This window comes from Astatotilapia calliptera, chromosome 6 (genome assembly GCF_900246225.1).
Source record: "Astatotilapia calliptera chromosome 6, fAstCal1.2, whole genome shotgun sequence".
Taxonomy (NCBI): Eukaryota; Metazoa; Chordata; class Actinopteri; order Cichliformes; family Cichlidae; genus Astatotilapia; species Astatotilapia calliptera.
This window is the reverse complement of record NC_039307.1, coordinates 2,169,598-2,241,686: the sequence shown is the minus strand read 5'-3', so window position 1 is coordinate 2,241,686 and position 72,089 is coordinate 2,169,598. Positions and strand designations below refer to the sequence as shown.

Here is a 72,089-nt window from a genome sequence, read left to right as displayed (position 1 = left end):
TGTTTTTCGGGTTTGGGCTGTCGGGAGCCAGCCCTTTAGGGGGGGGTGGTGTCATGGTCCTGGGCCATGTGGGCCCAGTATTCTTAGTTTTCATGTATTTTTGTATTTTGTTCTTTATTTAGGCCATGTTTTCTGAGTTGCCCTGTTGTGTTGTTCCCTAAGTGTTTTCCCTTCATGGCTTTTACCCCCTGTGTGCCCCTCTGTGTATCTGTGAGCCCTCGTCTCTCCTTATGTCTTATTCCATGTTTCCCCTGCCCATTATGTCTAAGTTCTCCCCGTGCTCTCTCTCCCCCCTGTGTGCCCTCTATGTATTTATGAGCCCTTGTCTCCCTTTGTGGTTGTTTCATGTTTCCCCAGCCCGTTATGTCTGTGTTTCCCCGTGCTCTCTCTCCTCCTGTCTGAACCTCTGTGCCTGTACATGTCATGTTCAGTTCACCCCGCCCTGTCTCGTTATGATTATCAGTGTCACCTGTGTTCCCCGTGTGTGCCCACTTTCCTCGTTTACCCTCTGTGTATTTCTGTCTGAGTCTCCCTCTGTTCGGCGTCGCGTTCTCCCTCATGTTGTGTGTTATTCTCCCCGTGGTTCGGTTCCTTGCACATCTCATGCTTTAGTTTTCCCAGTTTTAGTTTATTTGTATTGCTTCTCGTGGCCAGCAATAAAGCTGTGTTTTTGAGTTTATCCCCGTGTCTGTGAATCTGCATCTTGGGTCCTTCTCCTGCCTGCCACACGACGTATCATGACATCCGCACCTGCTGGTTCTGTTCTGTGGGTGCCAGGGGCTCCAGTGCCCACTGGTTCTGAGACTGTTTTTGCTGGGGGGCCCGAGGAGCCCGTCCAGCCATCTGCCTCGTCAGCTGGGGGGCCCGAGGAGCCCATCCAGCCACCAGCTGCTCCACCAGCAGCCTCATCCACGCTTGCAGCAGCAGTTTCATCCATGCCGCCACCTGCTGCAGCGCCTCCGTCTGCATCCTCCATGCCGTTGCCTGGCCCGGCCTCTGCTGCATCCTCCACGCCGTCGCCTGGTCCGGATTCAGCATCCTCATCAGCTGCTTTGCCTGGTCCGGCTTCAGCATCCTCATCAGCTGCTTTGCCTGGTCCAGCTTCAGCATCCTCATCAGCTGCTTTGCCTGGTCCGGCCTCCGCTTCTGCTTCAGCCTCGTCTGGTCCAGCCTCTGCGTCCTCATCGTCTGGTCCAGCCTCTGCGTCCTCATCGTCTGGTCCAGCCTCTGTGTCTTCATCCTCGTCTGGTCCAGCCTCCGCTTCAGCGTCCGCCTCGTCTGGTCCAGCCTCCGCTTCAGCGTCCGCCTCGTCTGGTCCAGCCTCCGCTTCAGCTTCCGCCTCGTCTGGTCCAGCCTCCGCTTCACCTGGGGCTGCAGGGGCCACGCAGCCTTCAGGTCCCCTACTACCACCTCCACATCGTCGGTCATCTGCCTGGCCGCCTGTTGGGCATCTCCGCCGCCGTGGACGCCCTCCTGAACGCCTTCCACGTGGCCGGCCTCCGGACTTGTTTCCACGCCGCTGTTGCCGTCCGCACGGTCGGCCCCCAGAACTGTTTCCACGCCGCTGTTGCCGTCCGCACGGTCGGCCCCCAGAACTGTTTCCACGCCGCTGCCTACTGTGTGGCCGGCAGCGGGGCCAGTCCCGATGCCGTTCGCATGGTCGGCCTCCTGAACTTGACCATCTGGGCCTTTTGGGCTCTGTCCCTCCGTCCTGGGCCCCCTCCGCCCACCCTGGTCGGGTGTTTTTTTTTCTTTTTTGGTTTTGGTCCGTTTTTGTGTTTCTGCTGGGCTGTCTGGAGCCAGCCCTTGAGGGGGGGGTACTGTCATGGTCCTGGGTCGGTGACCCAGCGCTTTTGGTTTGTTATCATTTTCTAGATGATGATTGTTTAAGTTCTGTGTTATTTTCGATCTGCCTCTAAGTCTGCGTCTGTACCTGTCTGTCTATGGTGTCTCCCCATCTGTTTGTGAATCTGTCTGTTTAGTTCAATGTCTTGTCTGGTTCCATGTATCTGAGTTTCCTGTTTTATTGTGAAGGTATGTGAGTGTGATCAGTTTACGTTTCCCCTGTCCCGTCAGCCCAGATTCCTCCCAGCTGTGTTGCCCTCCTGTCTCTCATCCCCTGATTACTGGTGTGTGTATTTAAGCCCTGTGTGTTCTCCTGCCTGTTGCCGGTTCGTCTGTGTTCCTCCGTGTCAGTCTGTATTACTCTGTGTCAGTCTGTTTCCACCGTGTCTTCTCCCTGCTGTTCATCGTCATCCTCCTCTGCTCGTTTTCATTCAGGTTTGTGCTCTGTAGTTTAGTTGTTTCCCAGTTTAGTTTAGTTCGAGCCCCGTTTGCTGTTTGTCCACATTCTTTTGTGTTCAATAAATCACCTTCACTCCTCTACGACTGCCTGCGCTTGGATCCTCATTTATTCCACACGGCTCGCCTCGGCAGCCGTGACAATAGTGTATTTTATGTTATTCGTAGTGAATTATTCACTTAATTTAAATGTAACTGTGTTACTTTTCCTTCTCTACTATGACCACAAATTCACAAAATATAATAACTGTGACACACCACTGCCACACTTCCTGTCTCCTGCACCCCACTCGAATGCTGTGACTGCTTCTCATCCCTTTGACAGCTGCCAGACTGTGGCAGGCTTCACTCCAGTTTACTCTTTCTAACTCTTCTTTGCCCACACATTTCAGATATTTTAATGTCTATGAAAGACGTTTCATTCCCCCCAGAATGACCAAACTCTAGTTAGATGTGCTACTTCAGTTAATACCACGGCTTTTCATGATTAGCCTTTATTTCCTGGCTAAAGATGAAAGCAGTCAGAGTGACTTCAGTGACTTTTTAATGAAAACTACATCAGTGACTCAGATGTGTTAACTGCAGATTTAGATTACTTCAGGAACTCTCGGGTGTACAGGTGCAGTCATTCCAAACTCAATAATAACCACGTTCTGCTTTATTGCACTTTATGTCAGGAGACGTATTGGTTACTTATTAACTTCATGATCTTCTATTTCCTCTAAACATCTCTACATGCTTTGAAACTGTAAACCTTTAGTATCATACCATTCCACAGATTTAACCTATAACTGTACTTAACCCGTTTAGCACTCACGTCTCAACATCCCCAGAGCCACTCAGTAAAAGCTCAACCACTCAACAAGACGTGGGCTTTTTAAATACAAGGTATATTTAAAAAAAAAAAAAAAGAAGAGGAAAATAAACTTTTGAAATCTCTGATTGTTTGGGTTCAGGAGAAAATGTTTGTTATGATGACAAAATCTGGTATTTCCATTTGTGAGTGTATTTTATTAGGATTCAACACATGAGCATCATCCGTCAATACCTATTAAGCAATTTTCTAATCCAACAAACATTATTTATAAAATAATAGCTCCCCCACTATAAGACAAACCCCCAATCTTGGACACTAAGTACAAGTGACGTTTAAGAGAATTTTTAACTGCAGCTGACTTTGTTTTTATCGACAGTGAGATTGAAAATCTCCAGTAAAAGTGTTTTGCTGACGGAAACTGTAATTTTGAGAATAAATGACAGCCTTTTGGCAGCATCTTAGCGAGCACAGTTGTTATTGAACCTGTTATAAGGATTCTCAGCTGCTGTTCCAACACAAATTTCGTACTGCAATACCAAATTTGCTCCAACAGAAATGAAGCAGAACAACTATCAGTCACGCCTTTCAGTCACAGTTGTACACGGCAGCCTCTTCATTGAACGTGCCACACTCTGCAGCTTTCAAGCTGAAACTTGAATCAACAAATATGTAGTCTATGAAAACTGTGGAGGTTGTAATCAGTCTTTACCAGCATAAACTTTCTTCTAAAATAAAGGACGTAGTGGACGTAAACACAGTTTTTCAAACTTAAAACCAAACTTTTCTGGTGTTACTTCATTACCTTTTCTCTGGTCTGTTTGAGAGTTGCCATATTTCTGAAAATCTATAACACAGCACGCATTGAGCGGAGCTTACTGATGTGCTTTAGGAGTTCCTGGACAGCAGCGGAGCTCTGTAGCTCAGACCAATACCCTAAATTGGTAGTAGATTGTATTTTGCTCTTCGTGGAATTGGTTTGCCACAGTGAAAATACAGAACGCCGAACAAAAAGGCAAACGCAGAGGAAATGTTGAGCCGTCATTAAATGAAATGGTGTTGAGTGAAAACAGCTGGGGGATCAGCGAGCGTCTATAAAAGGCTCGTCTCTTATAGCAGGTGTGGTTCTGTCTGCAGCTACTGTTTCAGAATTTGCTGATTGTGACGGCATCGCTGGATACACTGAGTGGTGTAGTTATATACACACATGAGTGGGGGGCAAACAGCAGTCAGCCCATTCACACGCAGGCCTTTCTCAGAAATGTTTATGCTAGCAGCAGTGAAAGCAGCCCATCTACTGGTCGTGTGCGTGCAGAGGTGAGTGACAGGGTTCAGATTAGCCTCACCCCACGAGGATCACGGCAGGGTGACACTTTTCACACGAGGTAGAAAGCAGCACAAAAATCCCAAAAGCTGGTTCTAAGAGAAGACTTAATCCTTTTATGTGAGCCCTCTTTTCATGTTGCGGGGGACAGATGTGTGCGCGAACACTCACTGTAAGCAAATGTTTATTTACAGGTTGCAAATCTGCAGCATCAAAGCTTAAAGATCTGAAAGTCCAAGAGAATAAATGTGAGTGTTACTTTATTTATATTACAGCACAGCTTCAACAGCTTCAAGCTGGAGTTACAAAGTGCTTCATAAACTAAAGGAACAACAGCAATATAATGTAAGACAGACAATAAAATTGGACACGTGCATAAAACCAATACCAACAAGTCTGACAGCAAAAGCAGCAGAGGGCTGACATACAAGGAGGAGACACTGTTTAATCAACTGTGTTTGTGATTCCACTCAGAGAGAGAGGCTGCACCAGAGGATGAAACAACAGCAAACACCTCCAGACTGACACACCGAGCCAAAACCCTGCGCTATGTGCTCCAAACAGATACTGTGTCTTTGTGACGAGGTCGACGACGTGATGGGGAAAGGCACTCAAATAAAATAAGCACTTATAAAGTCTGGAGTTTTAAATCATTACTTCAGATGATTTATCACTAAACAAGAAATGACCGACAGTGGGCAAAATGAAGATAAAACCAGGGCAACGCACGAAAAATAAAAGAAACAGCAGCACAATCTGGGGTCACAGTGCCATGTTGTGATTATGAAGTACGTCATCAGCTGCTCTCACAAAGACAACAAGCCTTTGACTGAAGGAACAAGATACAGGTGGAAGTTTCATGTCAATGCTGTGGCAGGCAGGATGAGGAGCCAAGTGCTGGACTCAAAAACAAAGGAATGAACTAAGAGAGGTAGCTTTATTTTGCTGTTCAAAAACTCAAATGCTAAATGCCAGAAAAGTAAACTAGAAACAAGCAACTAAAATTAGGAACCTGGGAAAGTAGAACTAGGTATTACAAGGCACACGGCAGAAACAAGACGGAGGACTTAAATACACAGAGGATGGGAAACGGGAGGGAACACGGCTGGAAGTAATCAGACAAAGTGAGACAGGGAGGAAGCAAAACTGAATACGCTCAACACAGGATACCGAACTATCAAAATAAAACAGGAAATACACAGGCGGACTCAAGACACGTGAGCTTAACACAGTGACCGGGGTCAACGTGAATAACCACGGAGACGGAACTTGGCGTGCACGAGAGACGAGACAGGCTCCACATGGAGGCACAAAGAGGGAAACAGACTAAAAGAAACAAGAAAGTCAAACTAGAAATAAAAATGACTAAACTAAGAAAAACAAGGAAACTAAAACCATGAATAAGATGAAATCACGGTGTAATTTAAACCTGAACATGAGCCATGACAGAAAGTATCTGGATCTGTGCTCAATGATCCAGGTAAGGAAAGCTCAGAAAAGGCACAAGTAATACATCAGGGAACTCAAACAACCACACGGAAGAGACATGGAAAGCTGACCAGGACTCTGTAGGCCACTCCTTCAGTGATGATGTGCATCCTGGCTGGTTTGAGCAGGAAGTCAAGGAGGAAATTTACGTGAAAAGGGAGCATTTACTGCTGAATCGAGGAGGAGGTCTAAGGGTGCATCTGTCACCATCTTACAATGCTGTGATTGCAGCCGTTCCCCAACTCTCTGTGAATGTTACTCATGGCCATTGATCAACGGACATGACAGTTTGCATATCAATGATCATGAAACTAACATCTTGGCTTTTTTTAGGCAGTGAAACTAGTTTCATCATTATGGAGCTGTGCTCTTTATGAGGAAACCTGCAGTCCGCTGAGACTGTTTCCTCCACTGAAAACACTGCATCAGTGAACAGAAGCAACTTTCCTGGGCAGGTGAAACTAACTACAAACAGGTGAGGCAGTCACAAAGGACAAAGTAAAACAGTCGTGAAAAAAAAAAAATGAAACAAACACTAACACAGAAATCACAGAAGACGTGATATCAGAGAGAGTGGAAGCGGCCCTGACAGAAAGATGAGAGCGGGAGGAACAGACAGCAGGACTATCGTGGTCCCGGCACTCCCTCGTCCTCTTCCCCTCCTCCCCTGTTTCTCTTATTCTCCACTTTCTTTTCTCTCAGAAGATGAAGGTTGAGTCAAAATAACAAGAGGACCTGAGTCCCAACTTCTCTTTAAATGTAACTTGTTTTCTGTGTACTGCTGTGCCAATAAATATGCTCCACGATAAAACTAAAAATCACCTCGACTGACCTCGTAAAGATCAACAGTGTAATCTATCATTTCATTTGCTGTTGAGCCTCCAGAGTTTGAGCCTGCTGCAGGGAGCTTCCACCTTTTGACAGAATATAGACTGTTCACATGCTTCAACTCTACAACGAGGGTGGACAGTGCAGGATAGTCACACTACTGGGAAATACAGTATAACAAGTAGAAACACGTCCTCCAAGGTGGTACTTATTAGTGCTGTGTTTTTCTACAGTCCTCCAGGTCACACGATGCGAGCGAGCATCTAAACTGACACAAACTCTCTGGCACAGAAAGTACTACACTCTGTTTGTCTTTTTTACTACTGTGGGAGAAGCGGTGCTCTGGAAACCACGTCGCTAACCAGGTTTCATTTACAGAAATCTGACCAGAATGGTTCTTTGCAAGTATTTGAAAATGCAATGCTTGTCTGAGGAAATGTATATGAAACAGCATCTGTGCATTTAATGCAGCATCTAAGAAACTCACAGCTGGCTCCTCTGTACAGCAGAACGTTTCACAGAAACACCCTCCTGTGGGCATGCGAGCCAAAGATAGTAACAGAAAAATATATGTGCTATAAACAAAAGGAATCCTTAGCCTAATGTGACCATATTCTATCTTTTATAGTGTTCTCAGTCAGTGATTAAAAAATACTGATATAATATGCATGTTTTAGACTAGAACAAACACATCTAAAGAGAAATGAAGTTCAGGGAAATCCCACTTGTTAACCTGGATTCTTAGATCCAGAGAGGAGAGTCCGTCCTTAGTGGAATCTTAGATTCAGGAGGAGATCTTAGTCACGGGACATTGGACCAGCTCTTTAAACTTTCAAGGATTTGTCTGCTCAACATTTTCTGGGCACATGAAGGCATCGGGGTACGTTGGATTATACAGTACTGGTCCAATTGCATTGCATTAGGTCAGAGTATTCCCTTTATCACTGATTTGGTCCAAACATTTACTGATCACATTCAGTGACATTCACAACACAGAGTTTGTAGCAGGCTCTAAGGATGGGTTGGTTTTATTGGGCACTGGTCTCCAACATATGATGACATGGTTTGCAGCAACATTAGTGGGACGAGAATTACCACCCCTGTCTGAGGCCGTAGTGCTCAATTATAAAAGGGTAGATTTCCCACCCAGAAGTGAGGATGAGTTGCTGTCTTAAGGATAAGATCTCTAATGTTTTGATTTTACTCCATTATGGACACGGACACCTGGAAACTAGTCCACGTGAACTGAGATGGATGTGTCGTTGGTGCCCAGAAAGTCCAAAATGCCACAGAGGGATGAAGACACCCAAGTGGACCCTCACACTCACCATCTGATCACAAAACTTACATCAGTCAGACCCAAGTGGGCTGTGGAAAGAGACTTCATGTTACCACTGGTAATGACTCTAAGCCAAACAATATAACATCAGAATGTTTTTTGTTTTTATTTCTCCCAGATCCTGACATTCAAAAACTGTTTTATCTATAAAAAGTGTCTTCTGCTCCTCTATCAAACAAAAGGGTTGGGATGAGGTTATCACTGAGTATCAGGTGAAAAAGACTCTAAAATACCTCTAAATGAGACTAACAAACAGACTGATGCAATTAAAGAGTAAGCCGAATGCAACGGCACAGCTTCACTGTATTGTCCACAATCTGTTGGCTGTGACTGAAAGAATTAAATCACAAATTTAAGCAGTGGAAATTTCTGGGCTCATCCTTGGAGACAATGTGAGGATGTCAGACATCGGCGAGGAGCTCGCAGCAGGGCAGAGCTCCTCGGCATCAAAGGGAGTAGGCAGAGGTGGTGCCTCCTGGAGGCCTCCTAGGTGCGGCGTTTCAGGCAGCCAGAACAGAGAGGACACCTGGAGGCGGACCCTGTGGAAGAGCTGGAGGCGGTGGCTGGGGAGAGGGAAGTTTGGCCATGTCTGCTTAGGCAGCTGCTCCTGCCCACTGGACCTGGATAAGTGGTAAAAAATGGATGATGGATGGCGTTTTTGTAGAATGTAACCGACACTCCCCTAATGCTGGTACATGCCTGGGTTTCTGCATGGGTTATTCGGGGTTCGTTATTCCATTTTTGTCTTGGGCCAAGTAGCACTGCCAACGACTATTTAATTGATCAAATGAATAAAATCAGTGGTTTGCCCTTGGCAGGTTCAATAAGTAATTAAAATTAAGCTAATGTAGGACTTTATTAGTAGCCTGTCAAGTAGTAATGTGAATTCTTTCTGAGCGGCATACCGTTGGCATTTTAGACCTGTTGAGTGCAGAGAATCACAATTATAAAAGATCGGATACATTTTGAAGAGACCACACTTTAACAAAGGCAGTGCATTTAATTTAATGGTCACAAGATGGTCTATAGCAGTCTGGTGTTGAGAAGAAGAGGACAGAGAGTCTTTGAAAATGCCATGAAAGCATAAATTTGTGCCTCCGTGTGGCGTTCTAGCTCCGTTGTGTCCAGATGCTAATTGTCACAATTACAACAATCAAAGCCGACGTGTTGTAACAGCTTTTTCCTGCACACATGAAAACAGTCAGTTTGTTTTTCACCTCAGAAGCAACCGTGTGGATGCTGAGCACAGAAAAAAGGACATATGGTCCTTGTAGATTTAGTGTCAGTTTTCCGAATGCACGCTTGTTTCTGGAACAGGGAGCAGAGAAAGCAGAGGCCTACTGGAATCCTTGCTATCATCATTCCCCCCCCCGCTCTTGCCATCTTGATTGAGTCCACATAGTGCATAGAAACAAATGACTCTGACTCACTGGCTGCATACAGAGCCACTGCAGGAAAATGTTTTCAGAATCTGCTCATTTATCTCAGCCCACGGCACCACTGCCTCCTGGACATGAATTGAGAGGTTGTTTTAAAGTGAAAATCACCACACAAGTTAACAAAGATTTCAAAAACAGGAAGGCACGGAAGAGATTTGAGTACTGCTCCCAGACAGCATGTTATAGCTCCACGGTCACACAGCATTAATATGAACATATAGACCAAAGAGCCACACTGTGTGAGCGATTTGTCTATATTGGGGCGCTGAGGCAATTGCCAGATAAGTGACAGTGATCAATAAGTATGTTATCAAGTCAAGGATCCACCGTATGAATGGCATTGTTATCTGCCAGGAAAGAACAATATTCTCACTGGGTTATTCTGGGAACAATGACTTGCTCTTTATTGGAAGCTCATGAAAATCTAAGCTGTCAAACTGTCAAAAGCGAGCCAGCTTTCACTAATGTATTTCAAAACTGGCTAACTGCAGTGTACTGCTGCAAGAGAGAGACGGAGGGGAAAAAAGAGCAACTGAGAAAATTAAACCACTGCCAGGATATCGACTGGCACTTAGCAGGAGAAGAAAGCGAGCAAATGAAAAAATTTTATTGCTGCATTGTAAATTAGAGGGAAGCAAACAAATGCATTTTCAATATGAGAGAGGTAAATACAACGGGCAGACCATGATACCCTGAAGGACCTGATGGCAAACCAAAGCAATCACAATTATGGCTGTTTGTAATCAGCATAATGCATCTGGATGCCCCCACGCATCCAGCAGGGGGTGAGCGACACCTACAGGCTTCCGTTTTGATTGATAAGGCCGGACTCACAGTAACTGTGGCAACAGTTGCATTTCATGCATGATGACCAGGTCGATCTTTGTCCTTTAATAGTGTGCTAATGAGCGGACCCAGAGTCGGAGATGACAGACATGGATGAAGAAGAAGAAGAAGAATCATTAAGAATCGCTGGTGGACAGAAAATGACCATTCCTGCCGACTGAAATCATATTAATTCCACAAAGTGCTCACCCTTAGTGCATGTTGGTAGCCGAGGCCATCCGTCACACAGCTCCATTAACATTTTCCTGCTTAAAAATTTCCGCCACAGCTGTAGCAGCCCAAACCGCTGGAACACAGAGTTGGCCGGGCACCAGCCTGTGTGTGAGAAGCACAGAAGTAATATCACAGAAGCGATACCCGAGCTTTTAAAGAAGGGAGGAGCAGAGCAAATTAATTAGAGAAAGAAAGAAGAAACTACTTTGAATGCTACCATGACACACACACACACACACACACACACACGCACACACACACACTATAGATTTTAATCCAAATTAAAGGCAAAAAGCAGCGTAATGTAGTGGCAGAAATCCTTGTCTATTCCCTTTGTAATTATCCTGTTCTATCCTGCATTAGTGTTGTAAATAATTATATACGGTGACTCCAATTTGGTTCAGTTTGTTATACAAAACACAAATATTCCGCAGCCATTAAACACACATTAAACTAGAGCCAGGTAATTACAGAGGTCTTCTCTGTGATCTTGAAGGAAAACAATGGCTTGTGTATCTGAATCTGCTGAAATATTTATTTGATTATGATATTTTCAGTCTGTCCAGCCTTCAGCATCTCAACAACGACATAACTTAGCATAAAAAGTATGAACATTTGTTCAATGGTCGATTATTTCTTTGTTGTAACAGAAAAAAAGAACAAGTTTCAGAATACATGTATCAACCAACAGCAGCTACGTAGTTGTAAGTGAATATGCTGTTGGAATTTCAATGATATTGAGGTTGTGGCTGACTGCAGCATTAGAAGCATTAGCCTTCTGGGGACAGACACTGCCACCCTCCCTCCACATCAAGTGACATCCAGCTGGGACATGATGCCTCTCAAACGGCAGCCTCGGATGCCGGTGGATACGGGAAGCATGAGGGACGATTCGCCACCAGGCTACATTGTCAAGTAGCTTAAATCATAAGCCACACGTGTTAAAGCCGCGGTGCTTCTTCAAGCTGTCATATTTTACTGGCGTGATTATTCAGACATGTATTGCATGTGTAATGTCAAATACTCCAGGGAGCTTGGCCACAGCTTGGATGCGAGTAGCTAGAAGAAATAGGTTGTACCAACCCTCTCTCCCACAAACTGTTTCTAGGAGACAAGAATTATTTTTCCAGCGATGTTCAGGTCCAGTATAATCAACGACCTTCTTTCTGAAATGAAGTACCGCATTCATGATCTGTATCTGAGTCCATTTGTAGTGCTCGAGTTAGTTTGATGTTGAGTAACCGCTCCTCACTTGTAAGGATGAAATGAACAACCTTGAGCTCTGTGCATGAGAGACACTTACGAGCTGAAAGTCACAGAAAGTCTTTGCCCATCACGAAACCAGAGAGAGGTAAAACAAAAATGGGTCGGCCAGTTTTCCATGAAACGAGTTTTTCTGTTTTAATATAGTCGCTTAGAAGCAAAATAATTTTGCCAACATGCTGCAAAACTCTTGTTTGAAGAGTTCTACAAAGTGCTCCACCCATAAACATTAAAAATAGTACCTGATTTAAATTTTGGGCGGTGTCCCCTTTGTCTGTTGGCTTCGGACTTCCAGCTGTTATAAGATTACTGTGACGTCCCGTTCAGTGCACTTGGGCTTGAGACGATCCGCTGCACATTTTAGATGCCCAAGTGCGTCAAAACTTCACTTTGGAGGGGAGGACTTGGTGGCAACTGTCATATAAATGCTGCCTTCTTGTTATTTATGAGCCATATAGTTGTGCAATTTATCTTGGATGTGATTGGTCAAAGTCTACAGTGAAGGAAACCTCCATTTCTCTTCAGATCCCTTTGTTTCCCAGGTGATGTTTGCAGCCACGGTCCAAGATCTACAGAATAAATGTGTCAGAGGAATCTTACATCTTCTAGATTGATCTGGTTCTGTGACTTTTCCCATCTGAAGTTTGAATCAGTTATCTGATATGTTGTGATACCTCTTAAAGCCACATGAGAATGCCCCTATAGCAACACAGTCCAGTGCAGTTATTATGCAAAACGCTAAATAATTAAAGTCATTTATTGACATCACTGTACTGATTCAATTATATCTATGAGCTTTCAGTCAACACATATACCTGTTGAAAAGAAAGGACCCTGTCCTATGATAGCTTTAAAAATATCCATGAAGGCAACAAGTTGTGTAAATGATACAAAATCAGGGATTGTACTGGCTTGAAATGGGATGTTGGAGGGTACATGACAGTGAGCATTATCAGCCTATAGACAGTAAAAGCATTTGACTCATTTTGAGGAGGGGTGCTTAAAACATCGAGCATTACACGTCTTAGAAAATGACCAATACTATATTTAATCTTCCAGACACGTTTTTTAGCAAAAATCATAAAACACCCCTCAGCTTTATCCATGTCTGTTCATCATAGAAACCAAAAGAACTAGAAATGTGTTTGTTTTTTTTAATCTGATTACTTGCATGTTATTCCATGTGCCCTTTAAACCTTGCGGCACTTCTACGGTGGAACATGAAAGTGAGGCTTCAAACAGAAGTTTACACAAAAGCATGTTCAGTCTGAAAACTTAAATGTCAGTGTTAAGGACAGAATGTGGATTTTTTTCATGCTTAACCTTTTTTCCAGGAAGAAAAAAAAAATGCAGTGCCAGTCTGCCATCGTCTGCTCAGCAGGTAGTGTACAGAGTTAATGAATAGCTGCTGAATGTAATGAAGCATTTAGTGGCTGAATTGGCAGAAATAGTAGACAGAAACACACACACACACACACACACACACCTAAACAGCAGGTGTCCAGAAACTTGATTCAAACTAAATGACAGAGAGAAAGTCCAGTTATTGCATTAATCTGCAGTGCAGTGAAGTCCACTACACATCTTAAAAATGTCGATATGGAGTTGGCCTACGCATTACTGACTGTTCACGTCACTTGAAAGACATAGCATAAAGCATTTTAGCATTTTCTTACAGATTTGCAAAAACGAATTGGAATTCATGAGTTTATTCCCTTCATCACAGGACTGGCGCTTTGTCTGCATAAGCACCGTTTTGCAATGATGTAAAAGATTTTACATATAAATGGTGAGAGGTGTGTTTACAAATAGTTTTTCATTTTCACTGTTTCCACTGTTGTCCTTCACAGCCAAACAGGCCATTCTTAAGTTAGCGTGAAAGGAAATTTAATCCTGAAGAAAGCACCCGTCCGCCTACAGCGCTGCATGGACTAATAACCACTGATTTATTTTCCCTGTGCAGTTTTTCTGTCTCTCCTCTTGTGAATTAATGATGAACCTCAAACCATCAAATGCAAGTGATCAAAAGAGGACGCAGAACATTTAAGCCTTAAAATACTCGTGCGTGTGTTTATTAATGTGTGTATTATAGCCTCTGTTTGATGCCATGAAAGTTCATAGAGAATAAGATATGAAAACATTCAAATGCAAACAATTTTTATTTGATGTCATAATCATCATCATGTATGACAGATAGATGAAAGAAGCAATGCCACTGATGTTGATGTGTTTCTAATGCGTAACCACTGCATCAGCTGCTGTACTGACAGACTCAAGGTGCCTGTTTTTTTACTACAACATTAACAACACTCACTATTCACTTAATGTACAGAACTCACCTGCTTGCTGCTTCTACTGCACATTCACCTAATGTATATACTATATATATAATGTTCTTCCTCTACCCCCCCCCCCCCCCCCCCCCATTTTTGCACATGTCGAGGAGCGTGTCAGGTTATACTTGTATAACTATGCATGTGACAAATAAAGAACCTTGAACGCACTGTGCACATGATCAGCACGATTTGAATTTATTGAGTTGATGTTGAAGGTTGTTTACAAAACTCTTCATAATGTTAGAACTGGATGACAATGCCTGGTGTAACCTGTGTGTTCATGATGTACGTGGTGTAAGTGCTATTGTTTTTTTTATATTTATGATTTTCATCCATGTCTCCTGAAGTATTACGTGTGGACAAGATAAAACCTGATCTCATTAGCTATGCCAGGTCAGAAATGAACATGGAGCAGTGTCTTTTTTTAAACGCCACATTTGTGCTCCAGTTTTCTATTTTCAGCCAGATCACAACAACAGTTGCCTCAAGGTGCTTACTCTCAGTTCTTTTAGCATGCACATATGGGATTTTGGGACAGGGATATACCATCATCTGTGAACAGATCAGTATCCTTCACTGCCTTCTAATCTACACTGGAGCAAATGTAAAAGGTAAAGTTCAAAGTGGTCCCACAAAGGAGCATGAGGAGCTGTAACCTCCAAGCTGGAAGGAGTGGCACAACATAAAAGGCATGTCTCCAGAATATTGCAGTCCTAGGAACAGCTAGGATACTGTGCAGAACCCTCAAACTCTCCGAAGCCTCCGAATTTGAGTACCCAGCTTGAGGGACAAACAGATACAAACCCCTGGGCACCATGAGGCTCAGTGAGGAAGAGGGAGGGCATCCATACTGTATCAAGTTCTTTGTCTTCAGCTGCCTGAAGATTCTTGGAGTATCCATGGAGTATCACGACGATGCCCCCCTGAGATGAGCTACTCCAAGAATCTCCAGGCAGCTGAAGACAAAGAGCAGCAGGAGGATGAACTATAATGAACTACCATGTAAGAACAAGCCCCTGTGTGGTATGTATGTAGTGGCTGACATGAAGAATTCCTACCTGTGGCTAGAAAAGGACAGCACAGCGGCTCTGATCACGATAGTACAAGAACACGCTCTGAGCACCAGATCCACAGAGGCAGGAATCTCCACAGCCAACAAGACCAGACTGTTGCAGAGACGTGAGATGCATGCTGGAACAGCGTCCACAGATAGACGCAATCAAATGACTGAGAGAATGTGTAGCAGGGGCAAGCCATTCATTTTGAATGGGGACACATAAGTAACTGGTTCTGTTGTTGCTCAATACTCATAACCTCTGTCTCTCTTCCACAGCATGTCTTTATCCTGTCTTCCTTCTCTCACCCCAACCAATCACAGCAGATGGCCCCGCCCCTCCCTGAGCCTGGTTCTGCCGGAGGTTTCTTCCTGTTAAAAGGGAGTTTTTCCTTCCCACTGTCACCAAAGTGCTGCTCATAGGGGGTCATATGATTGTTGTATTATTGTAGGGTCTACATTACAATATAAAGCGCCTTGAGGCGACTGTTGTTGTGATTTGGTGCTGTATAAATAAAATTTAACTGAATTCAATATTGATTTTCTCTCTTTAGAAACTGCTACTGCTAAAAGTAGATGTTAATGAAAATGAAATGATGAAAATGTGAAATGGGTATCGTAAAAACTCTCACTATTTAATCAACATTCCACAACATGTACTATTTCATCCCAAACCTCTCTAAGTATGAAGTTACCTCTGTGAATTTGTTGCTGTTGTTTTACTGAGTGCATTTTCTCCAGCACATTTGTAATCTCACGCTCTTCCGTTATGCCAGGTACAAAGATGAGAAACATCAAATGTCCAGAGCCAAGGGGAAGAGGTCAGAATCATCTCCTTTGTTTTTCAGCTGAAACTCCTGATTTTCTTACAGCGTCCTCAGTCCGCCTTGTTACGGTTCACCTGGAGAGGGGTACATTCTCAAATCCAGAGTCCATCAAATACTCTTTAATAACTCCCCATCAGAGAATGGCTTACTGTGATCGCTATTTTGTGGGAAATTACAAAGCTGTTGCTGACTGCTCCATCCCTGGATGTGGAAAGCTTGGTGAAAACTCGTTATTTTTGCAGTTTCACTAGCAATGCTTCCGATGTCCATTCCTACCCTGCATCAGTCAAGTTCTTGTATTTCTCTGTGTGCTTAGTCTGGTGATGGTGATTTAAATTGTGATCCTTATGCACAGTAATCTAATCCACAAACTGAAGACACGGCTGACTTCATTAAAATATGTAAAAGTCCAGCTCTTGTTATAAACTCTCGCAAATTTGAGTCTCACATGAATGTCTGTTCCAGTGCATTTACACTGAAGTTGCATTTGCTTGCACTCAAGTACTTTGTCTACATTAAACCGACAAAGCTGTTTTATGATTCCCACAAAATAACAAAAAAACAGGGAGTTTGTCAAAGAGTAGTTGGTGGAGATTTGAATATTTGTGGAATTCTGAAAATCTTGAACAACATTTGGTACGACCGATTTTATTCTTAGTCCATTTTCACTCTCTTAGGCAGCTTTCTTGTCATGTGATCTCCAGGCTTCCTGAAGGACATTCAAAGCTTTTCTTTTGATATTTGCTGCCTTCTCTTTCCTTCTCTGTCTGCATGATCACTCTGCTCCAATAATATTGAAGTCCGAGCTCTGTGGAGGCCAATCCATTACTGATGCTGTTCCACTGTGTGCATTTTTACCCAAATATCCTTTCACCACGCTGGCAGTATCATTGGGATCATTGTTATGCTGAAAGATGAAACCGCTGCGATGCTTTACAAACGGCATTAGATGGTCAATTAAAAGATGAAGGTACTTTCCTGTGTTCACAGGCTGAAATGCAACTCTTAACCATGAAACAGCCTCCGCCATCAAACCTCACAAGCTTCTAGTTAGAGGTTAGGATTGGGGTACTAAGGAGGACTGATGATAACTATATTGCGCTGCTGCGTATTTCTTATACGATTTAACATTTCTAAATTTATTTCCCCATTTTATGGTAGCTTATTTTTCTCTCTTGCTTCTGGCTTTATCTATGTTTTTCCCATCTTCTTTGCACATCTTTTCCACGCAGGTGTAATTCTGGCATCCTTTCCATTGCTAATTGTATTCATTGGGTACCTGTGCGCTGCCGGACCCCCGAATTACCCCAAAGGTATGAATAACGTATCCATCTATTATAAATTGGAAAGCACACCTAGCAGGAATTCAATTTCAAATCTTTACTCTGTACTGTGGGAGAAAACTTTACCCCAGCAGCACGCATGCATCATATTTCTTCCACAGAGCTGCAGCAATAAACAGCACTGCGTTGAGAATCTGGAGAGTAGCTCGGGCTGTTTAACTTAATGGGATTTGGTGGCAATAGGAATGTCTGCTCAGCAGCTCTGACTGATGGTGTCATCTCAGACGAGCCAGTCAGTTAAGTCAGTGCTGGGCTAAAAATAAGTAACTATTCAAAACCAGTCATAAACTGCACAGCACAGCAGTATAGTGCAGTACTGAATCAGTTACATCACTTAAACTGCAGTTTGTTGTGTTGATTTCCTACTTTGGTCGTAATAAAACTGCACAAAGGCATCCTCGACCATTCATACCAAGTGTAATCCAGCGTGCTGAGAGAGGATCGAGTGAGATGGAGTTTGTGTCCTTTGCATCCAGGCTCAATAAAGAGAAACATGATGAAGGACAGCACAGTGTGTGTGTGTGTGTGTGTGTGTGTGTGTGTGTGTGTGTGTGTGTGTGTGTGTGTGTGTGTGTGTGTGTGTGTGTGTGTGTTTGGCGGAATAACGGGATGATAGGGCATCGTGTTCAATTTCTGCTATCTTTCTCTTTATTATTTTTCAAGAGGTAGCCAGAATAAGGCTCCACTCCGACACCTATTGCAACCGGCAAACTGTCAACTGGTTCGTGTCGATACAGGGATTTCATATTCTACTTTCCACCCACACTTGCATGCTCACTCACAAACTAGCAGTCGGCCTTGTGTCCTTATGTGCAACTGCTTTTTCTTCTAACGTTCTCACTGTGTATCCCACGTTTTCTGATCCTCGTTGACTGCATCAGCTCAGCAGTTCTCCCCGCACAGCCAAAAGTATCGTGGCAACAAATCTTGTGGCCTAATCTCACCTGGGCTCATATTAGAGCGGTCGCCGCTTATGTTTTCCAATCCCATCACCAAACACTCGTATGATTAAATTACTGAAGCAAATCGGCCAAGGCGGCGAGGATGGGTGGGCCCTCATTTCGGTTGCATTGTGCACCTAACTCCAGGGAGCTGGATTACTAGACAAAATTTGTCAATATCAATGTGCTTTGGATGGTGGGCAGAGGAAAATAAAAACTGACAAACAGAACAATAATTTTGGCAAAAGTAGATATAGTGGCATTGATGCAATCTGCTGCAAGTCTGGCAACGGCGTGTGCAAAGCTCTGAGCAAAGCTGGGCAAAGCTGCACGGGCTATATCAAGCTGTGCATGTGAAATGATAGTGGAGAAGGGTTCAGACCTGGACGAACACAGACATGACATTATAGGGATAAGATGGAAAAAATAGTTGTTGTACAATGAAAGTCGCAGCTTAAAGCCTGACTTTCCAAACAAAGTTAGGTTGCCATGTAAATCCCAACGGGACACTGACCCCGCCTCACCTTCTAGGAGCAGCTTCAGGGAAAAAACTATCGATTCCTGTTTTAAGGCCAGCGCCTCAGTCAAGGCCAAATGACAAAATCATTTCTTATATATTTTCCTTATTGATTACTCTGTGGCTGTGAAGCTGATCTAATCAATATTTTTATATTTAAAATTGATCAAATAACAATGTGTGATGCCAGACGGCTCACTTGCAGTGTCAAAACTACAGCATTGGCCACCAAACTGTTTCCCTCGGCTCCAACAAGAAGAGCACAAAGTAAAAGGAAAATGAACACAAACTGACGCAAAACTCAAAACTAACAGGAAGAGAGAGAAGAAGCACAGAAAGCAGAGATTTGTATAATAGCTGCACAAAAGTGGCTCCAAATGGAAGAAAAGATCAAATAAGATTAAAAATAAATACAAACTGGGGCAAAATAAGTAACAGAAACGTAAACATATCACAAAATGAACTGGGAAAAGAAAGAAAAGAAGTGAAACAAATTAACAAGAACTCGTGTGGCATCCTTTGATTTCAGTCTGTCACATCCTGCCTCGCTCGTCAAGTCGGGCTTGAAGTTTCACAAAAGGACATCACTAATCAATGGGTGGCATCACGGTGGCTACATCCATCCTCTACATGCAGACCTGGCTGAACCCATCGTAAACACTAAACTGAACATCTACCTAAAGAGAAATGCAAGTCACACACAAACAAACCAAAGGAGCAACAGCAAGACGAAGGACATGGAGCACAGAAATGTAAAAAAAAAAGGTGCAAACGGACTACAGGAAGGAAATTTAGATCTTATTCCGAGACACAAAAATTCCATCCTGAGGAGCAAAACAACTAAACGGAACGCAGAGATTAATTTCTACTGTATCTCTAATGTGAAATGACACCCAAAAATGTCGTGATCCTGGGCCATGTTGGCCGAGCAGTCTTAGTTTTCATGTATTTTTGTATTTTGTTCTGTATTTAGGCCGCGGTTCCTGGGTTGCTCTGTTAAGTTGTTCCTTATTTGATTTGCCCTTGTGACCTTTACCCCCTGTGTGCCCCTCTGTGCATCTGTGAGCCCCCGTCTCCCCTCCTTGTGTTTTGTTCAATGTTTTCCCCAGCCCGTTACGTTTGTGCTCTCTCTCTCTCCTCCTGTCTGAAGCTCTGTGTACTTCCTGTTTTACTTTGACAGTCTGCCGTCAGTATGCGTCATGTTGTGTTACCAGTGTTGGGGAGTAACGGAATACATGTACCGCCGTTACGTATTTAAAATACATAATATGAGTAACTGTATTCCGTTACAGTTACCGTTTAAAAAGGTGGTATTCAGAATACAGTTACTTTGTTGAAATAAATGGATTACACTGCGGTACTTTCCTGTTTCATGTTGTCGCGGGTCAGGACTGTTTGGTTTTGTTTGACAGCTACGTTCTGTTGTTCCAGGCGGCAGCGTTACGGTTGCCATGGTTACAGGGCGACGCTCTCTCTCTCTCTGCGACTGTGTGTTTCCTGGGTGAGAGAGCGCCTTTTCGTTGTTGTTGTTGTTGTGCTAAGCTAACAGGCAGAATGCTACAAGCATAGCTCTAAAGAATGTAGCATCATGGGCAGTGTAGTCCGTGTTGCAGGGAGAATGGACTGCCATACACGTTATGGGTCTGTGAGCGCGAGGAGGGAGAAAAAGGGGAGTGGAAAGGTACGAGTTGTCATCGAGCAGAAACGAGAGCTGGAAGCATGTAAATATAATAATAACCACTTCAGCCAAGAAGAGTGCCTGACGAGCCCAGTTGTAAGTAAGCTATTTAGACTCGACTGTACACCGTGTTCGTGTTTTCCTCCGAAAACAACAAGTTCTGTTAGAGCAGTCTTTCAACGCCTCTCTCTGTCTCTCGCAAGAAAAGTTGACCCAGACAACAAAGTAAAGCTATTTTTCGGCTACGAGCCGACAGGGACCCCGCCGTATTAGTCAGAGGTCCCTTTACTACAGTTCAGAGTCGCGGACCTTCAGTAATAGTAATAAATCACACAGCAATAGTACATTCACGTAGTTGTAAAAAGCATGATAATATATTAAGTAATCCAAAGTATTCAGAATACGTTACTGTCATTGAGTAACGTAACGGAATACGTTACAGAATACATTTTGGGGCATGTATTCTGTATTCTGTAATGGAATACATTTTAACTCATTCACTGCCAGCCATTTTCAAATCAGGTAACTCCCCACTGCCAGGGTTTTTGAGCATTTTTACTCATTGTTGAAGAGCCACAGAAAACTGTGTGTTATGATCATATAAACGCTGAACCTACCAAAATGAAGAACAGACTCTCTTCTTTCATCCAAAAAAAAAGCTTGTTTCTACCATTTTCCATTCTTTAGTAATCAGCTGTAGAAGAGAGGTGGGTTCCACCAAAAATGCCTGTTTTGACCAAAAAAAGGGAGAAAACAAGCTTTTCGTGAAAAATACATTTCAAGCAGAAAAGTGCCTTTGACACTAATATTTCTTGCTTTGTGACACATCTAACATATAAAATAGTTTTTCACTTCTATAAAACAGAAATAACACTGAGAAAGGTTATGTTTTATCAAAACAATTTATTTACAAATATATGAAAAAATAAAATGTACATAGTGAAACATTTATTCACAATGAATAATTCACTTTTGTGTGGTAATCATTATAACACTTTCCGGGATGCAAGGGCACACAACGAGACTTGCACCACATTTTTGTCTCACTGCGCAATCCCTTACGTGCGCAAACCCCGCACCTCCTTGCAGGTCTACTTTTACTGCTGGTGGGCTTCAGTTTTTCAAGTTGCCCGAGGTTGTATTCTAGCCCCTCCCATTGAAAAACGTAATTGACGTCTATAGATGTCAATGGCAGTCAACGTAAGTTTTTCAATTGACGTCTATAGACGTCAATGGCAGTGAATGAGTTAAAAGTAACCTTCCCAACACTGTGTGTTACTCCTGCCTGTCTCGTTACGAGTATCTGTGTCAGCTGTGTTCCCTGTGTGCTCCCACTTCCCTCGTTAACCCTCTGTGCATTTAGGTCCACGTCTCCCTCATCCTGTGTGTGAGTCTCCCTGTGGTTTCTGGTGAGCGGTACGTTTAGTTTTTCCCAGTTTAGTTTTCTATAACTTGTTATCTGTTTTTCCAGCAATAAAGCTGTGCTTTTTGAGTTTATCCCCCGTGTCCCCGTGAGTTTGCGTTTGGGTCCGTTTCCTGCCTGCCACACAGCCGAATCATGACACAAAAAGGTGTAAAATACTCAGAAATAATCCAGTTAGTAAAAAGGAGAGAAACACTGTAAAGAGAACTCCACTAAATTGAAGAGTTTCATCCCCGCATCCATCCATTTTCTTAACTGTTTATGCAGTGGATGGGCTGGAACCTGTCCCAGCTGTCCTGAAGCAAAAGGCGACACACCCTCATCAGATCATCGGGTCATCACAAGGTTGATTTTCCAAAGGGTGGCTGGCCTCTCCCTTAGAGATGAGGTGAGGAGTTCGGCCATCCAGGAGGGGCTCAGAGATGGATGAGTGGGTGGGTAAGTTTACTTGAACTAAACTGGCAGAACAGGTTAAGAACATCGGGGTGAGACTGTGATGTTATAAAACTTACAACACATTTCTGTGCTGCATCTGAGGTTTCTACAAGCCTACTGCAGTGGCTTCACTAGTTCAATAGAATGAGTCAAATTTTAAACTATAACTATATATATGACAGAGTGCATCACTGTTTGTGAGATGGGTGAGTGTGCTCAGTGGCGTCTGAACCAGCATGGAGCCCTTACGCTCAGAAAAAAGCTCTTTGTAAGCCTGTTCTCAGATCTGAAGAATCAAGTTTGTCAGTAGTGAATCTTCAAAATCAACCAATCCCAAATCTGCGGGGGCTGCGAACGATGTTTAAAGCTGTTACCGACACGCACATAACCTTTTCCTTTTTACAGAGCACCTGTGTATTCTGCTGAGTCTGTGTGAGGGTCAGGAAGCTTTTTTGGAGCTGTAGCTTTGAGTGTAGGTGAGCAAGTCCAAATGCTGGGCTTCCTATTGATTTTTTTTAGAACCATTTTTGCTCTAAAAGGAATTCACTGTAAAAGAAATGATTAGGACTCACCAAGTTCAGTCAGTTTCATTAATGTAGGCCACAATGCAAGGCACGAGGGGCTTTAGAATCTGCACAGCACACCGTGTGCCTTGAAACAGGTGAGAAGAATATTCAAATTAAACCATTTAATAGCAGAGCAGGACGTGGTGTGAATATGTCTATGGCTACTCTATTCTTTTAACAGCTACATAAACATATAGATAAAAAGTAATTTTGAGTATTTATCCATTTTCTTCCACTAATGCAAACCAGAGGTGAGCTCATCCCAACTGACAAGGGGCAGGTTACACCCCGGACAAGTCGGCAGTCCATCACAGTGCCGACCAACGGTGCATTTTCCAGAAGAGACACCTGAGAAATTGGGACAATAGAGCGCAACCATTTTTCTCATAGCATGTTGCAGGCACAATTAAGTGGGGACATAAATCATGTACTTTTGAATCATGACGCTTCATTGTTCTTTTTGGTCCATTACTACACTGCTCCTGTCCTTTCATTATTTTAAGTTTGTGAGTGAATAGGATGCTGTGACTGATGTGTTTTGAAGAAGATCTTTTTTTGGTTCCTACCATCTCCCGAGGGAAGTGTTTGGCTCTTTAGCTGCTCAATGCTTCACCACATTCACCAGCTAGTTTCTGACCGTGTCAGTCTGCTGTTTCATGCTGAGCAGGTACAGTAATGAGGGTTCATGGAAGTTTTCTGTTGCCTGCAGCAGTCAAAAACAATGCTATTAGAGTGAATGGCAGTAAACCAAAAGAGTGAAGTTACAGACCAGACACCTAAACGGCGAGCCAATAATCTCTAGCCAGAGGGGAGTCTGAGATTTTGGTGATACATCTTTGCAGATTCATGCAAGTGATACCTTGTTTTTGCACTGTCAGTGATAGATCGTTACTATAAAAGTATTAAATATATCTTCTTTAAAGATCTTAGCAAACTGTTCGGGTGGTTTTTAATTCATTATTTCTTAAATAATGGAGGAAATCTGATGGAATTTCTAAGTTCAGAGTTGAAGACAGATGTAAATGGAACTGTTTAAAATGAGAGAGGTGAGGCCGGGTAATGCGTTCGGGAGCTTACCACTCTGTAACTGTTCCCACTCTTCATCATTGTGCCTTCGGCTGAAACAGGGGTAAATGGATGAAATTGCAATTCAGACAGCAGTGGGTGCCCAATCAATTGCTTTTCAGATGCTTGTGTTACTGCCCAGGCATTTTAAACACTTGTCTGCGCCTCTGAGCTTTTTTCTTATGCAAGATGCTTCCACCAGACCAGCTCATCCTTTCAAATGATGCATTGATCTTGTCAAGCCACCCATATGCTAACCAACTAAGTGGTAAACCAGGGATGTATATTCTTGCATTTAAAGTTAAAGGCAGCAGAGACTTTACAGTTGTATTCTGGAGAGAACAAATGGTGATAATTTGTAGGACGCTGGGGAAATACAGACAGAGGATCGAGCTATTGTCTGTCTTTCTATCATCTCAGAGTAATCAAGTTATACATCGCATTTGATCCTCTGTATCTGAGTATGTGCTCAATGCACCAAAAGCCTTACAAGACTTCATTGTGAAACAAAGTCCCCAGTCACTTCCTTCAACTAAATGATGACAAAGCAGAAGTTATTTCGTTTGGCTCCATTAAGATTGTAACAAGACACTTGGTCTTTATCCACATATGTTTAAACTGTAGTTAAAAATCTTGATGGTAAATGGTCTGTATTTGTATAGCGCTTTTACTAGTCCCCCCTAGGGACCCCAAAGCTCTTTACACACCCAGTCATCCACACATTCACACACTGGTGGAGGCTACAGTTGTAGCCACGGCTGCCCTGGGGCAGACTGACAGAAGCCAGGCTGCCATATCGCGCCATCAGCCCTTCTGGCCAACACCAGTAGGCGGTGGGTGAAGTGTCTTGCCCAAGGACACAACGACCGAGACTGAACGAGCCGGGGCTCGAACCGGCAACCTTCCGATTACAAGGCGAACTCCCAACTGTTGAGCCACGATCGCCCCATTAACTATCAAATCAGTAATCCTTTAAAGGGCGGGATTTAGCATTGTTACATTAACGATGGTTTTGTCAACTTGAAAACAGTTTCCCTGCTTTTTATCAGCTTTTGGCTCCCTGCATGTTCAGGCTGTTCAACTCCACTGTCTCTGATTTGCAGATGGCTTAAAATGCAGATCCTACACCTCGCGTACAAAGGAAAAGACAGCCCATCGCTCCTGCCTTAACTGAGCTGTGCTGACGACCTGTGAAATACCAAACTGTATCATGTGTTTTTAAAGCCCTCCGTGGATCAACTTCACGATATGTCACAGATCTCATAACTCCATAGTTTGCCTGCAGGTAACAACTTCTTTTTGTCCTCCTGTCTCAGGCTTTGTCTGCTCTTCCTCACAGTAAATGGACTGACTCTTATGTAGCCTTTCTTTAGTCTACCTGAGCACTCGCAGGGCTAGATACAACATGCCTCATTCACACAAGCACATTTCTCAGCTTTTTCTGTCCAAGTGCTTTCTATCTAACATTCACTCGCATCACATTCATACTCCGGCTGATGCATCAGAGAGCAACATGGGCTTAGTATCTTACACAAGGATGTTTGGCATGCAGACTGGAGCAGCCAGGGATCGAACCACTAACCTTCCGATTAGTAGTAGATGACCTGGGGCCCGTTCTTCGTACCTCGCTAAGTAGGTTAGCCGGATTAGATTGTTGACGATTTCGCGTGATCCTGGATCAGTCGGTTCCCCGAAGCTCATCCGGGACTTGCTGTCATAGCAACAGAGCCGTAAGCGTAAACCTGCTCGGGAGCAGGTTTACTTTATGTAAACAGGATTAGATCGCGGCCACGCAGGTATGTCCGCGTCATCATACGAAAGCAACAGCGACATTCCGCCACCGTTTCACCATAAATAAATAACATCAATGTAACTAAAGATAATGCAGCACTTGATCCTTTTATTGATTCCACACAGATACATACAGGTCAGTCCCTAAAAAAAGGGAAATGTACGAGTAATCACGCTATGGCATGTAGGTGATCACGCCAGATGCAACACACATTCCACAGTAGAGGAATAGCAAATTACGTCGTGTAATCAAGATGACAGACCACGGCTATAAAAGCGAAGGTGGAAGTGGGAAGTTTGTCGCAGCCATGTCCTGTCCGTTTCTACGCGAGCCACCCATTGCGGAAGGTGCAAGAGTGATAAGGAGAGTGTTCAGAATCCAACGTATATTGCGGGATAGACAGGATCCTTTAGCACAGCGCGACAGTGTGCTCATAGAGAGATACCGATTTTCCCGTGAGGGTATCATCTACCTAACCAACTTGCTGGATCCCCATGTTAAGAGTACCACCCACCGTAGTCGGGCATTAACAACTGCACAAACTGTGTGCATTGCCTTGCGCTACTTTGCGAGTGGCACGTTCCTGTACACTTGTGGAGACGCAGAGAACGTTGGGAAAAGTGCCGTCTGCCGGGCCATTCGCAAAGTGTACCTGGCACTCAAGCATTTCCTGGGTGTGTTTGTGGTTTTTCCAAGCCACTTAAGACCACAGGTCGTCAAACAGGGCTTTTTCGCCATTGCAGGTACAGTAAATTGGATAGTGAATGTGATGCAATCATGACCTATGTCGGTAACTGTAGCTCCAACGTCCGCAGGCTTCCCGAATGTGATTGGCACCATAGACTGCACACACATTGCGATCAAGGCCCCCCCAGGCCCCACTGAAGGGGACTTTGTCAACCGAAAGGGGGGCCACAGTATAAATGTGCAGGTGAGCAATACTAACACTCCAGATGGCAATATACGATGGGAGGAGTGTGGTCACACATAATGGAATCCCACAGATGGTGTGTGACTCGATGTGCCATATCACAAATGTGGAAGCAAAATGGCCCGGATCAGTGCATGACTCACGGATCTTCAGAGAGTCAGGGTTATGCACATCATTTGAGCGTGGTAAGTAAAAGAGGCTTATGTTGATGCTACATACTCATGTCGGGCCTAACATAACAGCATTTCTTCATTACACAGGGGCCTACGATGGGATCCTCCTCGGAGATAGAGGTTATGCATGCAGGCAGTACTTCATGACACCGTTCCCTGACCCCAACCCTGGGCCACAAACCCGCTACAATGCAGCCCTAGCCAGGACAAGGGCACGCATTGAAATGACCTTTGGGCAACTGAAGGAACGATTCCAGTGTCTAAAACGCCTGAGGGTTGCACCTGACAGGGCATGTGACATTATTGTTGCATGTGCCGTACTGCACAACATTGCCACCATCAGAAGAGAGAGGACCCCCGTGGTGGAGGTGCAGCCTGATGATGACCTCCAGCCAGTGCACCTGGACCAACCTAGTGGCAGAGCTGCACGGGACAGGATTGTGCAACACAATTTCGCATAATAAAAACATGACATGACACATTTTCTATTGACGTTTATTTGAGCATCGTTGTCTGTCCCACCACACACAGGCCAGTCATCAGTTGCCTGGGAAAACAGAGCATGTATACTGCGTCACGCAGGGTCAGCAATAGTGCTCCGTATGAACATGTATTCCTACTTACTCTGGAGTTCCTTTTGAAGCACCTCGATTTCCAATTGTAGTTTATGCCTCATTAGGGCTTGTAGTTCGATCTCACCTAGGAGCTTTTGTTTCTTCAGCTCAGTATACTCCATTTTTTGCTGGAGACTTCTCTTGTAGAGCAGACGTATGTCACCCTGTGTCAATTGTGGTGACAACATTTAACGGGGAATACATGTCATATAGGCAGTATAATTGATCACAACACTGCCCACCTCTGCATCAGCAGGCCTCTCTGCCGGCCTCTTGGCCTGCAAATCATACTGCAGTCAGACACACATGGCAGTACACAAGTAGATGGTATTTCAGGCCAATTCATGCATGTACTCACAGGGTCTTCCGCCACACCACAGCCATCTGACAGGGTTGCGTCACTGTCCTGTGCAATGGTAACACAATGGTGTTACTAAGGGGTGTGGTACAGCCTATAGGTCTGTACAATTGGGTGGGGACAGATATATGTATATCTCCCAACTTACTGTGCATGTTCCAGTCACCCCTTCCATGGGAACAGGTAAAAGTGATGGTGTGTCATGTAACACTACACACAGAGAAAACCCACAGTGCCAATGAATGAATGTCACAGTTCGAATAGCATTTTCATTTAGGCAACAACCACATATTTGACATTGTGCACATGGAATCATGAGCCCATTCACCAGTTATGTAGGTGCTGCTGCTACTGCACCCCGGCTTCTGGTCTCCGGAAGAGCTGCCCCCAGGGATGCCCTCAACAATGGGTCTGGTGGCATTCAACCTTAGGGCCAGCTCCTCTGCTGGGGTGTGACGAGGGGGTGCAGGACCACCACCTGTCTTTTGTTGCTCTGCCCTTTTCTTGGTTGCTGTTATACACAAACACAGGGATTGTTTCAGGGGTGTCTTTTCAAGTGACTGACAGCAATATGAGTGTTGGATATTACCATTCTGTAGTATGTTCTTGTATTTCACTCTTACTTGTTCCCATGTTCTGGTGGGTCCGGTTGTGGCTCTAATGTGTAAGAGGATATCATGTGGTATGATTTGATATGATAAAATATGATATGGTATGGTGCCATGTAATATGTTGCATTACTTACGCGTTTAATTTGTCAGCAACTTTCTGCCAGCCCTCTCTCCTTGCTTTTGCAGCCTTCGCACTGTTACCTTGCGTTTTAATTTCACTCTGGTACTCCTGAAATCCCTCAATCAGGAGTTCTTGCTCCGCTGCGGTGAAGTACTGTGCGCGCTCCTTCGACATTTTCGCCGACCAATCAGAGGCTTGCCGATCACTGTTTCTGCTATCGATGCGTAGCCCCTTTTACGGCACCCAGTGATCGCGCATTACTTCATCCAGCTGTAGTAATCGTCAACAGCAGGTGTGTTCGGGGAACCGGATTAGCGAGCTCACGGTTAGCGCGATGATTTGATCTTGGATGTGTCATTTGATCTTGGATGTAGTAAGCGACGTACGAAGAACGGGCCCCTGGTCTTGCTCCACAATTGGTGTTCACCTTATTCTCATGCAAAGCTCTGTAGTGCCTAAGCATGGATGAGGTGTTGTTGTTATATCTCAGCTCTCTGGCACATAGCAAACACTTCACCTTGTACAAAAGTAAAGACAGCTTAACATAGGTTTTATTGCACCATCAGTATTATGAAAATACATCTTCTGTAGAAATTTACATACCTTGTTGGGAGGAATAAGATCAAAATGTTCCCACACAGGGGAGGACATCCTCCTCTTCTTAGCTGGCTCCATTCTCTCCTGACTTTCTCTCCTAAACCTCCAAACTCTCTCCAAACTGTCTCCAAACTCTCACTAACCGCAACTCTCCATCAAACACCCACATTTTGAATGAAGTCTGAGGGGTTTATATCGCTGTCATAGCTTCCTGAACCAGTGATGTGGTACAGCCGGGCAGCGAGGCTTCGGATGTCATCATTTTCAGCTCCTCCCATAAATGAAGCAAGCCTCGTTACGCGCATCGCGGAAATGCCCTCTCAATTACTCGACACAAGCTTTGAAGCCTCTATACAGAACGTCACATCACTACTCAGCACCATCCAGTGACAGCAGACAGATCATCCAACATGTTAACTGCAAAAACAGATGAAAACAGTACAAAGGTTCAAGTACCACATGTGCTGTCAGTGAAAGCTGCAGCTGTTTTCATTGATACATTTAAAGACAAAAAGTCAAAGGATTAATCACCCATGTAACTGTGTCACTAAATATCAGCATTAACAGTACCTTAGTTTAGTGTTTCAGAAAGCTGCTGATCTCAGACCTGCACAGGTTCTGTAATGTTATGTGCACATTGAGAATTTTAGCATCTCCTAGTGGTTAGCTTGGAGACTGCGGTCAAGTGAATTTTTATGTGGTTTGGCTTGTATTCCTATTGGATGTTTAGAGTCACATGAGTGGGGTGATACAGGAAGCCATTTTAGTATTGGGATTTGCACAATGAGGCGTACCAGAAGTCTCCCTGTTTAATCCTTAAGCATCCACCTGTGTTATGCCATGGAGAAGCTTTGTTTGTAAGTTTGAATTGTATTTCATCTTTATAAGTAGTGAGTGTTGTATATTTTATTGATTTTATGCATATTTGGAGAGATGTATATATAAATGCCTAGATCTGTTCGCCATGTGAAGCAAATGCATAATTCTTTATTGAGCATATTTCTTTTTGTATTTTTTGTAGTTTCACAAGTTCTGGGAAATCACTGTAAGTTGTACGTTGATGAAGACAAACAAGTAAACAGCCCTCAACTTTACTTTCATGCCTGACTCATCATTCAACGCTTTCAGTGCTTACGGCATATGTTTAGCTATCTGTCACTTCGTGTACCAGAACCACGCACGCAGGGGACAGAATAGGTTCTGTTTTAAACACTGAATGTACTCATGCATGAAGACCACATGAGATTTTCGCTGACACAATTAAATAAAACCTGATGAAGGTCAAAGGTCGTCACTTGTATGTTGAACTAAAAACTTCTGATCTGGAATTATTTAAGTTTTCTGCCAATAGTGTGTTATTTATCATAAAGTAATTCAGAGTCAATCATACCAGAAGTAACCAGAGAGCATATTATTAAATATTTAACTTTCTACAGGACTGAGTATAATGTAAAAATCCAGAGCCTCTGAGGATTATTCGGGTATTTATAACATCACACAAACCAAAGGTCTCCATTACAGTGTTCATGAAATGCTGGGTGTATCCATCTTCTGGGGCGGGCCTACGGAGGAGTGCTGAAGATTTTCCTGTGAAGGAGCTGCTGGTGAAGATCATGAGTCCTGCTTGATCAGTGCGATGAGCTTCAATCTTCCTAGTGTTAAATGATGCCTCTCTCAGTCAGTAAACAGAACACCTGGCACAGGACAGCTGTGATGAAAGAAAGGGAAGATGTTTCTCCAAATCTTTGGACCCAGGAAACCCGGTTTGGTCCTCATGGTCTCCCTCACTAGTTTCTCCCCAGCGTGAATGAAGCTGTTGATAATAATGTGGAATCTGTTATTAAATGAAAAGAACAAATTAAAATTACACTACTATGAAACCTTCTGCTGCTGTCTTTATTTAAAGTTTCCATGTTAGCAGGCTGTGGAGTGCTCTGTCAGTGTAATTGATCTAAAAGTGTTTAAGTCTTCAGTCTTATGTTAAAATCTCAAAGGACAGCATTACATTTTTATATTAACAGTAACTCTGGGCCTCTGTGGATTGGGCAGCTGATCTAATCTCTGTCTAAAACTGGATAACAAAAACTAAAGAGTGCTAAATCATTCATTAATACAGACTATTAGAGTAACAGGTGTGTAGCATCGCTAACTAGCTAGCAACAAACCTCCAATACATTGTATATGCTAGCGGCTAATCTAGCAAACGAATTAACAACAGAGTGATTTTAGATGTTGTAGAACTATAAGATGATAAGCTGTGTGGTTTTTTGGGGGGTTTTTTTATAATTGTGACATGGCTGTATTTACCTTAATTGAATGAGTCGTCAGTCGTGGTAAACCCATCAGCAGATAAAGGAGCAGCCGGACTACGTAAAAAGTGTAGGGGACGTGTTCGAGGTCACGTCCAGCGGGTGTGTGTGGACGGGAGCGTCACGCAGACGCTCCACCTCAAGTCGCTACTGTGCAAACTCTGGCTCCAAAAGTGCAACATGGCAGCGTCGACATGCGGGATATTTTGGCTTCATTTTTGTACAATGGGATGAAGTGCTGTAGTGTCGTCCATGTTTTCTACAGTCATTGGCTGGGACCTCACAACAGCAGCACCTGAAGGACGCTTCTCTCTCTCTGATAGCTTGTGTTCTGACACCTGAGACCTGACTTTTGAGACCTGACACCTGAGACATGACACATGATACCTGACAACTGACACATGAGACCTGACAATTGACACCTGAGACCTGACAGCTTTTTTTCCTGAGACCTGAGGATGTCCTAAAATGTACACCCTACTGGAGATAGACAGATGAATTGGTGCTGCAGCTGCAGTGATCCAGACGCTGTACCAGTCCCTCTTGGTGAAGAGACAGCTGAGTGTAAAATGGTAAATGGCCTGTATTTGTATAGCGCTTTACTTAGTCCCTAAGGACTCCAAAGCACTTTACACTACATTCAGTCATCCACCCATTCACACACTGCTGATGGCAAGCTACATTGTAGCCACAGCCACCCTGGGGCGCACTGACAGAGGCAAGGCTGCCGGACACTGGCGCCACCAGGCCCTCTGACCACCACCAGTAGGCAACGGGTGAAGTGTCTTGCCCAAGGACACAATGACTGAGACTGTCGGAGCCAGGGCTTGAACCGGCAACCTTCCGATTACAAGGCGAACTCCCAACTCTTGAGCCTCGATGCGAGCAAAGCTCTCAATTTAAAAGTTGGTCTACATCCTTTATTCTTCCATTTGGGTAGTGACTAAAAGAACGAGATTGCAGATGCAAGAAGCGGAAATGAGCTTCCTCCAAAGGGTGGCTGGCATTTGACTAGGAGGCCTCCTCGGTCGAGAATGACAATGAAGTTGCCCCATCTATTGAGGACAAACGGTTCATTCAGTTGATGAATAATGAGATGTTCATAGATGATGCTAACAGTTGGGTAGCTCCCCTTCCCTTTCGCATGCCAAGACCACGGCTGCCTAACAACAGAGGACAAGCTCTGACTCGTTTCACCAGTCTCTGCAAAACTCTAGAAAGGAAACCTGAGATGAGGAGACATTTTCTGGCTTTCATGCAGAATATCTTTGATCGAGATCATGCTGAACCAGCTCCAGCACTCAACGATGGAGATGAATGCTGGTACCTTCCCAGTTTTGGCATCTATCATCCACGCAAGCCTGGCCAGATCCGAGTTGTGTTTGATTCAAGCGCTCCTTATCTTGGCATCTCCTTGAACGATGTGCTGTTGACAGGGCCAGACTTAAATAACACTCTGCTGGGAGTCCTAATGCGGTTTGGGCATGAACAGGTAGCCATCACAGCAGATATTGAGCAGATGTTTCACAGCTTTGTTGTCAGGGAAGACCACAGGAACTTCCTCAGATTTCTGTGGTTTAAAGACAATGACATCACGAAGGAAGTTGTGGAATATCGTATGAGAGTCCATGTGTTTGGCAACCGCCCCTCTCCAGCTGTGGCTACTTATGGGCTTCGGAGAGCAGCTTTACATGGAGAGGGCGAGTTTGGGGAGGGGGCAAAGGAGTTCATACACAGGAACTTCTACGTTGATGATGCACTCAAGTCACTGCCATCTGCAACAGCAGCTATCAGTCTTCTCAAGGCAGCCCAAGGCATGCTTGCCATCTCCAACTTGAGACTTCATAAAATAGCATCCAATTGCCTAACTGTCATGCAGGCTTTCCCATCAACAGATCATGCAAAAGACTTGAAAAATCTCGACCTGGACAAAGATTCACCTCCTTTGCAGCGAAGTTCTTGCAACTTGTACAATGGGATGAAGTACTGTAGTGTCGTCCATGTTTTCTACAGTCATTGGCTGAGACCTCACAACAGCAGCACCTGAAGGACGCTTCTCTCTCTCTGATAGCTTGTGTTCTGACACCTGAGACCTGACTTTTGAGACCTGACACCTGAGACATGACACATGATACCTGACAACTGACACATGAGACCTGACAATTGACACCTGAGACCTGACAGCTTTTTTTCCTGAGACCTGAGGATGTCCTAAAATGTACACCCTACTGGAGATAGACAGATGAATTGGTGCTGCAGCTGCAGTGATCCAGACGCTGTACCAGTCCCTCTTGGTGAAGAGACAGCTGAGTGTAAAATGGTAAATGGCCTGTATTTGTATAGCGCTTTACTTAGTCCCTAAGGACTCCAAAGCACTTTACACTACATTCAGTCATCCACCCATTCACACACTGCTGATGGCAAGCTACATTGTAGCCACAGCCACCCTGGGGCGCACTGACAGAGGCAAGGCTGCCGGACACTGGCGCCACCAGGCCCTCTGACCACCACCAGTAGGCAACGGGTGAAGTGTCTTGCCCAAGGACACAATGACTGAGACTGTCGGAGCCAGGGCTTGAACCGGCAACCTTCCGATTACAAGGCGAACTCCCAACTCTTGAGCCTCGATGCGAGCAAAGCTCTCAATTTAAAAGTTGGTCTACATCCTTTATTCTCCCATTTGGGTAGTGACTAAAAGAACGAGATTGCAGATGCAAGAAGCGGAAATGAGCTTCCTCCAAAGGGTGGCTGGCATTTGACTAGGAGGCCTCCTCGGTCGAGAATGACAATGAAGTTGCCCCATCTATTGAGGACAAACGGTTCATTCAGTTGATGAATAATGAGATGTTCATAGATGATGCTAACAGTTGGGTAGCTCCCCTTCCCTTTCACATGCCAAGACCACGGCTGCCTAACAACAGAGGACAAGCTCTGACTCGTTTCACCAGTCTCTGCAAAACTCTAGAAAGGAAACCTGAGATGAGGAGACATTTTCTGGCTTTCATGCAGAATATCTTTGATCGAGATCATGCTGAACCAGCTCCAGCACTCAACGATGGAGATGAATGCTGGTACCTTCCCAGTTTTGGCATCTATCATCCACGCAAGCCTGGCCAGATCCGAGTTGTGTTTGATTCAAGCGCTCCTTATCTTGGCATCTCCTTGAACGATGTGCTGTTGACAGGGCCAGACTTAAATAACACTCTGCTGGGAGTCCTAATGCGGTTTAGGCATGAACAGGTAGCCATCACAGCAGATATTGAGCAGATGTTTCACAGCTTTGTTGTCAGGGAAGACCACAGGAACTTCCTCAGATTTCTGTGGTTTAAAGACAATGACATCACGAAGGAAGTTGTGGAATATCGTATGAGAGTCCATGTGTTTGGCAACCGCCCCTCTCCAGCTGTGGCTACTTATGGGCTTCGGAGAGCAGCTTTACATGGAGAGGGCGAGTTTGGGGAGGGGGCAAAGGAGTTCATACACAGGAACTTCTACGTTGATGATGCACTCAAGTCACTGCCATCTGCAACAGCAGCTATCAGTCTTCTCAAGGCAGCCCAAGGCATGCTTGCCATCTCCAACTTGAGACTTCATAAAATAGCATCCAATTGCCTAACTGTCATGCAGGCTTTCCCATCAACAGATCATGCAAAGACTTGAAAAATCTCGACCTGGACAAAGATTCACCTCCTTTGCAGCGAAGTTCTTGCAACTTGTACAATGGGATGAAGTGCTGTAGTGTCGTCCATGTTTTCTACAGTCATTGGCTGGGACCTCACAACAGCAGCACCTGAAGGACGCTTCTCTCTCTCTGATAGCTTGTGTTCTGACACCTGAGACCTGACTTTTGAGACCTGACACCTGAGACATGACACATGATACCTGACAACTGACACATGAGACCTGACAATTGACACCTGAGACCTGACAGCTTTTTTCCTGAGACCTGAGGATGTCCTAAAATGTACACCCTACTGGAGATAGACAGATGAATTGGTGTTGCAGCTGCAGTGATCCAGACGCTGTACCAGTCCCTCTTGGTGAAGAGACAGCTGAGTGTAAAATGGTAAATGGCCTGTATTTGTATAGCGCTTTACTTAGTCCCTAAGGACTCCAAAGCACTTACACTACATTCAGTCATCCACCCATTCACACACTGCTGATGGCAAGCTACATTGTAGCCACAGCCACCCTGGGGCGCACTGACAGAGGCAAGGCTGCCGGACACTGGCGCCACCAGGCCCTCTGACCACCACCAGTAGGCAACGGGTGAAGTGTCTTGCCCAAGGACACAATGACTGAGATTGTCGGAGCCAGGGCTTGAACCGGCAACCTTCCGATTACAAGGCGAACTCCCAACTCTTGAGCCTCGATGCGAGCAAAGCTCTCAATTTAAAAGTTGGTCTACATCCTTTATTCTCCCATTGGGTAGTGACTAAAAGAACGAGATTGCAGATGCAAGAAGCGGAAATGAGCTTCCTCCAAAGGGTGGCTGGCATTTGACTAGGAGGCCTCCTCGGTCGAGAATGACAATGAAGTTGCCCCATCTATTGAGGACAAACGGTTCATTCAGTTGATGAATAATGAGATGTTCATAGATGATGCTAACAGTTGGGTAGCTCCCCTTCCCTTTCGCATGCCAAGACCACGGCTGCCTAACAACAGAGGACAAGCTCTGACTCGTTTCACCAGTCTCTGCAAAACTCTAGAAAGGAAACCTGAGATGAGGAGACATTTTCTGGCTTTCATGCAGAATATCTTTGATCGAGATCATGCTGAACCAGCTCCAGCACTCAACGATGGAGATGAATGCTGGTACCTTCCCAGTTTTGGCATCTATCATCCACGCAAGCCTGGCCAGATCCGAGTTGTGTTTGATTCAAGCGCTCCTTATCTTGGCATCTCCTTGAACGATGTGCTGTTGACAGGGCCAGACTTAAATAACACTCTGCTGGGAGTCCTAATGCGGTTTAGGCATGAACAGGTAGCCATCACAGCAGATATTGAGCAGATGTTTCACAGCTTTGTTGTCAGGGAAGACCACAGGAACTTCCTCAGATTTCTGTGGTTTAAAGACAATGACATCACGAAGGAAGTTGTGGAATATCGTATGAGAGTCCATGTGTTTGGCAACCGCCCCTCTCCAGCTGTGGCTACTTATGGGCTTCGGAGAGCAGCTTTACATGGAGAGGGCGAGTTTGGGGAGGGGCAAAGGAGTTCATACACAGGAACTTCTACGTTGATGATGCACTCAAGTCACTGCCATCTGCAACAGCAGCTATCAGTCTTCTCAAGGCAGCCCAAGGCATGCTTGCCATCTCCAACTTGAGACTTCATAAAATAGCATCCAATTGCCTAACTGTCATGCAGGCTTTCCCATCAACAGATCATGCAAAAGACTTGAAAAATCTCGACCTGGACAAAGATTCACCTCCTTTGCAGCGAAGTTCTTGCAACTTGTACAATGGGATGAAGTGCTGTAGTGTCGTCCATGTTTTCTACAGTCATTGGCTGAGACCTCACAACAGCAGCACCTGAAGGACGCTTCTCTCTCTCTGATAGCTTGTGTTCTGACACCTGAGACCTGACTTTTGAGACCTGACACCTGAGACATGACACATGATACCTGACAACTGACACATGAGACCTGACAACTGACACATGAGACCTGACAATTGACACCTGAGACCTGACAGCTTTTTTTCCTGAGACCTGAGGATGTCCTAAAATGTACACCCTACTGGAGATAGACAGATGAATTGGTGCTGCAGCTGCAGTGATCCAGACGCTGTACCAGTCCCTCTTGGTGAAGAGACAGCTGAGTGTAAAATGGTAAATGGCCTGTATTTGTATAGCGCTTTACTTAGTCCCTAAGGACTCCAAAGCACTTTACACTACATTCAGTCATCCACCCATTCACACACTGCTGATGGCAAGCTACATTGTAGCCACAGCCACCCTGGGGCGCACTGACAGAGGCAAGGCTGCCGGACACTGGCGCCACCAAGCCCTCTGACCACCACCAGTAGGCAACGGGTGAAGTGTCTTGCCCAAGGACACAATGACTGAGACTGTCGGAGCCAGGGCTTGAACCGGCAACCTTCCGATTACAAGGCGAACTCCCAACTCTTGAGCCTCGATGCGAGCAAAGCTCTCAATTTAAAAGTTGGTCTACATCCTTTATTCTCCCATTTGGGTAGTGACTAAAAGAACGAGATTGCAGATGCAAGAAGCGGAAATGAGCTTCCTCCAAAGGGTGGCTGGCATTTGACTAGGAGGCCTCCTCGGTGAAGTGTTCCAGGTTTGTCCCTGAAATAGTTTCTGTTAATTGATGCAAATGTGTTACTTTGTATTTTTTACCCTGGATGTTTTGTCAAATTTCCTTTAAGTCAGACTGAACTGCATTATTTTGAGTGGCAGTAGTACTTTTGTAGAAAACGTTTAAAAGTCCACAGCTTGTTGGTCAGGGTCAGGGTCAACATTTTTGCATTGCTTTGAAAAGTATTAAAAATGTTAAAATATGAGGAAAAAACATAATAGTATAAAAATATATATATATTATAGTCATTTTCTGTTATTGGTTTGTTGAATACATAACTTTTTTTCAAAGTCAAAAAAGTGTCCAGGTGAGTAAACATGTTTGCAAACACCATGAAAAATGAGTTGGTAACATTTCAATTACACTGTTTGTTTGTTTTTATTTTTCTTCTCTAAAGAAAAATAAAAACTCTCAGAAATCACAATCACAAATCTTGACAGAAATCTTGTTTCATGATTTCATAATTCATACATGAAACAGTTTAAATATGAAACAGCAGATTCTTTTTTTTTTTTTATGACATTTCAGTGTTGGAATCATTATATCCATGTCAGGAAAATTAGACGTATGTCAGGAAAATGAAACTTTGCTTGGTTTTAAAACATTGCCAAATTACTGCTCAAAGTTTGACCTACTCATCAGTTTGATGTCATGGGGGAGTTCCAGGTTGTTTGTCATCAGTTGATGTTTTCTTTAATGCAGTCATAATGATGATAATTAGCCAGTTGACTTTATCCCTTTGTGTAATAATAATAACCTCCACTGAAACTAATTAAAAGTGATCATTAACGGGATCATTAATTATTTAAAGACTGCTCTGTTGACTGGCGGTTAATGACAACACATGCAATAGCAGGTAAACAACAGAAGGTTAAAGTTACTGGGGAAAAATAGTCAACAAAACTTAAATTGAAATTACTTATATTAATGTTAAGATATATTCCTGACTGCTAAATGAGTTTGAAGGTGTGGAGAAATAATGCTTATATGACAGGATCTATTGCAAAATGTAGGTGTGCAATATCTTTCACACCTTGCTATCTTCATATGACCTTTTAATTTGTTTAATTTGCATTCGTGGACCCTGATCATTTGTGAAGTACAAAAGTTAGTTACATTAAACTTCCAGTGCAGAAAAGTAAATAAGTGGTATTTAAAAATGCAGTCAAACATTTTTTATACCCACCCCAAGAGCTATAATCAAAGAATTTTTTTCTTTTTGTTCACCATAACTTTTTTAATCTAGCTTTCAGCATCGTAGCATTATATTGTGATATGTCATAGTTTCAATAAGAAAAATCCGCTAATTTAACATCTCTGTGCAGAAGAACAATCATTCATAACCTGAGTTTACCTGATTTCTGAAAAGTCACTTAAGAAAAATTCAGAAACTGGATTTTGGCAAAACTTTAAATGGTCATATCACCATTTGGGATAGGTGGCTGGTCAAAGCATTCTTGTAATTCTTCAGTATGTTGGAACAGTGAAATTTGCAAGAGCCATCTAAGAGCATGGCTTTGCACAACACTCACTTTGTTATTTACACAATCTACAATTAAAAATAAAAATAATTCTGCTTTCTATTAAAAAAAAGACAATCCAATCCAACTTTATTTATAAAGCACTTTAAAATAGCCAGCACAGCACGTACAGTAAGTAAGTTAAGAACAGCCAAAAAATAAAACACAAATACATAAAATTACATTTGAAACAGCCCTATATTTAAAAAAAACAACATAAAACAACATAGAATAAACTAATAAAAATAAACTAAAAAACAACATCTCACAAGGTGTCAAAGGCCAGCATCTCACTAAAATCAGCATCATCAGCTCACTACAACCAATTAAAAAAAACAACAACAACAACATCTCACATGGTGTCAAAGGTCATGGTGAAGAGATGGGTTTTCAGAAGTGATTTAAACACAGGCAGAGAAGAGGCCTGTCTAATCTATAAAGGCAGATAATTCCACAGTTTTGGAGCTGCTACAGTAAAAGCACGATCTCTTCTAAGTTTACGCTCAGTCCTGGGTACATTCAGGAAACAGCTGACCTGAGAGAGCAGGTGGGTGTATAAGGCTGTAGCAGGTCAGAGAGATAAGATGGGGCTAGGCCATGGAGGGCTTTAAAAGCAAAGAATTTTAAAATGAATCCTAAAAGGAATGGGCAGCTAGTGAAGTGAAGCTTCACTGGGGAAATGTGCTCAAACGTTCGAGTGCCAGTTAAAAGACGGGCCGCAGCATTTTGCACCCTCTGTAGATAAGCAATGTATGACGCACTGACCCTTATATAAAGTGCATCATAGTAATCCAGCCGAGTGCTAACAATTGATTTTACGATTGCCTTAATCTGAATGTGAAGCTTCAGAATCCACTTTGACCCCCAGGTTTGTGACAGTTGGCTTATTATATTGGGCCAAGGAATCTAAATACACATTGGGGGTCTCAGTGGGACTACCAAAAACCATCACCTGAGTCATTTTGTCAATGAATTTTAAAAAGATAAGAGACATCCAAGCCTGAATGTCATCAAGTCACTGAAGTAATGGCTTTATGGAATAAGTGCCTTTTTTCTTTAGAGGGACATAGATCTGACAGTCATCAGCATAAATGTGAAATGCAATGCCGTGTTTTCTCAGTATAAAACTAAGAGGGAGCAGATACAAAGAAAAGAGGAGGGTGCCTAGAACTGAGCCCTGTGGGACACCACAAAAGAGAGGAGCGGGGGACGACACATGGTCACAGAGACTGACACAAAAAGTTTAGGACCTGAACCACTCCAGTGCTGTGCCCCTAATGCTGTTCCTACTGTTCCAAACTAGAGAGTAAAATGGCATGATCCAGTGTATCAAACGCAGCTGTCAAACCTAAAAGCACAAGAACAACACAGTGGCTAGCGTCAGTAGCTAAAAAAAATCATTAAAAACTTTTAAAAGGGCTGATTCAGTGATATGTAAGGATTTAAAACCAGATTGGAAAACCTCTAAAACATTTTGCTTTTCCAGAAAGGTCATTAATTGGCTGTGAACTATCTTTTCAAGAATTTTCTAGAAAAGATAGTTTGGAGATAGGCCTGTAATTTGCAAGAACCTAGAATCAAGAGCAGGTTTTTTAGTCAGGGGTTTGACAACAGCATGTTTAAAATCATTAGGGACTACACCTGACAACATACTGTGGTTTACCAGCTCAAGAACCAACTGTTGGTAACACCTCTTTTAAGAGTCGGGGAGGGACAGCATCATCTGGAGACCCCGCAGGCTTCAAATGACTCTCCTTTAAAGAGAACAGAGGCCATGTCCACACTAACGCATCGTTTTCTCTGTTTTGGTCTCCCGTCCACACTGAGACGGCGTTTTCCTCAAGGAAAAATGCAGCATTTTGAAAACGCTCTCGAAAACGCATACATTTAAAATGGAGCTGTCCCATCACAGTGTGGACACTCGAAAACGCAAACTTTCTAAAACAATGACGCATTTTAGTCATGTGATGCAGTCACGTGACCAATTAAACAAAGATAGCGAAGGGCGTTACAGCAGTTGTTTTGATTGTTCTCGATTTTGACAGCCCTAAAAAGATTAATATCAGTTTGTACATGCTCCAGATGGCTTTTCTTCAAATTCTTTAATTCTTATGCGCATACGCATGACTGGAATGTAAGCATTTTGGGCCGTTTCAATGTGGACGCATGTGTGGACACGGAGCGTTTTCAGACGAAAAACACAGTTTTCAAATCTATCCAGGCTAGTGTGCATAGTCAGTGTCACCGGCTCAAACCTGTCAAAGACAGCAGAGCAGGAAGCAGAGACTGTGGGGTCATGAGCAGAAGGAGAGATTTCAACCATGGTGGAGGAGACCTTCTCAATAAAAATGTATAAAAAGATTTTTACAGGCAAGGGCTCGATACAGTCAGTATGTGGTGCACTAAGAACAGAGTTAATGGTCTGTTAATAAAACATGCGAGTTGTGACATTTTGATAGATTAAAGTCAGAGAAGTGCTTACTTTTGGTACCTTTTACACTTTTTGATACTGACTCCAACAGTCCTTTAGCATCTGTAATGACACTTGTAGTTTGTCCTTTCTCCATATGCGCTCAGCTCACAGCACTCGCATCTGACAGCTCGGGTTATGTTGTTCAGCCAGGGCTCAGATTTAGTTTTAGGCAGCCTGGTTTTTAATGGAGCCACAGTGTCCAAAGCAGTCCCGCAGGTGGAATAAAACCAAGAGCTCAGTTCCTCAGTCTGGGTGCATAAAAACTCCAGGATTTTATAGCTCTGGTTAAAAACTCATGAAAACTGCTCAGCAGTGGAGGAGTTAAAAATGTGACAGTGCTGAGCAGCAGTACGAGGTTTAACTGAGGTACAGGGAAGAGAAACTACAAACATCACACTACTATGGTCAGAAAACACAGGATCACAAATCTCTATGTTAAAAACAGAAAAACCATGAGATAAAACAAGATCCAGTGTGTCCACGTTCATGTGTGGGACCGGTCACACATTGCACCAAATTAAAAGAATCGATAAGGTTTTAAAATGCCCTTTGCCATGGGCATGTCAGGGCAACACACATGAATATTTAGAAAAAAAGACACACAGGAAGAAATTTCAAATGCATGCATGAGGTGCAGAAATGTGCCAAAAAGACCATAACACTTCTGGGTTTTTTTCTGCTTTTAGTTTGGGTGTCTTTTTCTAAGGGCCTTCAACTTGTCTGCCTGTCTGTCTATTTGATTTCGATAGATAGATAGATAGATAGATAGATAGATAGATAGATAGATAGATAGATAGATAGATAGATAGATAGATAGATAGATAGATAGATAGATAGATAGATAGATAGATAGATAGACAGTGCATGTAGCTCTTTAACCACAGGGGGGCGACCTTGTGTGTATTTTGCAGAGCTTTCACTTCATTGTTAGATGAAGATTACAAGATTGTCCAACACAAGGCACATTCAGCCCTTGTAGAAATTAATATGAAAGCTTTGACAGTTACACAGAAATACCATGGGTGAACACTCCAATTTCAGTATTAGCAGCAGCCATTAATACCATGTAGTCAGAAATCAGAAAGCTGTAATACACTATTTCAGGGTTTAAACATGGGGGGGGGGGGGGGGTGTGTAAAGGATCAGTCTTTCAATAGAAAGGCCTTTCAATAGAACAAAGATATTTTCTTTTCTTTCTTCTTTAAATCAAAATCTATAAAAGGGCAGGGACAGGGTTTAAGCAGACCTGATCATACAGAACTGGATATTTGGAGCACTTGACACATAGGAATGTGATATTTCCATGAATACCTGCGTCTAAGGAAGTCAAGAGTAATATCAAGAGTAAACGTCATGAGTATTGTATATATTAAACTCCTAGAAGAACAAGTCCTTTGTATTTTTTGATTTTACTGAAGAATTTCCATATCCAACAGTCATACATCCTAACATCATATCTTCATCATCATATATTCATTTTTATTATTAGTTTTTATACTGTGGCAACCCCAATGCAATAACAGCCTAATGTTACGCAAAGTGTAAGATAATGAAGATATAAATTTTAAAAATGCATAAATATGCTCCCAGTGCTTTGTTGCACCCTTGTAGTTTGGATCCTGCTGGCATATTTCGAATGAGTGAGTACAGAAATGATTTGTATTCTCACAGCAGTAAGTAGTCTAGTCATTATACTGATAGAAAATGTTTTCCGTTTTATTAGATGTCATTTAAAAAGAACAGCGTTAGAAAAAGGTTAAATGGATATAGAAATGCACCCTGTATTGTATGTCCCTCCTCGGCTTCCGTTGGAGCCCTTTGCTCGATGTGTTGTAATTGCGGCCGATCAATATGGCCGCGCTTAGGAAGGGAGCAGTGTATCTCCGTTTCGTCAGGTAAGGCATTAAGGTTGAATAAACATACGTACTGATTTTGTCATCAGGTCGATTTATCCTAGGCTGAACTGACTTTTGAAAAGAAAATCCTTTAGTGTAGGAAAATGATTTTTTTGTTTGATATCGCGGTTAAACAATGGCAACGGGAAGTTATGAGTCTAAAAAGTCATAAACTCAGCTACGCTTAAATGAGCGTTGTTTTTGTGACTCAATAAAAATGTTCAAAATTACATTCATTTGTAAACCAGCTTCACTTTTGTTTTAATGTTTTATTTGGTTTTAGTTTTGTTTGTTTTTTCCCCCTCGTTGGGCTTTTTGAGCTTTGGTACCTGATCGACTGGTAAAACGTCATGGATTTCACTGGAATTCGCAGCCTGAAACTGAAAGTATTTTTTTGTTTTTGTTTTATCAGGAGTTCCGGTAGTGTCCTGTTGAGCAGCAGAAAGCCTGCAGTTAGTAAACTGGGAAAATGGAGAAATATTCTATACACAGGTGTAGCGTCGTTAGCTGTGGGCGGTGGGCTGTGTGCTGTACCTTTCAAACAGGTGAGTCGGCCTCCCTGCCCCAGCAGTTGTTACAAACTTCACAGCCAGTATATATCCGCTACCTGACCTACTTTACATGTTTATGTTCTGTGTCTTTGCTGCAGGTTGAACCCCTTTCTCATGACTCCCTAATCAAAAGAGCAGCCTCTCTGGCGACCGACAGCTCAAGCACTTTTCTCTCTCAGACCAGTCTAGCACTAATAGATGCCATCACAGAGTACGCCAAAGTAAGTCTGGCTCTTATGGGAAACTTTCTGTCCAATTAGTAAAATCTAGTCCAAGTTCATGTTTATTGTAGCATTTTTACCATCACAGTTGATGGGAATTTATCTCGATGGGCTCACATATACTGCAAGAAACATCCAAACAACACACAACTCTGCACAACATGGTATAAAAATTACAAGTTCATGCTATAGATCACCCCATAAAAAACTCCACTGGATTCAGTTTTCTTTAAAATGGCTTTAGTGGAACAACAGTCCACAGTGCAAAGAGGATCATTTAATATACAGCTTAATATATAACTTTTAATTATTATAATTTTTTGTGTTATTATAATAAAGATAATAGTATAAATTTCAGTTGCATAATACGTTCAAGATTATATCATCACAGCTGGATGTAAATAAAACTGAATTAATAAAAGGTTCAGTGCGTATTAAGCTTGGGGTAGGTAGTACTCCTGAAGTCTGATATTCTGCTACTATTACTCTTCGTATCTTTTGCCTGATGGGAGAACATTGAACAGGTTATGTGAAAACTAGTACTACATTTTTCTACTAAAGTATATACTGATCAGCCACAAAGTTGAGTAGTACCTGCCCAAACAGTTTTCACCTGTTATGACATGGTCGTTCTGTGCCCATGCTCAAATCTTGGCAGCAGATCCTTTGGATCCTGTGTTCTGCAGGGTGGTGTGGGCTCCATAGATCAGAACGTTCTGGCCCATCACCTAAAGATTATACTGTGATCGTAGGGTTTGGAGGCATTATATTGTGTTTTTCTAATGTTTATTTATTTGGTTTCTTGTGTGTGCCCCTTGATTTTGCATTAATTAAACATAATTCAGTTTGTGGCTCCATAATGTAGTACTTAGTATAACACATTTGATTTAGCAGATTAAAGGATGCTGGTTCAATTCCATTTGAGGAATTCCCCTTTGGGGTTGTGAGAGGAGGGACATCTGGCGTAAAATTCAGCCAAATCACTACCTGCCTACTTGCTGTAATGAGCCTCTGTGAAAAGGCAGTAGCCAAAGTAGCTGCTTGTTCTTTTTCTGACAGAATGCCTGTTAGATTTGTATTGTTGATTGTCCCAGCGAATAGGTTTATGCTACAAACCTAACAATGCCTTTCCTGTCTGTGGGAAACAGTAGCCCGATCATGCCTTGCTCAAAGCAGTAACATCATCACTCTGTCATCAGCAAAGCAGACAATCACATAATTCAGTATATAAACACCTGGTCCACAGACTCCTCAGTCTAACATCTTGTAAAGATTATTACTGCTGATGACACCCACTGGCAGCTATACCTATCATCAAGCGTTGCACAGTTCTAAATAAGAATTAGTAGACTATCAGTAACTACGATCAATACATGTGTTCACGAAATCCTCAAAACATATCAAGAAAAACTGGTATAAAAACAGCATGCTGTGACTGTTATGAACTGTGTGTTTCAGCAAATACTATTTTCGTTAACATAACCGAGGCTGTTTCAGTTGCTTAGTACAGTTCAGTGAGAGAAAAACAAGTAACAATGTCTAAATTTGTCATGTGTAACAAAAAAAATGTTCTTTCAAAAATTAGTTTTTCAGCATTTTGGGGGAGTTAGTTTCTTTTTTGTCACATCCCCATGAAAAAATTGTTCACACAGCACACTTGTTTTTATTTATTATAAAAACAACACAGTGTCCCTGTAAATAAATGTCAGTAAACGACCTGTGGATCATGTGTCATGTCTGGAACAAATACATCAGTGAAGTATTTTTTTGACCTCTGCAGTGGCATCAATGCTTGCACGGTGGGTATAGCTGGGTTTCACTGTCAAAGAGTTCCCACAAACTATTTGCTGATTCTTTTGCTGTGGTTGCTGCTGACACTGATGATGATCATAATGACATATGTTTTTTGGGTATTTAGTGTCATCAGGTTTGTTCAGCAGTCTGCTGATCAAACATAGAAGCACCAGAAAAGCCACTTTGTCAAAAATGGCATGAAACGAACCAAAACATCAGTTAGCTGTGGTCATATGATGTGGCTATTTTGAACCATGTTTCAGACCAGTGTACAGAATATCATGTAAGGCCAGTATCGAGTTTCCCATTCCCAGTGAGTACACATCATGCCTGTTCAAAAATCTGCTTATTAGCTTGATAAATAAAGGTTTATAAAATCACGAGTTTGCAGACTGCAGTGCTTATCCTGCTCAGTGCAACACATTAAACTGCATGTGAAAATGCCTCCAAATATCACTTTGTTCCAACACTTTCATGCTCTCAGATTGCATCATAAATCTAGCAACTGTTTAATCTTGCAGTTAAAACCATTAAAATAAAGTTTAATTTGTTTGAACATGTGCAGTGGAGAAATGGACAACAGTAAATGGTGACCATGGAGCTGTTTAGGGATGAAGTGAAGAAAAAGACAGGGAAATTGTTGGTGTGACTTAAGATAATGTAAAGGATAAGGTGAAGTGGGGATAGATGTTCTGCTGTGGTGACCCCTGAAGTGTTCCTACTGTTTCCAAAGTACTACTAAGTTGTTCTTTAATAAGCTCCTTGTCCTTATTCCAGGCTGTGCACACACTCATTGCCCTACAAAAACGATATCTGGATTCACTGGGAAAACTGACCCCAGCAGAGGAGGATTCAGTCTGGCAGGTGATCATTGGCCAGCGTGCAAAGGTCAGTCTTCATTGCTCTCTTCGGTTAGAAGTATTTAAAGAAAAACATCTCGTTTTGTTTTTTTTCGTCATTCTTTGTAAATGTGACCACAGATTTACAAACAGGTTGCTGTAGATCTGTTTGGGTCTTATTCTGATTTTGTCCTGACAGGTTAATGACAGACAGGAAGACTGCAAGCATTTCGAGTCAACCTGGTTCAGTGCAATGAAGCTCTGTGAAGCAGCAGCTGAGGCCGCATACACATCAGGTGTGTTGTTTTTAAAAAAAAAAAAAAAAAAAAAACATGAGCTATTTGGCCTGTGTGGTACAACAGTCAGGTTGTAGTGTTGAGGCAAGTTCTCCTAGGGTTCATCTTTTTTAAGCTTTCTACATTGCCATTTGTGGTGGTTTCTATTCAGGTGCTGACAGTGTTGCACCTTGATCGGTGTATGGATCATTTGCTGTCAAAAGAGAGAGATATGACACCGCTGCGATGCTTTACAAACACGGCATTAGATGGTCATTAAAAGATGAGGTACTTTTCCCTGTTGTTCACAGGCTGAAATGCAACTCTTAACCATGAAACAGCCTCCGCCATCAAAACCCTCAACAAGCCCTTCTAGTTAGAGGTTAGGATCTGGGTAAACTAAGGAGGACTGATGACTAACTATATTGCGCTGCTCGTATTTCTTATACGATTTAACCATTTCTAAATTTATTTCCCATTTTATGGTAGCTTATTTTTCTCTCTTGCTTCTGGCTTTAATCTATGTTTTTCCCATCTTCTTTGCACATCTTTTTCCACGGGCAGGTGTAATTCTGGCATCCCTTTTTCCGATTGCTAAATTGTATTCATGTGGGTACCTGTGCGCTGCCGGGACCCCCGAATTACCCCAAAAGGTATGAATAACGTATCCATCTATTATAAATTGGAAAAGCACAACCCTAGCAGGAATTCAATTTCAAATCTTTACTCTGTAACTGTGGGAGAAAACTTTAACCCGCAGCAAGGCACCGCCTGCATCATATTTCTTCCCACAGAGCTGCAAGCAAAATTAAACAGCACTGCGTTGAGAATCTGGAGAGTAGCTCGCGCTGTTTAAGCTTAATGGGATTTGGTGGCAATAGGAAATGTTCTGCTAAAAGCAGCTCTGACTGATGGTGGGTCATCTCAGACGCGCCCGTCAGTTAAGTCAGTGCTGGGCTAAAACAATAAGTCTATTAAACACAGTCATACTGCCCACCAGAAGCAAGTATAGTGCAGTACTTGAATCAGTTTACATCACTTACAACTGCAGTTTGTTGTGTTGATTTTCCTACCTTTTGGTCGTCAATAATAACTGCACAAAAGGCATCCTCGACCATTCTACCAAAGTGTAATCCAGCGTGCTGAGAGAGGATCGAGTGAGATGGCAGTTTGTGTCCTTTGCATCCAGGCTCAATAAAGAGAAACATGATGAAGGACAGCACAGTGTGTGTGTGTGTGTGTGTGTGTGTGTGTGTGTGTGTGTGTGTGTGTGTGTGTGTGTGTGTGTGTGTGTTTGGCGGAATAACGGGATGATAGGGCATCGTGTTCAATTTCTGCTATCTTTCTCTTTATTATTTTTCAAGAGGTAGCCAGAATAAGGCTCCACTCGACACCTATTGCAACCGGCAAACTGTCAACTGGTTCGTGTCGATACAGGGATTTCATATTCTACTTTCCACCCACACTTGCATGCTCACTCACAAACTAGCAGTCGGCCTTGTGTCCTTATGTGCAACTGCTTTTTCTTCTAACGTTCTCACTGTGTATCCCACGTTTTCTGATCCTCGTTGACTGCATCAGCTCAGCAGTTCTCCCCGCACAGCCAAAAGTATCGTGGCAACAAATCTTGTGGCCTAATCTCACCTGGGCTCATATTAGAGCGGTCGCCGCTTATGTTTCCAATCCCATCACCAAACACTCGTATGATTAAATTACTGAAGCAAATCGGCCAAGGCGGCGAGGATGGGTGGGCCCTCATTTCGGTTGCATTGGTGCACCTAACTCCAGGGAGCTGGATTACTAGACAAATTTGTCAATATCAATGTGCTTTGGATGGTGGGCAGAGGAAAATAAAAACTGACAAACAGAACAATAATTTTGGCAAAAGTAGATATAGTGGCATTGATGCAATCTGCTGCAAGTCTGGCAACGGCGTGTGCAAAGCTCTGAGCAAAGCTGGGCAAAGCTGCACGGGCTATATCAAGCTGTGCATGTGAAATGATAGTGGAGAAGGGTTCAGACCTGGACGAACACAGACATGACATTATAGGGATAAGATGGAAAAAATAGTTGTTGTACAATGAAAGTCGCAGCTTAAAGCCTGACTTTCCAAACAAGTTAGGTTGCCATGTAAATCCCAACGGGACACTGACCCCGCCTCACCTTCTAGGAGCAGCTTCAGGGAAAAAACTATCGATTCCTGTTTTAAGGCCAGCGCCTCAGTCAAGGCCAAATGACAAAATCATTTCTTATATATTTTCCTTATTGATTACTCTGTGGCTGTGAAGCTGATCTAATCAATATTTTTATATTTAAAATTGATCAAATAACAATGTGTGATGCCAGACGGCTCACTTGCAGTGTCAAAACTACAGCATTGGCCACCAAACTGTTTCCCTCGGCCTCCAACAAGAAGAGCACAAAGTAAAAGGAAAATGAACACAAACTGACGCAAAACTCAAAACTAACAGGAAGAGAGAGAAGAAGCACAGAAAGCAGAGATTTGTATAATAGCTGCACAAAAGTGGCTCCAAATGGAAGAAAAGATCAAATAAGATTAAAAATAAATACAAACTGGGGCAAAATAAGTAACAGAAACGTAAACATATCACAAAATGAACTGGGAAAAGAAAGAAAAGAAGTGAAACAAATTAACAAGAACTCGTGTGGCATCCTTTGATTTCAGTCTGTCACATCCTGCCTCGCTCGTCAAGTCGGGCTTGAAGTTTCACAAAAGGACATCACTAATCAATGGGTGGCATCACGGTGGCTACATCCATCCTCTACATGCAGACCTGGCTGAACCCATCGTAAACACTAAACTGAACATCTACCTAAAGAGAAATGCAAGTCACACACAAACAAACCAAAGGAGCAACAGCAAGACGAAGGACATGGAGCACAGAAATGTAAAAAAAAAAGGTGCAAACGGACTACAGGAAGGAAATTTAGATCTTATTCCGAGACACAAAATTCCATCCTGAGGAGCAAAACAACTAAACGGAACGCAGAGATTAATTTCTACTGTATCTCTAATGTGAAATGACACCCAAAAATGTCGTGATCCTGGGCCATGTTGGCCGAGCAGTCTTAGTTTTCATGTATTTTTGTATTTTGTTCTGTATTTAGGCCGCGGTTCCTGGGTTGCTCTGTTAAGTTGTTCCTTATTTGATTTGCCCTTGTGACCTTTACCCCCTGTGTGCCCCTCTGTGCATCTGTGAGCCCCCGTCTCCCCTCCTTGTGTTTTGTTCAATGTTTTCCCCAGCCCGTTACGTTTGTGCTCTCTCTCTCTCCTCCTGTCTGAAGCTCTGTGTACTTCCTGTTTTACTTTGACAGTCTGCCGTCAGTATGCGTCATGTTGTGTTACCAGTGTTGGGGAGTAACGGAATACATGTACCGCCGTTACGTATTTAAAATACATAATATGAGTAACTGTATTCCGTTACAGTTACCGTTTAAAAAGGTGGTATTCAGAATACAGTTACTTTGTTGAAATAAATGGATTACACTGGGGTACTTTCCTGTTTCATATTGTCGCGGGTCAGGACTGTTTGGTTTTGTTTGACAGCTACGTTCTGTTGTTCCAGGCGGCAGCGTTACGGTTGCCATGGTTACAGGGCGACGCTCTCTCTCTCTCTGCGACTGTGTGTTTCCTGGGTGAGAGAGCGCCTTTTCGTTGTTGTTGTTGTTGTGCTAAGCTAACAGGCAGAATGCTACAAGCATAGCTCTAAAGAATGTAGCATCATGGGCAGTGTAGTCCGTGTTGCAGGGAGAATGGACTGCCATACACGTTATGGGTCTGTGAGCGCGAGGAGGGAGAAAAAGGGGAGTGGAAAGGTACGAGTTGTCATCGAGCAGAAACGAGAGCTGGAAGCATGTAAATATAATAATAACCACTCAGCCAAGAAGAGTGCCTGACGAGCCCAGTTGTAAGTAAGCTATTTAGACTCGACTGTACACCGTGTTCGTGTTTTCCTCCGAAAACAACAAGTTCTGTTAGAGCAGTCTTTCAACGCCTCTCTCTGTCTCTCGCAAGAAAAGTTGACCCAGACAACAAAGTAAAGCTATTTTTCGGCTACGAGCCGACAGGGACCCCGCCGTATTAGTCAGAGGTCCCTTTACTACAGTTCAGAGTCGCGGACCTTCAGTAATAGTAATAAATCACACAGCAATAGTACATTCACGTAGTTGTAAAAAGCATGATAATATATTAAGTAATCCAAAGTATTCAGAATACGTTACTGTCATTGAGTAACGTAACGGAATACGTTACAGAATACATTTTGGGGCGTGTATTCTGTAATGGAATACATTTTAACTCATTCACTGCCAGCCATTTTCAAATCAGGTAACTCCCCACTGCCAGGGTTTTTGAGCATTTTTACTCATTGTTGAAGAGCCACAGAAAACTGTGTGTTATGATCATATAAACGCTGAACCTACCAAAATGAAGAACAGACTCTCTTCTTTCATCCAAAAAAAAAGCTTGTTTCTACCATTTTCCATTCTTTAGTAATCAGCTGTAGAAGAGAGGTGGGTTCCACCAAAAAATGCCTGTTTTGACCAAAAAAAGGGAGAAAACGAGCTTTTCGTGAAAAATACATTTCAAGCAGAAAAGTGCCTTTGACACTAATATTTCTTGCTTTGTGACACATCTAACATATAAAATAGTTTTTCACTTCTATAAAACAGAAATAACACTGAGAAAGGTTATGTTTTATCAAAACAATTTATTTACAAATATATGAAAAAATAAAATGTACATAGTGAAACATTTATTCACAATGAATAATTCACTTTTGTGTGGTAATCATTATAACACTTTCCGGGATGCAAGGGCACACAACGAGACTTGCACCACATTTTTGTCTCACTGCGCAATCCCTTACGTGCGCAAACCCCGCACCTCCTTGCAGGTCTACTTTTACTGCTGGTGGGCTTCAGTTTTTCAAGTTGCCCGAGGTTGTATTCTAGCCCCTCCCATTGAAAAACGTAATTGACGTCTATAGATGTCAATGGCAGTCAACGTAAGTTTTTCAATTGACGTCTATAGACGTCAATGGCAGTGAATGAGTTAAAAGTAACCTTCCCAACACTGTGTGTTACTCCTGCCTGTCTCGTTACGAGTATCTGTGTCAGCTGTGTTCCCTGTGTGCTCCCACTTCCCTCGTTAACCCTCTGTGCATTTAGGTCCACGTCTCCCTCATCCTGTGTGTGAGTCTCCCTGTGGTTTCTGGTGAGCGGTACGTTTAGTTTTTCCCAGTTTAGTTTTTCCCAGTTTAGTTTTCTATAACTTGTTATCTGTTTTTCCAGCAATAAAGCTGTGCTTTTTGAGTTTATCCCCCGTGTCCCCGTGAGTTTGCGTTTGGGTCCGTTTCCTGCCTGCCACACAGCCGAATCATGACACAAAAAGGTGTAAAATACTCAGAAATAATCCAGTTAGTAAAAAGGAGAGAAACACTGTAAAGAGAACTCCACTAAATTGAAGAGTTTCATCCCCGCATCCATGTTTATGCAGTGGATGGGCTGGAACCTGTCCCAGCTGTCCTGAAGCAAAAGGCGACACACCCTCATCAGATCATCGGGTCATCACAAGGTTGATTTTCCAAAGGGTGGCTGGCCTCTCCCTTAGAGATGAGGTGAGGAGTTCGGCCATCCAGGAGGGGCTCAGAGATGGATGAGTGGGTGGGTAAGTTTACTTGAACTAAACTGGCAGAACAGGTTAAGAACATCGGGGTGAGACTGTGATGTTATAAAACTTACAACACATTTCTGTGCTGCATCTGAGGTTTCTACAAGCCTACTGCAGTGGCTTCACTAGTTCAATAGAATGAGTCAAATTTTAAACTATAACTATATATATGACAGAGTGCATCACTGTTTGTGAGATGGGTGAGTGTGCTCAGTGGCGTCTGAACCAGCATGGAGCCCTTACGCTCAGAAAAAAGCTCTTTGTAAGCCTGTTCTCAGATCTGAAGAATCAAGTTTGTCAGTAGTGAATCTTCAAAATCAACCAATCCCAAATCTGCGGGGGCTGCGAACGATGTTTAAAGCTGTTACCGACACGCACATAACCTTTTCCTTTTTACAGAGCACCTGTGTATTCTGCTGAGTCTGTGTGAGGGTCAGGAATCTTTTTTGGAGCTGTAGCTTTGAGTGTAGGTGAGCAAGTCCAAATGCTGGGCTTCCTATTGATTTTTTTTAGAACCATTTTTGCTCTAAAAGGAATTCACTGTAAAAGAAATGATTAGGACTCACCAAGTTCAGTCAGTTTCATTAATGTAGGCCACAATGCAAGGCATGAGGGGCTTTAGAATCTGCACAGCACACCGTGTGCCTTGAAACAGGTGAGAAGAATATTCAAATTAAACCATTTAATAGCAGAGCAGGACGTGGTGTGAATATGTCTATGGCTACTCTATTCTTTTAACAGCTACATAAACATATAGATAAAAAGTAATTTTGAGTATTTATCCATTTTCTTCCACTAATGCAAACCAGAGGTGAGCTCATCCCAACTGACAAGGGGCAGGTTACACCCCGGACAAGTTGGCAGTCCATCACAGTGCCGACCAACGGTGCATTTTCCAGAAGAGACACCTGAGAAATTGGGACAATAGAGCGCAACCATTTTTCTCATAGCATGTTGCAGGCACAATTAAGTGGGGACATAAATCATGTACTTTTGAATCATGACGCTTCATTGTTCTTTTTGGTCCATTACTACACTGCTCCTGTCCTTTCATTATTTTAAGTTTGTGAGTGAATAGGATGCTGTGACTGATGTGTTTTGAAGAAGATCTTTTTTTGGTTCCTACCATCTCCCGAGGGAAGTGTTTGGCTCTTTAGCTGCTCAATGCTTCACCACATTCACCAGCTAGTTTCTGACCGTGTCTGTCTGCTGTTTCATGCTGAGCAGGTACAGTAATGAGGGTTCATGGAAGTTTTCTGTTGCCTGCAGCAGTCAAAAACAATGCTATTAGAGTGAATGGCAGTAAACCAAAAGAGTGAAGTTACAGACCAGACACCTAAACGGCGAGCCAATAATCTCTAGCCAGAGGGGAGTCTGAGATTTTGGTGATACATCTTTGCAGATTCATGCAAGTGATACCTTGTTTTTGCACTGTCAGTGATAGATCGTTACTATAAAAGTATTAAATATATCTTCTTTAAAGATCTTAGCAAACTGTTCGGGTGGTTTTTAATTCATTATTTCTTAAATAATGGAGGAAATCTGATGGAATTTCTAAGTTCAGAGTTGAAGACAGATGTAAATGGAACTGTTTAAAATGAGAGAGGTGAGGCCGGGTAATGCGTTCGGGAGCTTACCACTCTGTAACTGTTCCCACTCTTCATCATTGTGCCTTCGGCTGAAACAGGGGTAAATGGATGAAATTGCAATTCAGACAGCAGTGGGTGCCCAATCAATTGCTTTTCAGATGCTTGTGTTACTGCCCAGGCATTTTAAACACTTGTCTGCGCCTCTGAGCTTTTTTCTTATGCAAGATGCTTCCACCAGACCAGCTCATCCTTTCAAATGATGCATTGATCTTGTCAAGCCACCCATATGCTAACCAACTAAGTGGTAAACCAGGGATGTATATTCTTGCATTTAAAGTTAAAGGCAGCAGAGACTTTACAGTTGTATTCTGGAGAGAACAAATGGTGATAATTTGTAGGACGCTGGGGAAATACAGACAGAGGATCGAGCTATTGTCTGTCTTTCTATCATCTCAGAGTAATCAAGTTATACATCGCATTTGATCCTCTGTATCTGAGTATGTGCTCAATGCACCAAAAGCCTTACAAGACTTCATTGTGAAACAAAGTCCCCAGTCACTTCCTTCAACTAAATGATGACAAAGCAGAAGTTATTTCGTTTGGCTCCATTAAGATTGTAACAAGACACTTGGTCTTTATCCACATATGTTTAAACTGTAGTTAAAAATCTTGATGGTAAATGGTCTGTATTTGTATAGCGCTTTTACTAGTCCCCCCTAGGGACCCCAAAGCTCTTTACACACCCAGTCATCCACACATTCACACACTGGTGGAGGCTACAGTTGTAGCCACGGCTGCCCTGGGGCAGACTGACAGAAGCCAGGCTGCCATATCGCGCCATCAGCCCTTCTGGCCAACACCAGTAGGCGGTGGGTGAAGTGTCTTGCCCAAGGACACAACGACCGAGACTGAACGAGCCGGGGCTCGAACCGGCAACCTTCCGATTACAAGGCGAACTCCCAACTGTTGAGCCACGATCGCCCCATTAACTATCAAATCAGTAATCCTTTAAAGGGCGGGATTTAGCATTGTTACATTAACGATGGTTTTGTCAACTTGAAAACAGTTTCCCTGCTTTTTATCAGCTTTTGGCTCCCTGCATGTTCAGGCTGTTCAACTCCACTGTCTCTGATTTGCAGATGGCTTAAAATGCAGATCCTACACCTCGCGTACAAAGGAAAAGACAGCCCATCGCTCCTGCCTTAACTGAGCTGTGCTGACGACCTGTGAAATACCAAACTGTATCATGTGTTTTTAAAGCCCTCCGTGGATCAACTTCACGATATGTCACAGATCTCATAACTCCATAGTTTGCCTGCAGGTAACAACTTCTTTTTGTCCTCCTGTCTCAGGCTTTGTCTGCTCTTCCTCACAGTAAATGGACTGACTCTTATGTAGCCTTTCTTTAGTCTACCTGAGCACTCGCAGGGCTAGATACAACATGCCTCATTCACACAAGCACATTTCTCAGCTTTTTCTGTCCAAGTGCTTTCTATCTAACATTCACTCGCATCACATTCATACTCCGGCTGATGCATCAGAGAGCAACATGGGCTTAGTATCTTACACAAGGATGTTTGGCATGCAGACTGGAGCAGCCAGGGATCGAACCACTAACCTTCCGATTAGTAGTAGATGACCTGGGGCCCGTTCTTCGTACCTCGCTAAGTAGGTTAGCCGGATTAGATTGTTGACGATTTCGCGTGATCCTGGATCAGTCGGTTCCCCGAAGCTCATCCGGGACTTGCTGTCATAGCAACAGAGCCGTAAGCGTAAACCTGCTCGGGAGCAGGTTTACTTTATGTAAACAGGATTAGATCGCGGCCACGCAGGTATGTCCGCGTCATCATACGAAAGCAACAGCGACATTCCGCCACCGTTTCACCATAAATAAATAACATCAATGTAACTAAAGATAATGCAGCACTTGATCCTTTTATTGATTCCACACAGATACATACAGGTCAGTCCCTAAAAAAAGGGAAATGTACGAGTAATCACGCTATGGCATGTAGGTGATCACGCCAGATGCAACACACATTCCACAGTAGAGGAATAGCAAATTACGTCGTGTAATCAAGATGACAGACCACGGCTATAAAAGCGAAGGTGGAAGTGGGAAGTTTGTCGCAGCCATGTCCTGTCCGTTTCTACGCGAGCCACCCATTGCGGAAGGTGCAAGAGTGATAAGGAGAGTGTTCAGAATCCAACGTATATTGCGGGATAGACAGGATCCTTTAGCACAGCGCGACAGTGTGCTCATAGAGAGATACCGATTTTCCCGTGAGGGTATCATCTACCTAACCAACTTGCTGGATCCCCATGTTAAGAGTACCACCCACCGTAGTCGGGCATTAACAACTGCACAAACTGTGTGCATTGCCTTGCGCTACTTTGCGAGTGGCACGTTCCTGTACACTTGTGGAGACGCAGAGAACGTTGGGAAAAGTGCCGTCTGCCGGGCCATTCGCAAAGTGTACCTGGCACTCAAGCATTTCCTGGGTGTGTTTGTGGTTTTTCCAAGCCACTTAAGACCACAGGTCGTCAAACAGGGCTTTTTCGCCATTGCAGGTACAGTAAATTGGATAGTGAATGTGATGCAATCATGACCTATGTCGGTAACTGTAGCTCCAACGTCCGCAGGCTTCCCGAATGTGATTGGCACCATAGACTGCACACACATTGCGATCAAGGCCCCCCCAGGCCCCACTGAAGGGGACTTTGTCAACCGAAAGGGGGGCCACAGTATAAATGTGCAGGTGAGCAATACTAACACTCCAGATGGCAATATACGATGGGAGGAGTGTGGTCACACATAATGGAATCCCACAGATGGTGTGTGACTCGATGTGCCATATCACAAATGTGGAAGCAAAATGGCCCGGATCAGTGCATGACTCACGGATCTTCAGAGAGTCAGGGTTATGCACATCATTTGAGCGTGGTAAGTAAAAGAGGCTTATGTTGATGCTACATACTCATGTCGGGCCTAACATAACAGCATTTCTTCATTACACAGGGGCCTACGATGGGATCCTCCTCGGAGATAGAGGTTATGCATGCAGGCAGTACTTCATGACACCGTTCCCTGACCCCAACCCTGGGCCACAAACCCGCTACAATGCAGCCCTAGCCAGGACAAGGGCACGCATTGAAATGACCTTTGGGCAACTGAAGGAACGATTCCAGTGTCTAAAACGCCTGAGGGTTGCACCTGACAGGGCATGTGACATTATTGTTGCATGTGCCGTACTGCACAACATTGCCACCATCAGAAGAGAGAGGACCCCCGTGGTGGAGGTGCAGCCTGATGATGACCTCCAGCCAGTGCACCTGGACCAACCTAGTGGCAGAGCTGCACGGGACAGGATTGTGCAACACAATTTCGCATAATAAAAACATGACATGACACATTTTCTATTGACGTTTATTTGAGCATCGTTGTCTGTCCCACCACACACAGGCCAGTCATCAGTTGCCTGGGAAAACAGAGCATGTATACTGCGTCACGCAGGGTCAGCAATAGTGCTCCGTATGAACATGTATTCCTACTTACTCTGGAGTTCCTTTTGAAGCACCTCGATTTCCAATTGTAGTTTATGCCTCATTAGGGCTTGTAGTTCGATCTCACCTAGGAGCTTTTGTTTCTTCAGCTCAGTATACTCCATTTTTTGCTGGAGACTTCTCTTGTAGAGCAGACGTATGTCACCCTGTGTCAATTGTGGTGACAACATTTAACGGGGAATACATGTCATATAGGCAGTATAATTGATCACAACACTGCCCACCTCTGCATCAGCAGGCCTCTCTGCCGGCCTCTTGGCCTGCAAATCATACTGCAGTCAGACACACATGGCAGTACACAAGTAGATGGTATTTCAGGCCAATTCATGCATGTACTCACAGGGTCTTCCGCCACACCACAGCCATCTGACAGGGTTGCGTCACTGTCCTGTGCAATGGTAACACAATGGTGTTACTAAGGGGTGTGGTACAGCCTATAGGTCTGTACAATTGGGTGGGGACAGATATATGTATATCTCCCAACTTACTGTGCATGTTCCAGTCACCCCTTCCATGGGAACAGGTAAAAGTGATGGTGTGTCATGTAACACTACACACAGAGAAAACCCACAGTGCCAATGAATGAATGTCACAGTTCGAATAGCATTTTCATTTAGGCAACAACCACATATTTGACATTGTGCACATGGAATCATGAGCCCATTCACCAATTATGTAGGTGCTGCTGCTACTGCACCCCGGCTTCTGGTCTCCGGAAGAGCTGCCCCCAGGGATGCCCTCAACAATGGGTCTGGTGGCATTCAACCTTAGGGCCAGCTCCTCTGCTGGGGTGTGACGAGGGGGTGCAGGACCACCACCTGTCTTTTGTTGCTCTGCCCTTTTCTTGGTTGCTGTTATACACAAACACAGGGATTGTTTCAGGGGTGTCTTTTCAAGTGACTGACAGCAATATGAGTGTTGGATATTACCATTCTGTAGTATGTTCTTGTATTTCACTCTTACTTGTTCCCATGTTCTGGTGGGTCCGGTTGTGGCTCGAATGTGTAAGAGGATATCATGTGGTATGATTTGATATGATAAAATATGATATGGTATGGTGCCATGTAATATGTTGCATTACTTACGCGTTTAATTTGTCAGCAACTTTCTGCCAGCCCTCTCTCCTTGCTTTTGCAGCCTTCGCACTGTTACCTTGCGTTTTAATTTCACTCTGGTACTCCTGAAATCCCTCAATCAGGAGTTCTTGCTCCGCTGCGGTGAAGTACTGTGCGCGCTCCTTCGACATTTTCGCCGACCAATCAGAGGCTTGCCGATCACTGTTTCTGCTATCGATGCGTAGCCCCTTTTACGGCACCCAGTGATCGCGCATTACTTCATCCAGCTGTAGTAATCGTCAACAGCAGGTGTGTTCGGGGAACCGGATTAGCGAGCTCACGGTTAGCGCGATGATTTGATCTTGGATGTGTCATTTGATCTTGGATGTAGTAAGCGACGTACGAAGAACGGGCCCCTGCTCCACATCCTGAGTATTATCATTGTAATTATTTGGCTTGTGTTTCTTTTGTTTTGGAGACTTGTGATTTTAAGCTGTGCTCTAACTATAAAGCACTTTGCTTCATCTCCTGGAGTGACGTGACTAAAGCTCAGTCATAATGGAGAGGGAGCTCCTCTAAGAATTTACACATGTAAGTGTAAGAGACATTTTAGCTAATCTCAGGTTGGATAATCTAAGAGTTAGTCTCTGTTAAGGTTAACATGGTTGCTATAATGCTGGCAGCCTTCTGCCTCAGAGATTATGCAATACACTACACTGAAAGCCAGAAGCTGGATTTGTTTTGTGCAGACGGCTCTCATAAAATTGTGTGGCAGGGGCATGCTGTGAATATGGCACCAAGCATGACAGGAGAAGAAAACTGCTCGCGATTGAACATTTCATTAGGTCAGACGGAAAGAAACAGGAGAAAGAAGTTATTTTGGCTGTGTGTGTGTGTGTGTGTGTGTGTGTGTGTGTGTGTGTGTGTGTGTGTGTGTGTGTGTGTGTGTGTGTGTGTGTGTGTGTGTGTGTGTGTGTGTGTGTGTGTGTGTGTGTGTTGCAAACTGATCTTATAATTTTTACTCTTTTTTTTTTCTGGTTTCTAAAAGTTCCTAAACTAAAAATAAATTTACCTTGACAGAAATTAAAATCACAGGTAGTTTAACACTTCTGGCTGATATCGATCTGTTCATTGCCGTTACTGAATGCTTTAATTAAAATAATTATATAATCCCCTTTTCAAAAAATGCTAGCCTATTTTATGTTTTGAATAAAAATGTTGCTTCACTCACGTGTTGTGCGGTTTCCCAGCCAGTTCATTCTGAGACCGCAGCATCATCGCCTGCGACTTCCACATCGTCGCCTGCAGCGTCTGGTCCCGCCGCTGTCTGGTCCCACCGCCGCTACATTGTCATCAGATCCTGTTCCACCTCGCCTCTGCCGGCTGCTTTCCAGGCCTCTAGTTGGCCGTCGAGGCTGGTCTCCTGAGAAAGTTCGTCGCCGCCGCTGGCTTCGGGGTCGGCCTCCAGACCTGCTCTGTTGCCACTGCCGCCTTCCGCGTGGCCGGCCTCCTGATTTGTTTTGCCTGTGTCACCGCCACCGTTGCTATCCGCACGGCCGCCCCCTGAACTGTTTTGGCCCTTGTGTTGTTGACCTCCGGGTCGACCCCCTGAACTTTTCATGGACTCCTGTTGATCTAGTTTGGTTTTTAATCTGTTTTCCTGGGTTCTTGAACTTTGTGCTCCTTGTTTTTTGGTTGCTTCTGTTTGTTTTCATGGTTTGGTTTCTGTTTTTGTGCCAGCAATAAAGCTGAGGTTTTCAGTTACATTTCCATCTCAGAGTCCTGCATTTGGATCCACATCTCCACCTGCCCGCACACACAGAGCCCTGACTAATTCAATATCATTAGAATCATTTAAACCCTATATTTATCTGAAGGGTACTACAAAGATAATATTTTAAATGTGTAAATTAACAAACACTGTGATAGGACAAATGTAACTCTTGAATTTCTAAGCTTTTTGCCACATTGTGATCAGTGCGTCTGACATGTTTGCTGTTTTATTACTAAGTGTTGATACTAATTAACCTCAGTGATTAATTTTTATTATTTGTATTATTTACGCTAAATTAATTAATTAAAAATGAGCTTTTGAAAAATGAAACTTTTTTGATATGTTTGTGCTTCTTTTAGTTTGTTTTTTCTAAAAAAGAAAAGAGTCAGATGGACACTGAGACGTGATTCATGCTTAGTGCTCGCATCACTGTACTTACAAGTATCTACGTGCACACGCGTGCAGCTTGTGTTTCTGCATGTGTGACTGTGTTTATGTTTGCACATGTTTGTTTGCACATGCAAAAGCGTACAGGCTGCATCTGGCTGTCTACGTTTCACATTTCCATTCAGGCTGAGTGTAAGCAGGCTGGCTCCTAATGAGCCGATTACAGGGAGCAACATATGGTGTGTTCTGTATGGTTCTCCTGGCTCAGCCATTAGTGTTGATGAGAGCTGAGAGAGATGTGGAAATTGGGCGGGTCAGCTTAGTGAGAAGATTCAAATATGCGTCTGCATAGATGCACAAAGACGTTTCACAATGACACGATCTCTCTTGATGGAATGAACAAAGAAAAGAGATCTAGAAAGGTCCGCAGGGCTTTGAAACTTTTTCCATTTCATGTCATTATAAAATTCTAACAAGTCCACTTCAGATGGTGGCCAAATGCGCCACAACATTTAAAGAAACTGTTTTTAATTGATGAGAAAAAGCTTCTGGCAGATCAGACCGATGCATATTTAGGATGGAATAAAAGTACAAAAACACTCCAACTGAAAGACCCTGCTCATTAAGATTGACTCTTTCATACTGTTCTATAGAATAGATGCCTGTAACTGCATAATTAAAAAGTATGTCTGCTGTTGTATCAAGTTATCAAAGAAAAGCACCCTTTAGTTACTGGCCCCTGTTAACCAATCACACACTAAAATTATTTGTTAGTCAGTGAAACTTGCTTTGCTTTTCTGATGGTTAATTTACAATATTTTTATTAATACAAAAACAACAAACCCAATCCAAAAAAACAAAATTATGAAACATTGTGAAACATATAAATAAAAACAGAGTACATTTATGTGCAAATCTCATAAACCCATATTTTATTCACAATAGAATTCAAATAGTCCAGCAGCTGGTGCCTTCAGTTCCCAGACTTTTATAGACTGCTGTAAACAAAGAGGGATGCTAGACAGTGGGACGCATGGCGCTAACACAACTGCTTTGAAATGTATTGCTGCCATTCAAGTTCATACATTTCCTCAGCTTAAACTGAGTTTGTTTTCTATTGTGAATTAAACATTTTTGCATTTTATTTTATTTACATGTTATACAGCATTGCAACTTTTTTTCAGAGTTGGTGTTGTACATCAGGTTCATCATGTGACAAAACCTCAGAGATCACTATGACACAGCACCTGCGGAGCATTTGTCATGAAATGCAGGATTTGGCAGATGGAATTCAAAACTTTAGCTTTATCAGCAGGGACAAAACGGTAAAAGGCAAAAAAAAAAAAAAAAAGGAAGTTGTGCAGGAACAATCTGCAGGTAGACTAGACTGACAGAGACCTCACCATGCGGTAGATCCATGAGGGAGATACGGCAGAGTGGACACACCTGGGAATCTAACTAACGAGACAGACGAAGCAAAACTGAACCTGACACACAAAAGATGAGGGACTATCAAAATAAAACAGGAAGTAACAAACATGGACACCTGACTGATTTCAGGGGGACATAAAAGGATGAAACACTGAGAGACGACTACAGCAACAGGAAGGGCAACAACCTTACCATATCACCCAAAAACTGTGTGAAAGCGACCGGATCAGAAACAAACTGCAGCATAAACAACAGGAAGAAGTCAGGCCTCCAAACTGCCCTACTACAGCCAATCACACGGTGCCCAAGATTTACAGTAAATTAAATCCATAAACCATTTTTTAAATTCTGAATCTGGATGTACCAAGCGTGAACATAACATCTCCCTTGAGCACCCAGTAAAACTTTGAAATATCTGAAATTTAATAATAAAATAATCCAAAATGAGAAGCCTTTTTATTAGTGCATAATTCAGGCTCATTGATTATTTATCGAAGTGACTGGGGACTGACTGCAGTCTGAAAGGTTATATAGCAAAAGCCTCCTGAAACATAATAAGCCAAAGTAGGAGGGACCATAAAGGGTTTTGATTTAAATGAAACCACGACGGGTTTGAGCTGGATTTTCAAAAGAAGGGACTCTCTGTGTTTCTGTCGTGTCACCTTAGTGACAGTTCACACTCCTTTGTTCTTTCTGTGCTTTCTCCCATTACTAATCTTTTTTGTATTTCACCTCTTAAGTCTGTCTCTCTCTGCCTCTCAGCATCTGTCTTCCTTTAAATCATTTTTACTGCTCTGCCACCCCCATTATCCTATTTTGTCTGTGTCATTTGTATGAGAAGTGGAGCTCAGATTAATGGTCGTGTCTTGATGAATTTGTGGTAAAAAATTTAGATGTAAAAGTGAACTTGCAAAAGTTGCATAGCTTCCTGATTTGATTTAAAAGTGTTTCATTTTGATCATCTTATATTTCTTTATAATTTTCAAACGCTTTACAATTTTCACAAGCTGTGAACTAATTATAGGAGCAGAAAACCTGAACAGAGAAGAGAGACAGCTCCGATACTATATCTCTATCAATTTTAGGGGAGTATATATTTCATTTGCTGTCATTTATTTTGTTATTTGTTCATATATGTGTTCACTGAAAAAGTTATGCTTGTTCATTTAACTGAAGTTAAATTATTGGAAATGTCTCATCTCACCTCATCTGAATGTGACAGAAATATACTGAGGAAACAATTTCCATACATTTTACTTTGAAAACAGTACTGATGAATAAACATAGACCCAGAACTCATAGACACAGCAATGTAGGTCCTTATCTCGACTGTATCCCACTCCACTGAAATGAAAACATGCCATCCACACAGCAGGGATTCAGATTAAGGATCACTGGCAGTTCTCCCATAATGCATCACGTGAAACAAAAGACACAAAAAGCCCTCAGTCAGCTCCGTCCCACAGAACACCCGTCAGCTGCCTTTGACCCAACATGATTTTGATCATATTTGTCCCAGCGGTGTCGCTCTTCTGTAAACACAACAACCCCCAGTATAAAAAAGTATGAGTGGTGACAGTGGATACGATACATCCAGATACCAGACTGTGCAAGTCTCGTTCCTGTTGTGTAGAAAATTAATTATCTTAGAAGTTGTGAATTTATTTTCCATTAATACTCAATAACTATTCAATCACATGTTTTATATTTTTACAACAGAACGTGGTTAACACTGCTCCCCTATATCAGATCAAAGCTGCCTGGCTCAATGCGAGAGAACGTACGGTTACGTTGTAACCTTGGTTCTCTTAGTGAGAGACTATCTCTCCACCGTGAGGCCACTCGGAGACGCGTTCCGATCAAACGATCACCGGTGTCACATCTGCACAGCTGTTTTATACGTAAGCTGTGGGGCGTAGCCGGGCGTGCCGGAGTGTCTTAAAGAAATATCCACACGCCACGACCAAGGGGGTGGTACCCCGTACATATGGAATATGTAACCGTGTGGAGAGATAGTCTCGATATGCTAGAGAACCTCCTACCATCAACAGTACAGATACTGTCGTGTTCATAGGTGTTTGAAAAGTGATACAATTTTGGTAATTTTGCCTCTCTCTGCATGACTACTGTGGATTTTAATCAGTGTTTTGAAGTGATTCATGATTGAAGTGTCGATTTCAGCTTTGATTTGATGGGCTTAACAAGTAATGTATGAACTGGAATCACAGCCATTTTTGCACTTTTTAGTTTTCCATATTCAAAGTTTAAAAGTAATTGGACAAATCGTTGAGAAGCAGTTTCATGGCCTGGCTGATGCCTGCTCCCTGGTTCTTCTGTGACAAATTCAACTGATAAAAGGTGGAGTTTGTTTGTAGGACTTGCATTTGATAGCTTTTCAGTGGAATGGAATCAATATGAGGTCCAAAGAGGAAAAGTGTTAAAATGTAGCAGCTTGTTGATTTAGCCAAAGAACAATTGCAGTGACCAGCTCACCAACCAAAGGGCCTGAAAGACAACAGAAGACTTCTTCTTTCTTTTCTCTTCTTTTTGTCAGGAATCAAGTACAAAAACATTCATATAATGAAAAGATGCACTGTGCAAGATTTAGCTTTTTTCTTCTTTTTCCAGCTAAAATTATTTCAAAACCACAGACAGTATCTAAATCCAATATATAAGTTACATATAATATAATTTATAAATATCAAATATATCTCAATTATATGTAAATTCTTTCACTGGTGGAGAAAAGCTTGTTCACATTATTGAGCCAAGTAAAGAAGACTACATGATGCAGGTGTATTACTCTCTACGATGAAGACACATCTTCATCAGTGGAACTGTGGAGGGTGCAAACCGCTGGTTACACTCAGGAATAGGAAAGATTGATTAGACTTTCACAGAACATTTAAAAATGCACAAATCTGAAAAGAAAATCTTTGGAAAGATGAAACAAAGATGAACTCGTGCCAGAACGATGGGAAGAGAAAAGTAGACTGAATAAGAGAAACAGCTCATGAGCCAAAGCACATCACATTATCCGTCTAACATGGTCACGTACAGCTGCCAGTTGAACAGGATCACTTGTGTTTACCGATGATGCTGGCAGAAGTGGCAACATGAATTGTGCAGAGCTATATTCTCTGATTCTCAGATTCAGCCGAATGCTGTAAAAGTAATTGAACAGCGTTTTGCCGTCATAATGAAAAATGACCCAAAGCATCCTGCAAAAGTAACCCAAGAGTTTCTCGAGGCAAAGCAAAGGGGTATTCTTCAATGGCCAGTCAGTCACCTGATCTCAACCCAGCAGAGCACTCCAGTTACTGAAGAAAAACGGCACAAATAAACAGAAGCTGAATACAGCTATGGTGAGGCCAGGACTGTGCTTTAGCAGCAATGGATAGTTGTTTACTGTCATGGTCTTGCACCTTGGTGCAATTAAAAATAAAAATTGTGGTTATTTCTCCTCACCTCAAGTACTAGAACTCTGGTGTTTTAACACACACAAACAGAAATCAGCTGATTGTAGCAAGTAGTTTAAAGAAATTTCAGAAACCACCTATGCAGCCCATTACCCTCCACACTGGAGAGAAATCACTGGAAAATGTTTGATGTCTTTGTTTCCCGTTTTGCAGGACTCTGAGAAAGAGTGCAGCCATTTCAACCTGATTATTGCTTATTGCATCAATCACGTTCAAAGGCTTAAAGAGATTTCCTGACAGTACAGCTTAGCATCTCTCCAGGAAAACAATGTCCAAGCTTGATGTCAGCCACCAAACCCCCATCATCTGCTGTCAGTGTTTCAAGTCAGGAGTCATTACTCTGTTAAACAGTGATCCACCCCCTGTAGAAAAGGGGGGAAACGAATAGCCTCATCAACACAATTATTTTTGTCTCTATTTTTTTAAAGCACCATGACAGCTGGGGATCAGTTGATGGAAATATTTTCGTCCGTTGCCAGCTTCAAAGAGGAAATCCCCAGTCAGTCTCGCTGCTGCAGAGACGAGTGCTGTCCGGACTGTTGGCACACAGCTGCAAACGTAGACGTCCCCTGAAGAAAGTCTATTAGTGAAATTAAACATCAAAATCAACAATTTTTTAATCACTAAGCTAAACCTATTGCACCTGTTTGTTCAGGGTCTGTTTGGTCACCTGTTGAACTCAGCATTCAGCGAGGCAAATGCTCCTTCCAGTGTCTCACAACAGGGGAAATTGAAAGCTGCATTCAGACAGCTGCATTTCACTTGATGCTGGGTTAGTAAGGTCGCAGAGGCCTTTAGGCTTCAGTGGGAGAGGCTGGCTCTGGGTTTAATGAGCTTGGAGCAGACCCAGACTTTTGGTGTCTTTCATCCTTGTAGCAGCCAGTGTAGCCAGTTAGCTCTCCAAAGCACCAACCCCACCTCACCCCCAGCAGCTGTCTTCTCCTTCTTCACATCTCTTTCTCTCCAAGCCGTACTGTCTCTGTACCTCTCTCGGTTTGTTTCTCTACCTGGTCGAGTTGTTTCTTCTGTCGGATCGGCTCAGCATCAGCTATGATTGTGTGCAGCTTTGCTCTCCTGCCTTCTGGCTGTCAATGCGCTGCCTTGTTTCCTCCTGCTTCTGCTTCATTAGCTCCAGTTGCCTTTGGTATCGGGACACAGAGGGAAAGAATAGTATAGCTGTTCACACGCAAATCCTGAATTTACACTACAGTTTTGTAAAAGTGCCAAACATAGAACAGAGGTTACCTCAAGGTTAGGAATGCATAATGGAGTAAGGTTAGAATCACCAGACCAAATGATCTGTTTGTAAATAATAATAAAAAAATCTATGTATTGACGAGACCTCGCAAAAGGCACAGATGTTGACAGATGTGGTAGTTGGTACAAAGAGTCAATATGCACAATTGTGATTTTGATTTTGCTGGTTTGTTTGATTCATAAATAAATTCCTGTAACATAAGTTAGACTATAAAGAACAAATCTGAAAGAAGTGAAGTAAGACTGAAAAATATGAGATTGATGATGTGGGATCAAAGAGCAGGAGAGAAAAGTGAGGTAATTTTCCTCAGTCTAATAAGCCCCAACCCCTGTCTCTTCATTCATCTTAAGGGGGCAGTGAGGGCAGCCTGGTGGGGAGACAATGCCGTACTGATGTAGTTGAAAGAGCTAAAGATCTTTGTTAGTGCCCAGATCAGGTGTCCCGGAGGCTGGCTTTGCTCCCAGAGTGGGTTCTCCCTTGTACTCTGACCCGCTTACAATGGGTGGTTAGTGGGATGTGCAGCGACTCAAAGTCAAACACATTTTCTTTCCTTATCTCTTTACATGGTTTTCTTCTGTATCTGTTTATTGGCACCTGACTGGAGAATTAGAGGCAACAGCTGTTTATGAAAATCAACCAACTCCTACTATAAAACAACAATATTGAAAAGAATTCCCATGATGCACTGAGTGTGTTTATACACCTCTCTGCATTTAATTATTACTTGTTATTAATCTCTGTCTCTCCTCCACAGCGTGTCTTTATCCTGTCTTCCTTCTCTCACCAATCACAGCAGATGGCCCCGCCCCTCCCTGAGCCTGGTTGTGCTGGAGGTTTCTTCCTGTTAAAAGGGAGTTTTTCCTTCCCACTGTCGCCAGTGGGGGGTTTTTCTCTGTATGTATTATTGTAGGGTCTACCTTATAATATAAAGCACCTCGAGGTGACTGTTGTTGTGATTTGGAGCTGTGTAAATAAAATTAAATTGAATATTGAAGATTTTCTATCAGTTCAATTAAGACGTCCTACACTTGAACGTAAACCAGAACACTGCATGCATTTATGGCATGACTTGGTATTTTTAAAAGCAGTGATGTTTGTATGAGTCCAACATTTTGTTTTGTTTGTTTGCTTTTTGTATGGAGCCCAGTGAAGTTAGTTTAAAAAGCATGTGAGGCAATCCAAATTTATTCTGCAGAATAACATACATCCAAAGTCACAACGAACTGGCAAATGCCACAGGAAGAACAAGAAGAACAGATGGTCTGTGCCCCTACAGCCCTGATCTCAACATCATGGACTCAGTATGAAATCACATAAAGAGAGAAGACGCTGAGAAAGACTAAATCTAAAACTGCGGCATATTCTCCATCCTGCCAGACAAATACCAGGGATTGTTTTCGTCTTAGCAAAAAAAAAAAAAAGATTAGACTTGCCTGAAACTTTTGTAGAGTACATTCTCATCCAAGGATATCAAATACTGCCCTGCCCCTTCAAGAGAAAGCAGCAGTGACTCTACTTCCAGCTCCCTCCAGAGCTCCATCTGTAGGGCTGAGCTCAGCCAGCAGATGGAGGATTCTCCAGCAACTTGTAGTCACAACTTCTTTTTTTCTCCATGTCCAGAAGTGACTGTTTGAATGTAGATCAAATGATAAATTGAATGTTTGGCCTTAGCTCTGTCTGTGGAAAAACAGCCCAGCACAATCCCTGCATTGATTGCGATGCTACAACAAACCAGCTTCATTGGAGCAACAACTATGCTGACCCAGAGGGAAAGTACAAAGATACAGAAGAAAAAGACGAATTGGGAACCAACCACCACCTCTGATAGTCACTTAATCAACTGTATAATGTTGACATAATGGAATTAGCTTGGCTGTAGCCATGTAGTCCTGACTTATCATTTTCTTATGATGCTGGGGAAATTTAATGGGGATGAAGAGGGAAACGAAACACAGCTTATGGCCTCGTGACTGGTGGAGGGCTTTATGATTAGCACCTCATAACAACTGAAACATATGCAGCTTCTACACTTTAGCCAAAGAACACCGTGATCTTCTGTAGATAATGAAAGCAGAGAGCAGGAAAGGAAAAGCCTTTTCCTCTCATATCTCCAGCGGAAAGGTTTGGCAAAGAGCAGCCTCACACTTCAAAGAGCTAGAGTTGAATCCTTCATTGAGATGGACTAACCGAAACATCTTTGGAGCCGAGCATCTATAGTGCATTCACTGTGTGTTGGTTGACAACACAGCGTGCACACTAAAAAGAATAGCAGGTGGCCACTGAGAGATAGAGACGTCTAATTATGTGTAACTGAACACATGGCTTTAAGGAATAGTAAAGGAGCACACGCTGCAACAACCAACAAAAACATCATTATTCTGTTGTTAAATTAAGCAAGACGGTGAGGAATTTAATTGTGTCTATGCACCTAATATCACACGAATATGTATCATAATTTAAAATCAGTAAATATAAAAAGCATTTCAGAGGGTTTGATGAGTTTTTTGGATTTATTCATAACAAACTCAGAGAAAAGCAGAGTCCTTTCAGCCTCTTTCATACAGGTTACCAAGCGAACAGAGAAAATCAAAATAACAAGACTGTCTGACTACAAAAAGGAAGACAGATGAAAGAGGGCATAAAGTCAAGCATGTAAGATCTATTCTAGCTGCATACATTAGAGGCTGACATGAATGAGAGACGGTGTGAAAAGAATGAAATAGCACAAATCCTTTTTAGGGCAGCAAAATGTCAAAGTTTACAGTCTGGTTTATCAGAGCACAGTAAATATACTCCAAAGTGACAGGGTGGTACACGGGTGCTGGGAAGCTTTGGAGACCACACACGTGAAACCTGTGGGAAAATGAACTCGGCACAGTGGTGAGGAAACGACCAGTTTTCACAAGGAAAACCTGCTGATGGTGATGCTTTTTGACAGGATGAAAAGTCAGAGCGTGCTGGAAATTCAGCAGCGCTGGTTAAAGAGAGTAAAGAGGGTAGGAAGGGAATATGACAGGATTTTTTCCCCCATTTCCGCTGGGTGTGGAAGAATGAGACAGAATTTGTTAGCGTCTTCAGAAAGACCTATTGACATCCTGTCACAGGACTGGTAGAAGGGTAATTGTTAAATTGAGAGTAAATGTGAGAGGCTGACAAGAGCAGGAGCTGACACCTGACAAATTGGTAGAGAGGATCTGAGAAGACAGATCATCCGTCTTTAATGGTAAGTCAGGAAGACGGTGGTCTTTTTGTAGAGGGCCTTTTGTAAAACATGCAGACGCTTGTGCAATTCAAATAGTAACACGTGCACTTCTTTTAACTCTCCAACACATGTTTCGTAAAGTGCCACCTCACTCCCAGCCAAACGTAAAGCTGATGACAGGAGATAACGGTGTGTTTGCTCTTGTAGAAAAATACAGGAAAAGAGGGGAAATAGCGAGTCAGTGGAGCACAAAACTCTTCCTTTGCGATCAGCTCTTGTGATAAGCCATTTCTTTTATTCTCTTTCCTGCTTCTTTCCTTCCCTCCATGTCAAACCAAGTCAGCCAACCTTGTCTCACCAATCTCAGCTAAGAAACAAAAAAATGTCTTTAAGTTGAGAGCAAGGTGAGAAATGTGAAAAATGATTCAGGGTTATCTGTCAGGAGGTAAAAGCCTTTTAGAGGAATTCTAATGTGCTTTATAGAAATCAAGTGAAATTATGGCTAACGATTATCATTTATATATGTGATTATTTAATTATTATTTCATATTTAATATTATCTGTCTTTATATCCTAACCTTGATTAATCAGCTTTAGTTATACTAACAATTAATTAATATTTGGTCAATTTCATGTTCATTGTTTTTAGCAGCTTTACTTTCACTGGATTATGGCAGCTTTCAGTAAAAGGAAAAAGATAAAAACATACTGCAAACAGCAGAAAGACAAACCAAGCAGGTCACTATTAAACAAAGTCACTCATCCACCCACCCATCCACCCATCCTTCCATCCATCCTCTACGACTAAAACATTTCCCTAAGCAGCCAGTGGAGACCAAAAATAGCCAAAAGAGCTGGATATCTCACAGGGCGACCGTGGCGCAGGAGGTTGGGAAGCGCATCTGTAACCGGAAGGTCGCTGGTTTGATCCCCGGGCTCTCTGTCCTGGTCGTCGTGTCCTTGGGCAAGACACTTTACCCTACCGCCTACTGCTGTTGGCACGATATGGCAGCCTCGCTTCTGTCAGTCTGCCCCAGGGCAGCTGTGGCTACAACTGTAGCTGCCTCCACCAGTGTGTGAATGTGAGAGTGAATGAATAGTGGCATTGTAAAGCGCTTTGGGTGCCTTGAAAAGCGCTATATAAATGCAATCCATTATTATTATATCATATCCATCCTATGGCAGTCGTGGTTGTGATTGTATCGTGTCTTGCACCTGGACTGTG

General features: G+C 42.9%; 3 protein-coding genes across 3 annotated transcripts; all 3 read left to right on the top strand.

Moving 5' to 3' along the window:
• The first annotated feature begins 26,139 nt into the window (after positions 1 to 26,139).
• Positions 26,140 to 27,410, top strand: LOC113024847 (putative nuclease HARBI1). The gene is made up of 4 exons (XM_026172212.1): positions 26,140 to 26,575; positions 26,648 to 26,763; positions 26,837 to 26,948; positions 27,024 to 27,410. The coding sequence occupies exons 1-4, from the start codon at positions 26,140 to 26,142 to the stop codon at positions 27,395 to 27,397; spliced, it is 1,038 nt and encodes a 345-aa protein (XP_026027997.1). The 3' UTR covers positions 27,398 to 27,410.
• Positions 27,411 to 43,648: 16,238 nt separating this feature from the next.
• Positions 43,649 to 47,633, top strand: LOC113024846 (diablo homolog, mitochondrial-like). The gene is made up of 5 exons (XM_026172211.1): positions 43,649 to 43,753; positions 44,166 to 44,298; positions 44,403 to 44,525; positions 47,097 to 47,207; positions 47,358 to 47,633. The coding sequence occupies exons 1-5, from the start codon at positions 43,710 to 43,712 to the stop codon at positions 47,529 to 47,531; spliced, it is 585 nt and encodes a 194-aa protein (XP_026027996.1). The 5' UTR covers positions 43,649 to 43,709; the 3' UTR covers positions 47,532 to 47,633.
• Positions 47,634 to 56,849: 9,216 nt separating this feature from the next.
• LOC113024845 (putative nuclease HARBI1) lies at positions 56,850 to 58,120 on the top strand. Its single transcript, XM_026172209.1, has 4 exons — positions 56,850 to 57,285; positions 57,358 to 57,473; positions 57,547 to 57,658; positions 57,734 to 58,120. The coding sequence occupies exons 1-4, from the start codon at positions 56,850 to 56,852 to the stop codon at positions 58,105 to 58,107; spliced, it is 1,038 nt and encodes a 345-aa protein (XP_026027994.1). The 3' UTR covers positions 58,108 to 58,120.
• Positions 58,121 to 72,089: the final 13,969 nt, after the last annotated feature.

Bases quoted from the DNA above. Each gene is read 5' to 3' on its own strand.
- LOC113024847 (XM_026172212.1), top strand. From the start codon at position 26,140: ATGTCCTGTCCGTTTCTACGCGAGCCACCCATTGCGGAAGGTGCAAGA. The intron at 26,764-26,836 runs GTGAGCAATACT...GGAATCCCACAG, and splicing joins GCCACAGTATAAATGTGCAG to ATGGTGTGTGACTCGATGTG. The intron at 26,949-27,023 runs GTAAGTAAAAGA...TTCATTACACAG, and splicing joins ATGCACATCATTTGAGCGTG to GGGCCTACGATGGGATCCTC.
- LOC113024846 (XM_026172211.1), top strand. From the start codon at position 43,710: ATGGCCGCGCTTAGGAAGGGAGCAGTGTATCTCCGTTTCGTCAG. The intron at 43,754-44,165 runs GTAAGGCATTAA...TTGTTTTATCAG, and splicing joins GTGTATCTCCGTTTCGTCAG to GAGTTCCGGTAGTGTCCTGT. The intron at 47,208-47,357 runs GTCAGTCTTCAT...TTGTCCTGACAG, and splicing joins TCATTGGCCAGCGTGCAAAG to GTTAATGACAGACAGGAAGA.
- LOC113024845 (XM_026172209.1), top strand. From the start codon at position 56,850: ATGTCCTGTCCGTTTCTACGCGAGCCACCCATTGCGGAAGGTGCAAGA. The intron at 57,474-57,546 runs GTGAGCAATACT...GGAATCCCACAG, and splicing joins GCCACAGTATAAATGTGCAG to ATGGTGTGTGACTCGATGTG. The intron at 57,659-57,733 runs GTAAGTAAAAGA...TTCATTACACAG, and splicing joins ATGCACATCATTTGAGCGTG to GGGCCTACGATGGGATCCTC.